This window comes from Parus major, chromosome 4 (genome assembly GCF_001522545.3).
Source record: "Parus major isolate Abel chromosome 4, Parus_major1.1, whole genome shotgun sequence".
Classification (NCBI taxonomy): Eukaryota; Metazoa; Chordata; class Aves; order Passeriformes; family Paridae; genus Parus; species Parus major.
This window is the reverse complement of record NC_031771.1, coordinates 60,774,629-60,846,040: the sequence shown is the minus strand read 5'-3', so window position 1 is coordinate 60,846,040 and position 71,412 is coordinate 60,774,629. Positions and strand designations below refer to the sequence as shown.

At 43.0% G+C, this 71,412-nt stretch overlaps 2 protein-coding genes across 2 annotated transcripts; both read left to right on the top strand.

The window, feature by feature from the left end:
• The first annotated feature begins 5,721 nt into the window (after positions 1 to 5,721).
• On the top strand, positions 5,722 to 14,994 carry LOC107203606 (neuropeptide-like protein C4orf48 homolog). Its single transcript, XM_015625877.3, has 4 exons — positions 5,722 to 5,829; positions 7,927 to 8,069; positions 9,794 to 9,882; positions 14,468 to 14,994. Exons 2-4 carry the CDS (start codon positions 7,946 to 7,948, stop codon positions 14,537 to 14,539), a joined length of 285 nt encoding a protein of 94 aa, XP_015481363.1. The 5' UTR covers positions 5,722 to 5,829; positions 7,927 to 7,945; the 3' UTR covers positions 14,540 to 14,994.
• A 10,660-nt stretch (positions 14,995 to 25,654) lies between these two features.
• On the top strand, positions 25,655 to 38,796 carry C4H4orf48 (chromosome 4 C4orf48 homolog). Its single transcript, XM_015625852.3, has 4 exons — positions 25,655 to 25,757; positions 25,917 to 26,067; positions 32,731 to 32,819; positions 36,534 to 38,796. The coding sequence occupies exons 2-4, from the start codon at positions 25,950 to 25,952 to the stop codon at positions 36,597 to 36,599; spliced, it is 273 nt and encodes a 90-aa protein (XP_015481338.1). The 5' UTR covers positions 25,655 to 25,757; positions 25,917 to 25,949; the 3' UTR covers positions 36,600 to 38,796.
• The last annotated feature ends 32,616 nt before the right edge of the window (positions 38,797 to 71,412 follow it).

Here is a 71,412-nt window from a genome sequence, read left to right as displayed (position 1 = left end):
TTCTGCATAATCTCAGAGCTGCAGGATTGTGTTCCATAAGATGAGTTTGATACTGCTGGGGCATGAGATATTTAAGTCTCACTCTGTCTGCATACACTCATGTGGATTACAGCCACATGCAGTGAAACCCAATAATAACAAAACTGAGAGCATAAATGTGGAAGAAGGCTGAAATCCCTATTCCCTGGGTGATAGGAATGAAATGACATATTGCTTAGAAACTGAGACTGGATGTCAGAGCACAGGAAGACATTCAGCTGCTGTGTGGGACATGCCCTCCAGGCCATTTGGACAGCACTGGGAGTGCTAATACAGGTCAAGAGCAGCTGCTACTACAAACTGTAGCTTAGTAAATAAGAAGACTGACATAGCATTCTTTATAATCTGAACAAAATCTGTTGTTTTAAGGATTGTAGACCTATAGTTAGGAACTAATTTCTCCAAGGAACAAGTAACCCATGGTGGTCACTGTGTATCCCCCTAGAATGACAGCCAGATGAGTTTGAGGATTTGGGGATTTTAATCTGTTATTGAGTGTGTGTTAGAACTTGATCCCTGCCTAGATCAAGTTCTGGACCTCCTAAGGATGGGAATCTGTCCCAGCTCTGATCATTGATTCTTGACTCAGTTACTTAACCTCCAACTAGCCAATCTTTTAAAAGTGGTGGTTCTGGTCTGTTTTCCTGGATTTCAGCCAACATTATGGCCACTATAGTGATACTTATGAAATTTTAATTGCTTATTTGCCTTGGCTTCAGTCTAAAAACATCCCAGGATCACAAATGATGAATTAATTTACAAGGTATTTTATAAGCAGACATGAGTAAGCTTTTAGCTGAAAACTGTGCAGTCACAGCTAGTGCAGCATCAGGATAGTACTGCACTATCCAGCTTGCAATTTGTAGCACTGTCATTGTAGAAAGGAGAAAAAAAAAAGCATAAAAGAGAAACTACATTTATCAGCTTGAAAATACCTTGTAAACATGAAATCAAGTCAGAGATGCAGTTTTCAAACACAAATGTGTGAATGTACATCCATCTTTAAGCTATTATATCATAGAGATTATAATGTCAGAATTATTGATTCTCAATGAGATCCAAGTATTGGTGTCATAAAAATCATCCTGGATTAGTCTCTTGGCTGTGAAAGGGCTGATTCATAAAGCAGAGAATGGATCTGGAGCCCTCCTCTTCTGATTTCTGTAGTTTGAGAGCCCTGATGCAGACTTTGGATAATAAACATATTTTTTTAAGGAAAATAAAGGTCACCAATAAACTTCTAATTTTAGTAGTCTCACTTTCTTTAGTTTCCTCAATTGCTTTTCCTCCAAGCAGCCTTTGCAAGGAGACTGGCTATCAGTGAAATGTTTTTCAGCTGAGAAATCGCAGTGTTAAAAGAGGCCCCTGGACTCTGAAATCTGGTTCCAGACTGGGAAGCTTGGGAAGTAAGAGGTTTGTTCCCCTCTAGTTCAATGCCCATTCAAGTGCCTACATATTTAATTGCTGCAGAGACTAGACATCCCTGTGGAATTCACAAACAAGTTAAAGCTGCAGCTCTTATGTTCCCTGAAATAGCTCAGGCACAGCTTTATTCCCAGAGATGTGTGTGCAGGAGGGTGCAGGGGGAGAGTGCAAGCCAAAGAAGTCTCAGTTAATGATAACCCTTCCTGAATATTGCCATGGCATTTTTGGATGCTTCTCAGCTCCCAGAGAGATACAGGAAGATACGACCCCAATTTAGCATCTCATCCAAAAAGCAGTAAGTAGTTCTGACAGTGCAGGTCTCCCTAAGATCTGTGTGGAAAAGTCAGACCTGGATGTGAGCCCAGCCTTAGCCTTGTGCTGAAACTCAAGATTTTTGGGTCCTAGCATGACTTCAGGCAATCCATATTCTGACAAATAGCAACTGTGGGACTCAGAGCTAGTGACAAGGAAATTGTTCCTAAAATTACTGGTGGGGAAAATGGAAGGAGGGACAATTGCAATTATTTGCTGCTACCAAGATAGGCGAGACCTGTTCAGGGAACAAAAGCGGGCTTCGCTTCTTAATCCGGTCACTCTGACACGTCCCAAGAGCTTTACATTGGAAGGAAAAGAATAAGAGGCTTGCTTTATGAATAGCTCCTATATCAGAGTGTGGGAGAATGAGACCAGCTTTATGTAGTCTGACTTTTTTGTACTTCACATGTGCCTGGAGCCCTCTATCAGCACTGCAGCCTTGTGGTGCTGTGCCAACAAGAGCAAACACAGCCCAGGATTACAGGGGTGACAGGGGTGACAGCCAGAGCTGTGAGGCAGGGACATACTGGTATGACAAACTTTTGCATGGCATCCACAGCCTCAGCCAGATTCATCCCCAGGCTCTGCTCTGTGGCATTTGTGGCAGAGGTAAGGCATAAAAGTGTAGTTGATAGAAGACAAGATGGCACCTTGTGGGGAGATTTTTACCATGATTTAGGGGGTAGGCTATGAGAAAACATAAAAGTGTCTCCAGGAGAAATGACAGAATCTGTTATCTTTAGTGAGGGAAGAAAGTTTTCTGTAGTGACAAGATATTAGATTTAAGAGCCAAGGAGAGACCAAGCAGTGAAGAGGCTTCGAGGTAAAGGCTCGAGTTTTTCTTCCAATCCCACAGAAATATTTATAGTGTCAAGACATGTGCTATCAAGATGAAAAAATGAAATCTCAGCAACAGTGCTTTGATGTTTCTTAGCTGGTGGGGATCTTGGAAAAAAAAATCCATTGTGTCTGACTTCATTATAGAAAAGAAGCTATAAATTCTCTCTGCTTTCCTCATGAATGATCCCCAAGGGCAGCTGGGGAGTCAAGTTGTTCCAGCTTTCATGCAAATGTCACTTTTCACACTCAGCCCATGGAACCTAATGAGCACCACTGCAACTTTGGGCACACCAGTGAAATCACCACTAAGGCTGTTGTGCAACTGCTGTATAGTTCCAGTCCTTGTCTGTACTTCCAATTTTCAGGTGCTCTTGAGGTAGCATCTCTGTGACCTGTGCTTTGTGCATCAGGGATATAAGAGAAGGAAAGTTTTTGTTTGGGTTAAAATGTTCTGTTAGGGTTGTGCTTGAGTGTCTTTAACATGAGAGCTGTTCCCACTCTGCAATTCCATGAACAGACTATGCAATGTGTTTTTATTGTGTTAAGCTTCGTTTTAAAAAACAAACAATTCTGAATCAGAAAGCCAGAAATTATCAAAATATTAAAATTGTCGAAATAATACTTTTCAAAATATTTTCCAAATAGAAATTTCAATACTTTCAAAAATTCAAAATTTATCAGTGTGCCCTGGCATCCAGGAGAGCCAACCATGTTCTGGGGGCATCAGGCCCAGCATCACCAGCTGGGTGAGTGAGGGATTTTCCTGCTCTGCTCTGGGCTGATGCAGCCTCACCTCGAGTGCTGGGAGCAGCTTTGGGCACCACAATATAAGAGATGAAACAATTAGAGAGTATCCAAAGGATGCCAGGAGGATGGTGAAGGTCTGGAGGGGGCATACAGGGAGTGGGTGAGGGCACTGGGACTGTTCATCCTGGAGCAAAGGAGACTGAGGGGAGATCTCATTGAAGTTACAGCTTCCTTGTGAGAAGAGGAGGGACAGACACTGATCTCTGCTCTTTGGTGAGTGACAGGATCTGAGGGAATGGCCTGAAGCTGACTCAGGAGAGGTTTAGGTTGGATATTAGAAAAAGGTTTTTCACCCAGAGGGTGACTGGGCACTGGAACAGGCTCCCTGTGGAAATGGTCACCAGCCTGACCGAGTTCCAGAAGTGTTTGGACAATGCTTTCAGGCCCATGGTGTGGCTCTTGGGGATGGTCCTGTGCAGCCCAGGAGTTCATCTTTGATGATCGTTGTGGGTCCCTTTCAACTCAGGACATTCTATGATTCTGTTAAAAAGTACCCTGAAATGGAATGTCTACCTCCTATATGGAAGACCTCCTCCTTGGTGAACTGATATTTTCCACCTGAGAAAATTTTAGCTTCAGTGAAGAGCAAAACTGGTACTTAACAGAAGGCAGAGTCGAGAGAAGTGGATAAAGAGGAAATGTGTTTAAAACACTGAAATGGAAGTTGTTCCTTGAAGGATAAATAGATCTAAGACAAGGCTAAAGAAGAGACATTGCAATACTTGGAATGGGATGCTTAGAGCAAGAAATTTAGCATCTGAGCAGCAGAAATAGATTTTTGAAAGTTTATTTAGTGGAATTGGAGTCTGACTGCATGGGTCTAGAAGAAAGAATCAATGATAACACCCAAGGTATCAGGACTGGCTACTTGGTGTTACTGTTGTGATAGAGAAAGGACAGAATTCAGAACAGCTTTACTGGGAATGATCAGGCTAACAAAAGGCATATATATAGAGACAGGGGGGAGTGTGTGTGTGTGTCTATATGAATATCTATGTTATTTATCAGGAAGACAGGCCAAGGTGTGAGATTAGAGAGTGAGAGTGATCATGAATAAAGTTATGCATTTGTAATTTATGTATAGGCAGATACTAAATCAGACCAAATGGTTATCTCTGCAATGCCAAACCTTGTTTTCCCAAAAGAGCAGTCTCTTAAAAATAATTTCCCCTGCTTTCTGTTTTTGTGATCTGTAAGGATGGCAGCACTATAATTAATCCCCTTTTGACTCTGCTCATGGATTCTGTAACTTCATACAGCAACATAGTTACACACTGAACAAACTGAAATTTTATCTTCTTACTTACTTGAATTAATGGGAGCAAACCATTCCTCTAGGGTTATAGAACAAGTTGAAAAGAAAAATGTTAGCCTACAATTCAGTCATAATTCTGAGAAGGAGTTTCTGCTCATGGAAAAAAAAAAGTGTGGTTGACCTTCCTGGGCACAGAATGCCCCCAACTTTCACCATGAAATCATTGAAGATTTAGTCTCCTCTGAACCAGCTAAAGCAAACACCGTGCACAGCCCTTTTGAAGGTCTGTGCACGCTCCTCTGTGCTGTGCCTGCCCTCAGCTGGGCTCATTCTCTCTGACACAAGCACTGCTAGTGTCTAATTTGTGATGGAAATGTGGTTTTGGGGGGTGATGTAATCCCTGAATTTAGCTTTGATTTCACAAAATCACTTTTATCATCTGCATTCCAGTGTAATGTTGTGTGCAGAACCAGTGCAGTCAGTGTTGTCCTGGAGTGCAGTTCATAGGGCACTGAAAGGGGGATAGAAGTGCAGGCTGGAAAAGAGGGGTTTTGAGCTTGGAGTTTTAGTTGCTGCAGCTGCTCCTGGCAGCCCTGGAATTACAGGAACACCTGGGAAAGCAGGCATGAGTACTTATGACCCCTATAACTCAGAGCCATTCAAATGGCAGGCAGTGCACTGAACAGTTCCTGAGTGCAATCCCTGCTCTGTCCTCATTTCCCATAAAGCAGCTGTAGTTTGTCATGGGTATTCTCAGGCTCTAGGGAAGCAAGTTGCTTCAACCAGGTACCGCATCCAGCTGCTCAGACTTCAGGAAAACCATTCAGCAGACTTCAAGAGAGATTAATCAAATGGCCTGGCTGTAAAAACCTTACCCAGGGTAGGTAAGTCACTGCTGGATCTTGCCTGTCAGAGCAGAAACATCCTTCCCCAGACCTGGGAGACACAGCCTGTGCCTCTTTAAATCTGCGCTGCGTGCTGCAGTGCTCTGCATTGTTGCCATGGCAGAAATCTCCCCATAGTAATAACCTCTTTCAGAGAAGGTTAAAAAGAGACAGTGCACATGCTCAGAAATGCTGCACTTGTTCTCTTAGCAGTTTGCAGCGGCCATTTCAAAGAAACCATCACAAAGACAAGAGAAAGATCAGGTACTGATATTTTTTCCTTTGTTAAAGGGGGTGACTTTTCTCTTTCATAGAAGTCCATGCACAGATCTGTCTCTGTTCCCAGTTGCATTGCAGAGAGAGACCACCCTTGAAGCCTGACATGATTATTCCTTGCAAATTCCCATGCAATAACTGAGAGGCAGGAGTTATGTGTGATTAAAGATGATTGCTGCACTAGAGAAGCAGTTGTTTTGCAGTGGGGCTCACATACAAAGCTGAGCTGACTCTGGGGTGGGTGATGGGTAAGATACCCCAAAAAAATTTAACAGCACGTTTGTTTTGTTTTGCTGAACCTTTGTAGTACTCATAGTCAACTATGAGACTAGCCTCTGCTCCTACTGACCAGGAGGCTTCTTCATCAGGTACTTCCAAAAGAGGCTGATGTTGTCCTAATTTACTATTACTTGGAGCCACTCTGCTGCATCCTATTGCAAAGACTGGTATTTTTGATTCTGCTTATTTTGATTGCAGATCACCATTAATTAAAACAGAAAACCCAAGCCACTTGTAGTGATTTTAATCCCTTTATTTTAGGGATTGTAGAGATAAGAAAAAGGATCACGTCAGATATAAATAGTGGGTGAGGTAGGAAACACAAGGAGGGTATAGAAATGTATAGAAATTACATTACCCTATCTTTTTGTTGCCGTGGGCTCAAGTATATCTGTGACTCTGCTCCTACATGTTTGTGTTTTGCTTCTGAACCATTCCCTACTGCTGTGTTTAGGTGGAGGTGCCCAGGAAGGGCTGTGTACAATGCTGCTCCTTCCCTGGGTGAACTGCTGGTTTGCACATGCTGCAAGTGTTCGTGCAGAATTTTCAGCTTCACTTTAGCTGTGTCTGAAAAGGTGGAGTGCACATATTGAAGAGCAGTTTTGTTCTGTTCTGTGTTTGTGGCACAATGGGGAAAACCCTTCCCTCTCCTGCCTCCCTCTGCTGCCTTTCTAAATGTGAAATACAATCTGTTCCGGGGAGTGCTGTACTCTTGCATTCAGTACATGCAGATCTAATGCTCTTATGCAACATCTTTTGCTCAGTAAGCACCAACTTGAAAATCAGAAAGAGGCAGAATATTGTCCTGCTTTCCCACAGCTGAATGGATTTTTTTATGTGGATTTTATTGTAGTGCCATAACTTAGCCTTATTTAAGTATTTCTTTCTTCCATTTTGATGTACAGGAATGAAAGATAAACTTGGCTGAGTTAAGGACCTCTTTAGCAGTGTGCCAGAATCTTTGAGGCTTGGATTGAGATCTCTAACAAGTAATTGACACTTGAGCCAGTCCCTTTTGCTCTGAACAATTTGTGTTGGGTCAAGAAAATACTTAATCTGAAACTTATAAAAAAACTTGCCTCTGTGTGAAGGGAAACTGTTGCTGGACCAGGTTGTACCAACCTCAGGGCATGGTGTGGCCTGGCTGTGGTGTTCAGGAACAAATGGATGGCTGCAAATAATGGCCTGAAGCCCAGATTAGGAGGGGAAACAGAAGGTCAAAGAGTTTTGATGCATTTACCATTAGAAATTCTACCTATGAATTTGTGGAGGTTTAGCAGAAGTCTTTTCCTTCAAATACTTTCATAAAGGAGTTTTTATAATTAGTGTGCTGTGTAATGCTAGTGGCTATCTTTAATTATTATACTTGTGAAAAGATGATGCAGTAAAAGAAGCCAGAGGCCAAAGACCTTGTTTTCAGGTTCTGTTTCAGCCAGCTCTGTAATCCCTGCAGTTTTGATCTCAAAGTCTAACAGTGATCCAGCTCTCCACAGATCTGTGACTGTGTAGTTAGAAAAAAGTCACAGACCAGGCAAAGCTGCTGGCATCCTGGCTTTGAAATGAAAGCAAGGACACTCTAGGGACTTCTTATCTTGTGTAGGGATGTTCCCTCCCAGCTGAGTTTTATGTATGCTCTGGAAAGGTACAGAGGACCTTTCTCCATGCTCTAGACCTCCGGGTATTTTGCTTTCTTTCAGAGGAAGACTGACAATGCTTTAGCCATCAGGAACATTAACTACTTTGTAACAAAACCCTTGTGTACCTGTAGCGTCCCTCAGTAACTTGTTTATGTCTCTTGACAAGCAGGGAAGCAGCCATTCCCAAGATGCTGGCATCCTGCCTTCTGAGAAGAGCCGTCCTTACAGCTCCTTTAGTTTTTGTGGTTGCCCTGCTGGTGGCGGAGCCTGTTAGAGCTGACCAAGAAGCAGGAACAGCCATTCCAGCTGAAAGTAGGTACCACCCTGCAGCCCTCTCCTACAGCCCCTACTGCAGACCTCATGTTGCACGACTCTGAAGGTTGCCCAAGTAATTCAAACTATTTTGGACATGTCTTGCCTACATTGTTTTAAAACCACAACCCGATAACCTACCAGTGCTGTTTTGCTCCTGCATCCAAAGCTCTTCGCTCTCTTATCCTTGTCTCCTGCCTTGTAGCTGAAATCTGCCACTGTTCTGCACCTTTTCTTTTGTCCATTGTGTTAGCCCTTTCTATGCCAGCAATCACCATGTTTGCTTTCCAGAGACATTACTGAGACTTGTTCTTTTTCAAATGACATTGACTGTTCATTATATTTTGGTTTTGAGAATGATTGCTGTTTTAAAGTCATGAATTTTTATTTAAAAAAATCACAATGAAGATGCCAAGAAAGGATTTTGTCAGCACCTAGTCTTGGGGCCTTCAACCACCTAATTCTCCTTTGCTAATCTGTGTTAGTTTATTTAACTTTATAGACATGACAGGTCCTTGCATCAAGTTGTTATGTGAAAAACTGCTGTCCTCTTCTTTTGTCCAGTGTAAATATAGTAACACTGAAACTGGGTGATGGATGATGGAGCAGGTCCTTAATACTGTTTAATGTGGGGGTTTTATATCTTTTTTCTTTTTTTTTTTTTTTCTTAGCCAGTAAAAGAATTTGGCAGGTTCCCTTTCTCCAGCAGGCAGAATTCCTGGTTGCTGGTTAGCACTCAGACCATGAACTGGAAGCTCATTCTCCAGCATGTCAGAGGCATGTACAGTCCAACATCAAGTGCTTGCAAAATGGGCTTACAGACAAGACACAGACACAGCAGGATTTTCCAACATTAGTCTAGATTTCAACCTTTCATTCATATCAGACCCCAAAGAGCAAATGAAACCTGGTTCAGAATTTCTCACTTGTGCAGTATTTCTGGTGAAATTGTCAGCCAGGCACAGGCACCGAGAGGCAAATGAGAGCAGATGCAGGGCCTGATGAGATAAAGATGTTTTGTCCTGTCTGTTTGCTCTGTCTCAGTACTGCTGTCTCTTAGGACACAGATCTGTGTTACATGGGGATCAAGGCAAAACACACCTTGTGGTCTTCAGTCTGAGTGTCTCGATCTGGGAACGCTCTCTTAAACACCCCAGTAAATCCAGATTGCAGCACTTCTGCTTATCAGCAATGCCCAGGGCATTTGTTTGGGCAAAGCTGTATTATATTCAAAGTTTGAGGCTGAAATGGTCCATCTTTATGATATTGCTGTCAGTTTTATTCCATTAGCTTTCTATTTAGAGCTCACATTTGTTAGATTAGGAGATGAGATTTTTCTAGGGAACAGGTTGTTGTTTTCAGACATAATTTCTGAAAAATCTGAAAATAAGGTTGAAAATGTGCCCAGGTTTAGTGGAGCAAAATCAAAGGCTCAAGTTAAGGGTTTTGTTTCCATACAATGAGCTGTGGAAGGTAAAGTGGAACAGCAATATAGCAGGAATGAAAATATTAACGTAAATTTGAAGTAATTCCTTTATAATTGAGAGACTGAGTGGCCCATCATAGTGAACCAGTTACAATAACCTGGGTTGCCCAGGAGTACCTATGTCAGTACTCACTTGGACTCTTTTCTTTAGCTCTTTCTGATACTCAAAATCACTGCTTAATCCTTCTAGTTAATTCTTCATGCCATATAGTCATGATTCTCTACTCTGCTCTCCTAGGCCGCCCCTGTGTCGATTGCCATGCCTTTGAGTTCATGCAGAGAGCTCTGCAGGATTTAAAGAAGACAGCATATAATCTAGACACGAGGGTAAGGAAACATTAAATGTATTTTTCTTTTTTTTTTAATGTAAAAGAAAATTCTGTGGATAAAAGTAGATAAGGTGGATTGATTTTGCACACTTGGTGAACTGTGTTCTAAAGGGAGGCTGGTTAATTACATTTCACCTCTCTATGCAGTAATCTGTGGAATTCTTCTGCTTTGGGGTATCAGGGACACTAGGAAGTCAAGGAAAGTGTGAACTGATTATCTTTCCCTTGCCAAATTATAACCATTAGTACTGCTCTTTTCACTCCAAATGCTGAGCACACACATTTGTTTTTATGTCAGGGGGAGTGAGGTGAGAGTAACATTTATATTTATTACCCAAAAGGAAAGAGCCAGCTCAAACAAAAAGCCTACTAAAATAAAATACTCCCCTGCACATGCTTTTATCCCTGGGGAGAAGCCAAGGGAAGAAACATCATCTGTAGAGACTTTTTACATTTCTCTGATTTCATAATGATGAAAAATGCCACAAAGTAGAAGAGCACAGGGAATGGGACTTGTTTGGCTTGCAGTCAGTGTGCAGAATCTGCCAGCTTTGGAACCTCCCTTCAGTGGGGGATGTGAATCTGCCTCTTGCTGCTGCAGCCTGCAATCTGTGCCTACCTGTGTCCCAGCTGCTGTCAGATGGTGGTGTCCCAGGAGGGTGGCTTTGTCCCCACCTCCTGTGTCCCCTTTAGCTGAAGTGCTATAGATACACTCCTGCACAGATTGTTCAACAGAAGGCACTGAAACTTTTCTGCCTCTCTAATCTATGGTCAAGGTTGTTCACAGCTCAGAGTGAACTATTGTCTTTGAGGAATGGTTTGAGGTTACTCCAAGCAGGGTCCTTGATGTTTAAGTGAAAAGACAAGTGCATTAACGAAGATGCCTTGAATTTTGACATACTACAAAAAAATAAACAAACATTCCAGCAGAACCAGATTGGTGTGTAGCACATTTACAGCCAAACAAAATCTGTTCAATAATTACAGGTCAAATATATTTTGGGCTTCATGAAGAAATCTTGCTAATGAATCTGCTAAGCACTTTATACAGCCCAAACAAGATGTTCAGATTGTGCTATAAAGTGGTCCTAGCACACCTCTTCCTTCTACAAACCTTTGAACTTTTCATCAGAATTTCTACATCTTGACACAAAATCTCTTAATGTTTTCTCTGGGTGTCTGGCTATGGCAGTGACCTTTATGAAACCTTCAGCTTGCAGACCTAGTGAAAAACTTTATAATACACATATGTCCAAAGCAGAAGTAGCAATAAGAACCCCAAATATAGCAACTGTGTTTCAATACTTTAAAAAAAAATAAAAAAAAAGACAGCCAAAGAGATAAAATGAGGGTAGAAAAAAATCCAGTTGAGATGAATGTCCTATTATTGGCTTTCACACTTGTAGATTTGATAGCAAGCCTGAAAATGTGATATATTCCCATGAAAACAAACCTACCACTTCCTTATCACTTTAAAATCTAAATAATTGAATTCATATTGAAATCCCTCAGTTCTCCATGACTAGAATAGGCCTACTGTAGTCATTAAGCTAGGAATTCTGCCTACACCCTCAAAAGACATGGAAATATTTAATAGTTGAGGACTTCTTGGAACTGACTTCTAGGGTATTTTAATTCTTACTTTTATTATTCAGCTGTGGCACAATTTAATGCAAAAGGAGGGTTTTAGGACCACTACTTTCAGCCACATATATATTTCACATTTGACTATTTTAGTCTGTTTTGCTGCTTTGTGGGGCAAATATTCCTGTCTCTGAAAATACAATTCCCTTTGTTAGTATTCCCACTGGAGATATTAATTTCCTTGAAAAACTCTCCTTTGTTTGCAGGCAAGATTGTTAGATGATGACTAAGCAGCTCCTAACTGTGTTGGAGGGGGAGGGATTCCCAAAAGCTTAGAGAGGAAAGTCTCATTTAATTCCTCCTGCACATCTCACCCTGCACTTCTGTACAAGGGAAGCCTGTATATCATTTTATTGCACAAGAATGTTGCTCAAGAGCTCCCACACTTCATTTGGCCCTGGGTTGATCTATATGGTGTCTCAAAGCAAACTGACCCTAGCACAGGTCACAGAACCTTTTATGAAGGCCATAGACTGGATCTCCATCCTTTTCCAGTTCTAGCTGTGTTTGTAACCTGCACTGGTGTGATGATCCCTCACAAGTTGTCAGGCTGGCTGCATGGGAAGGGTCACAGGCCACTTCTGACAGGCTGATTTCTACACTTATCAGATATGTTTACCCCTCTCTATACGTTTTTTGTTGCTGCTGGCCCCTCAGAGCAGGCTGGAGTAGCTGTTTTGGCAGAGAGAACTAACTCTGGGCAATGTTTTGTGGAGATATCTGTGGTTCAGCACTCAGCCAAAGTGCTGCATGTGATCATGAACTGGGGAGGGGGGTCTTGTGCTGCTGGGAGGGAGCTGCTCCCACCACAACCACTGAGCCAGTTCACAGCCAGCTCCCTGTGGCATCTAAAAGCCCCTCAAGACATAGCCCAGCAGGGAGTCAGCTATAAAACAAACTGGAAAAGAAATCCGGTCCATGGGCTACACCGTTCACTCTGCGTCTTCACTTGTTCTCAGAACTCCAACCCATTTTTGAGTTAACCAGTGCACACTGCATTACAGCTTTAAAGAGATCAGTAACTGCATTTTTAGCTGGAACTTAACATCTCTTTTTGTAGGTTCAAAATCTGATTTCTTTTTATGATTTTTGCTTGAGTTTGTCAGGTTTTTTTTTTCCCTAGGTTTGGTTGGGTTGGATGGGTGTTGCTATTTTGGTTTGGTTTGGTTTTCTTTTTATAAAAACAGGTTTTAACCTACCAGGCAATAATAACAAATCTGAGTGCAAATAGTTTTGTGATCATGCTCACAGAACAGTCAGCAAAGCTGTATTTACTGACATTCGTTTTGTTCTTTATTGTTTTATAAACTGCCAGTGGTTATTTAGAACATTTAAAGCACAGTAAGCTAGATGTGCTCCTGAAAATAAAAAAGAAAGGCTTGAAAAAGTTATTAAAGATATATAAGATGGTAAGCAGCCTTGGGGCTCAGCTCCAAAGATGTTGGCATGCTGTCAAGCTTCCTTATTCAAACCATTGTAAATGATGTCAGTGAGGTGGTGAGAAGGTGGTGATTGTGTGTCTTTTCAATGATTAGTAAAGTCTGATCAGATCTTTTCAGTTTTGCAGGGCAGCTGAAACAATCAAAAGTGATACCTGATTTAATATAAAGCCACAGGGCTGTGTTTTTTCCTGAGATTTATCATCTGGGGAAAAAAGCCTGAGCAGCAGATGACTTTTCCTGCACTAAGAAGGCAAGTGGAGAGCAGGATGCTTCAGCCCAGCTCTGCTCTAAGTGCCTTTAGATGTGCCTCAATGGATAACACAGCTTTTAAAACACAGCCTTTAATCACATGGCAACTCCATCTCTTACAAAAATCCAAGTCAGGTAGATTAAGGATGGGTTTGGTTGGCATTTAGAGCTGGTAGTCTTCATAATGCCTTTTTTTTTATGAGTAGCTGGTTACACCAGTAGGGGTTAATTTGGTGAGTGTTCTTCCCACAGCTATTGCAGTAAGGGGGGGAATTCTCTCTGGGGTCAGGCTGATTTTCAGGCACAGCTTCAGCTGACATACTGAGGTGAAGATAGGATGTTGATGCCAAACAGCTCTGCTGCATCATTCATGTACTGAAGCAGCAAGTGTTCCAGACAGGCAGGAAAACCCAAGTGTGCATTTGTGTGTGTGCAGGAGAGGAAGGATTCCCCAATTTCCTTATGCAGCCCTGCAGTTCCCCCTCCCTGGTCCTCAGCCCTTTCTCACACAGGTAGGCTGTGAGAGGATGCAGGCCTTTCTGATCATGCCCAGCTCCAGCTCTTGGAAGTTCCCAATCCACCCTCATTGCTTCAGAAACAGGGATCTGTGGGCAACAGACATCTCCTGATGTTGATGAACCTCTGCTCAGCCCAGAGACCTCTGCTTTCACCAGTTTGGGACCCCTTTCCTTAAAGAAGCCAGGAATACCATCATGTGTTTGAACCGTGACGGCTCCATGCCAGCTGGGCACCTCTCCTCTGTTATAGGCTCCAAAACATATTGTCAGGAACTACTGAATCTTCCTATTAGTGAAACAGGAGAAGTTAAAGAAGTTAATTCCTTCAATGAGAGAAGATTCAGGCTGTAATAGTCTAAATTTAAATTCTGAGTCTGTTTTTAAGTAAAATAAAATTTCTGACATGATTTGGAAAGGGTGGGGAGGGCAGTTAAACCTCTAATGAACTTCTGAACTTATGCTCCAGTTTGTGCTATTGAAATAAGATTGTAAGAAAGCACTACTTCCTGGGACATGGACAAAGTTATTTTTCTGTGTTGGTATGCCAATTAATCTCACAAAAGGGAAGTAATTTTGCGGAGCAGTAAACAATAAGTCTGATTTTTTACCCCAAAATTCACTTCAAACTACTAGTTCCAAATTGTAGAATAAAAAGAAAATTAACTTTTCTTTGGGAGCTAATTAGTTGCTGACACTTGTTTTTTGATGATATTGTTCCTCCCTCTTATAGACAGAAACTCTGCTGCTTCAGGTGGAAAAGAGAAATCTGTGTGACTGTGTAGCTGCCAATCTACTGAACTGAATCCTGGAGGCACCTGAGGAGAGTCACCAGCCCAGTGGTTTTTAAAATGCAGCTGTATAAAATACAGCTTTATGGAGTTCACACTGCAAGCATGTATGCCCCAATGTACCAGTGAGACTGGGGCCCTGTCTCTGATGTATTTGTCTGTCCTGTATCTTTTTTAAAAAGTACCCTCTTCTCCCATCTGCTGGATTGCCAGTGAAGGCTCAATTCACTAAAATCTGTTACTTGATATTAGGGTGGGGGGAAAATGTACCTGCTTTGATTTTTAAATCAGAACTTGCCAAGTGTAACCCCCAAGATAATATTGGAGATGAGTGCCCTAGAGACATGGGGAGCTGGTTTTTGTCTCTAATATGAACATATGTCTGTGGCAACTTACCCAGTTACATTGAGACATGACATTGTGGTCTCTGTAGGCTTTGCCTGTGTATTAAAGATGATGAAGTCCTTTCTGTTTGTTGTCTGTGCTGTGACCACCTTCAGGCATGTTGTAGTTCTGTCAACTGTAATGGGGTGTGTGTCATGAGGAATTACAGGTCTGCTGGTTTTGGACCAAAGCAGTTTATATCTCAGTGCTGAGCCTTCTGTTATCCTGCAGAAGAGTATTGTTTTCTTTAATTCAAATGTTTGGTTCCTTCCTCTCCTTACCTGGACACCCCATTCTTAACCCAGTGAATTTCTGAGTAGCTTTATTTTAGCAGGTCAGATGGATAGAGTAAAAAGGAGAATCAGGGTGCAATTAGGCAACCTGGCCAGATCCAGCTGTACCAAATGCTGCCACCAGAAGCTGCTCAGCATCACATTGAAGGACATCTCCATGCAGTGCCAAGAAGTTTCTTTGTGAGACTGTGCCTTATTTTGCTTCAAGTGAAACACAATGATTAGGTCACACACATTTGGTCCATCCTGTGATGGACTGAACTCCAAATGTTTTGGTTTTCCCCCATAGCTGCCTTTGAAAACTGTTCCCTCTGTTTCAGGCATGAGGAAAGACCTTTGTACCCGAAAGCTGAGATTGTTTCATCCTCACCTGTCCCTGTTTATTGTAAGATACTGTGTCCACTCACAAGTCTGAAATGGGCTGAGCACTCTGAGTAGGTGCTTGGAGCTTGCCTGATGTGATTTAGAGCTGTCTCAAATAATTCCAACGTTGAGACTTGGCTTGGGAAGTGGATGTGACATCTTAAACTAAACATCTCTTCAGCTGAATTTGGAAGAAAGTTCCTGCCTGTGGCCTTGGTTCTGTAAATAAATTGGTGTGACTTTGCTGGAAGTGGATGAGAGAAGAAACACAACCTCTGCCACTGCAGCTGTAGGTATGCTAACAGCAACTGGGGGAGCAGGGGAACACTGTAAGGGAGCCTGAATGGATTTCCAAACCTGTCCAGAGCTGGTAAAACCAATCCCTGTACATGGAGAAGCACAGCGTGCCCTGCTGTGTGTGACCAGGACACAGGCCAGCACAGAAGCCCAGTGTGAATGGGAGAAAGGATTCTGATGTTATTTTTCCAAAGTCCCTTCAGGAGCAGCTGTGCTGTGTGTTTCTCACAGAGTCCATTCACACAGCAGGGGAGAACTGGCACTGCTCATTTTGGGCTGCTTGGCAAAGTCAGTCAGTGCAAGCCTCGCCCGCAGCTCCATTCCCAGAGAGTGGGAAGGGGCAGCAGTCCTCATCCATGGCAGAACACTCTCAGGATTTCTGGGAGGATTTCTGAACCTCCTTTGGAGGGCTTCAGCTGGTTCTGGCTGCAGCACAATGACTTCTCAGAGCTCCTTGGCTTTTGCTGCACTTGGCTTGTCCCCATCCTGTTTCTAGCTTGGCTTTGCTCCCCTGCTTTGCTCTGAACCTGTCTTTTCTCCATTTCAACCTCCATTCCCCCTCCCGTTCTGGCACTGCCCTCCCGTAGTCCCAGGGGTTTCTCAGTGCACTCCAGGCCCCTCAGTGACTGCCACCAGGCCCCTGGTGACCCTGTAGTCACTGCAGGGGTGCAGTGGTGGGGCTGATCCTCCTCAGGTCAGCAGCCCCTTTAGTCCAGATGGCAGCACTGCCAGAGAATGAGTGGCACTCCAATTTATCAAGGAGTGAGAGACTTATAGTGCTAATCAGCATCAGCATTTCATTCCCAGGGAAGAGGAATTCACCTGTTCAGGGAAGACATTGTGTGGAAGGACCTTTTTTTACCTAAAAATGAACATTCCTATTGCAGGACTTGGAGGAAGTCCCAGAACAGCTCATTTTCAGATGAAAGCTCTGTTCTTGAAGCTGAATTATTCTGTGTTCTGTCCCCCAGGCTGGTGTAATCTCACTGGCTTGTTACAGGTGTGTACAGGAACCCAGCCATGTTTGCAAGATGGAAACACCTATAGATCTTCATGATTTTTCCCTTGGTGATTGCACAGACACTGGCTTGAACAAGAGAAAATCCGACCATTTGGAATTCCTTCAGTTGTTTTGCTGTACCTCTACTTTATGATCCACCTTGTCAGAACTGGGGAACTGAAACACGGGACAGAACTGCCCCAAGAGAAAGGAGCCAGGATGGGGATAGATGGGGAAAGAAATAACTTTCTCATTCTCTTCTTCAGAATCTGAAAAAAATAAGATTCCTTTCAGTCTGCAGAAGCTCTAATAGGACCAGGATTTTCCTAGCAGATTTTTGCTGCTCTTTTAAAGTCCACCTTACCAATTCTCTTTTCATTCAATTACTGTTCTGTGTCAATGCTTGTTCAAAACCTCCCAAATGACAGGAGAGCAGCTAATATGCCACCAGTTCTGAAAAAGGATTGGCAGGGAGGCATGGGAACTGCACCCAGCAACTAGAATATCTGTTCTGGGCAAGTGAAAATAAATTTTTGAAGAATTTGAATATGTAAAATCAGGTTTAGTATGACAGAGTGCTAAGACTCAAGACCATTTTCATAGAGAACAAGAATACAGCAGAACCATATAAAGTGCTGACAAAGGGGTTAGGAGAAACAGAAGCAATGTACAGACAGGCAACCTTCAGTCTAGACAAGAGATGGCTGAAGAGGATGACAGAAGTTGATGAAACCATAAGTGACCCTAGAACAGTTGTTTGCTGTCCCTTTCAAACAGTGGGATGCACTAAGCAAAACCTAATGGGTGCAGGGTCAGAGCAAATGTGAGGATGATGCTCTTGACCTACCGTGTGTTCCAGGTGCTGGGAATCTCCAGCTGTGCCTCCTACAAGATGTGCATTTTTTCTCCTCAAAATCCAAAGGTTCTTCTTAAATCCAAACTGTTGTTACACACAAATATAATGGGATCATCAGAACACTCATTCATCCTTCTCGCTGTCCACCTTGTCCTGTTTTATTCCCTGTTCTACATTATGTGGTGCCTCTTGCTTTATAAATGTACTGAAAGCTGTTTGGGGCAGAGAAATTATGTCAAATGCACTGTCAGGTGGCCACCACACCTTTAGGTAATTGTCAGCTTATTAAATAAAAATCACAGTTTAAAATATTTTGGCCTGTTGCTCCAGTTTCAAGCATACCATTAATTTACATGGGTTTGCAGTTTAATGTCCATGTAGATATTCCTTAACCTTCCAACTCCATCTTGCTGCTCCAGCTGTGACTTTGTAGAGTTGAGGAGTGACAGAGATTATATTTTCAAGACCTCTAAACACCTGAAGCTTAAAAGGTGACTTAAAGCATAAGAAGAAGAGTTCCAGGCATGGGTGCCATGAAAAAGGAAATGCAAATATCTGCAGATATTCTATTTTTACATTGATCTGCCTACACTTTTCCTTCCTCACAGTCAGGGCTGTCATCATTTGATTCCTGCTCTGAACCATGAACTTTCTGAAAACCTGCTAACACATCAGCTTGTCTTCATTAGCCTTGAGCACCTTTTGCTGTTTAAATCAAAGTAAGTGACACTGCACTTTTCTGGTAATTCAAGTGACAAAACTATAGATTGTTCTCTTTGTTGAGACAGTCTGAAAATGGGGCAGGACTGGCAACCCTCCCATTATTCTTCATATTTTCACTTTTCTTTGTGAGTCCAGATCAGCTGGAAAGACTTCTGACTGTTGATGCAAGTTAGACCCTTCCACAGAGTAAGCAGGATGCAGATTTCAAGGGACAGCAATGTTCAATTACTTGTCTGGATGTGAATATTCTCTGTGTATGCATTAACAGCTGCACTTAATGTTCATGCTCAGACAAACAGAATGGTAGTCTCAGCCCCAAGCTACATCTAATTGTTAGATGTTTTCTAAGAATTGATGCTTTTCTTTTAAAACTTTTTTTTTATCCAATACTTTTATTTTAGTCCTAAAGTCCACAAAGTATTTGGCTATGCAAAAGCAACACAGGCAGAAAAAGTAGGCAACAGAGAGAAAAGTGAAGGAGTCCCATCACTGGGATTTTTGTGCAGTTAGAGACCCATGTGAGTTGTTAGAGAAAGAGAAAAACACAGCTTCTATTTAGCTTTAAGTGCTAAAAGTGTTTATAACATGACATTTTGATGTGTATAAGGATATTCATCTATGGGAGTTTTCTACAAAATAGAAAGCATAGGAGCTTTTCTTTATAAGAGAGTTTCATCTTGTCCAAATTAATGGAAAGAGCTGCTAACAGAAATACTTTTAATACTAAATCTGCACTAAGTTTTGTTAAGTTAATTTAGGCAACCAATGCTGAAAAAATCTGTTGTTTTCTGTGGCTTCTGCACTGAACCAGATGAAACTTCCTTTACATAAATTCCAACAGCCTTTAAAACCCATAGGTTTAGTGAGGTTGTATCTTGATCTTTTGACTGCAACCTATGAAGATGACCATGCAGTTTCACCTGGCAACTTTTCAGTTTAATGTGGGGTCTGGGGAGGACACAAACTTCTGCACAAAGCCCAGAGTTACCAATGCTTGTGACTGCTTAAAGTCCAGCCTTTCACGGAGGCCACTTGCAGTGCTTGTCTCTTAAAGTTCTGGGCATCGTGGGCTATTTTTTTTCCTCGGTTAAAGAGCAGAACTTCATCCATGCACTAAATTTGTTACACAAGGCTTCTTGCCTAAGCAGCTCTTGCATTCATCCTGGACTATATATACACTGTACCACAGCATCCAGCCTGTGAACCGTGTCTGGTTTCAGCCAACAGCACTAAATATAACTAACGCACAATTTGGGCTTGCACTGAAGCAGGACCTGAACAATGTTTAAATGCCTTTTTACAGCTGGTATGCTGCACATTCGTTTTATATACAATTTTACACATGGAAGGTTGAACCACCACCTGGAAGTCAATAGCTTTGCTAAACCAGAACGAGATCACACCAGTTGCCCTTTCTGTAGGCACAGACAGGCTGTGCAGAGAGCTGCCTGTGCCTTCAGTCACTCTGGTTTTGGTAGCCATGGAATAACCTGCCCAAATCCCAGCACTTAAAATATCAACCAACAGTTTCTTCCCAAACACAAAAATTCAGTAAAGGATTTTTACACACAAGCAAGAAAATGACATGCCTATGTCTTCCTAGACAGGGGTAAGATTGGCAGTAACAAGGCAAATAGCTCAGCTTCATCCCCAGTGGCATTCAGGGCACACAAACAGCACACAACCCTTGCCTGCACTGTAAATTGACCACATGTCCAGCACAGCAATGACTGCTGGATTTCCAGCAGCCCAGTGCAAACCTCATAAATAAACTAGGAAAACTGGTATTTTGCCAGTGGTTCTTATTTTTTCTTGGAACCAAAAGTCTGAACTGATCTTCATTTCACAACAGCTTGACACAGCCCCTCCTGCATAGCTGAAAGCGTTCTAAGCTTTTGAAAGTGTTTAAAGATGTTTGTGACACTTGGCTTCAGTTGATTTCTGGAGAACTGATCAAGCCTGGGTGCTTTCCTATGTCTTAGACTGTGGTCAAAGAGGCCTCTTGGAGTTGACTTGTTCCTACACTAAAGGATCTTAATGCTAAATTTCTATTGTAATTCATTTGCAGCCACATCCCTCTTTTGCAATGCCACATGGACTTTGTTGGGACAGCTTCAGCATCTCAAAGCCTTGCAGTCTGACCAAGGTTCAGTTTGTGGTCAGACTCTTGAAGGGTTTTCCAGGAAGCTCTAAGATAGGGAACTTGTCAAGCAATGATGCCAAGAACAAATTGGTCATTTCAGGAGGGAGATTTTTCCCCTCGCCAAATCTCTGACTTAGCATTTAAAGAAAATCCTGAGCCATCAAGCAAAGATGAATCATTATCTCATAGCAGGAGGGACAAGGTAAGTATATGGTAATTTTATTTTCAGTCCTTCTCAGGCCTGAGATGGCTGTCAGAAAAAAAATAAATACAATTTATTGTGGGCTAAAATGTCAAATAGTACACCAGCCTCTCACCTCTTAATTCATTGGCAAGGTTGTGGTTTACTTGTTTAAAGGCAGATTAAGAAACTGTGGGCCTTACCAGCTGCCCTACAGCCAAATGTCTCTGAATTGCCTTATCACTGACCCATCCCAGAATGGGAATATTCTGAAATCGTACTTGCTTAAACCAGAACAAACATTTCCTTTGCCCTGACAATTGAGGGAGGATAAATAATTAGTCTGAATTTCATATGCTGCACAAGGGCAATGAATTTCTCCCAGGGGTATCTGTGTTTGTGCAGGAACTACAACACAGAGAGCTGGAATGGCTGCCTGGGGAACAAAATTATTCTTAATCACAAAATTAGGAGAGACAGGGAGAGAAAGGTATCAACAAGAAATCTCTGTTATTCCCTTGTCTTTATGCAGGGCCACTATCCCAATGCCATTCCCAAACAATGTCTAATTTATACCTGCAGGCTTAAATATTCCCCTTCCTACTGGAGGAAATCCATCCCAGTGCCATCCTCATTATTAAGAAGTTTTCTAGGGACTTTGGTTGTGCCTTCTGGATGCCATTTAAACCCGTGGTTGTTTCTGCTGCTGCTGGTGTCTCTGATAGCTCCCAGTACTGCAGTGACCAAACCAGGCACAGCACTGCAGCTCAGGCCCTGTGCTGAAGGCAGATTAAGCTCTTGCACTTCTTTTTTGTATGTCCCAGTATAATTGTATTTTTGGGGAGAATGACAGAATATTATAAACCCTTTTCAGCTTCTGACTCCCTAGCTTCACCATAGAAGTGGCACTCAATAGGTTGTTCCCTGTTCCAAATATGAGCTGTTGATTAATCCTGATGAAGGGCAACACCTTGTTCTTATTTTTATAAAATTTCATTTGGTTTTTAGACCCTTTATTCCAGTTTGTCTGCCTCATTTATAATTCTAGTCCTCTCCCCCAGAATTGTTTATAAGCTCTGGGCTGAAGTTACATCTGAAATAACCACTTTGCTTTCTCATTATCCAGTTGTCTAATGAAATGCTAAATAACCCCTGAACTGAATCATTGCAGTCCTGATGTGATACATCTTCCCATGGGGGCAGTGACCCACTGCTAACTCTCTGCACTGACCCAGCCAGTTTTGCTGGCCTCAGAGATGTTTACTTAGTTTGCTTCTGACAATGCTGTGTTACACAGCAGTAGAGCTTGCCCTGAAATTAAGTTTGTCTTTCCTTATCTGCAAAGCCTGTCACCCTGCCACAGAAGGATACCAAACGAGTTTGACTTGATTCTTGACAAATAGCTCTTGTTTGCAATTCCAGTTCTTGTTTTTCAAACTCTTACAAAATTTTGGTGGATTATTGCTTCCAAAACATTCTCAGGCATGGATGGTAAATTGGCTTGTGTTTTGTTTTCCAGTTCTCTTCTTCATTTTAACACAGTCACTGCACTTACCCTTTTCCAAGACTGGCATAAGTCACATCTTCCCTGAGCCCTCAGCAGTAATTGCTGATGGTGGCTGCTGTATGTTCTTCCACTCTCCTGTGGCAGGTCTGGTGATAGCCCTGAGTAAAAAGAGAGCTCCAGGTAGATCAAAACAGAGAAAAGGGACCTATCACAAACCTACAAACATTAGTAACCAGAGGAAATTTCTGCTAAATGTTTTTACCTATGTTCACTGGTATTAGTTGTGAGCCTTCCGCTCGCTAGCTCGCTTTATTTTCACTGGTAGATAAAAGAGATGCTTAGTTCTGTATCACTTTTCAAGGCATCAACTTGATTAACTTTCTCCTTCTGCTGAACAGAGAATAAACTCTTCCCTTAGGTTTTGTCTCCCTTATTTTACTTCCCTTGTGTTTAAAGGGTGCTTTCTTGCTGTTATTCATGTTTCATACTGCTTGTATCTGTTTTTGTGTCTTGGCCTCTCTGGGGTTGTGCCTGGTGTTATTCTCCTGCCATTCTGTTGTAAAAGTCACCAGATGCAGATTCTTCTGTGCCTGTGGTTTTTTATCTCTTTGAATCCAGCAAAGGGTGGATGGCCATGTGAGTAGGCAACAATGTAGAGCTTCATGTTAGGCTGGGATTAACTGCCCTGTTTGCCGTGTGTGCCCATGACTGTAATAATAGAGTTAGCTCTGAAACCAGAAACTTTGCTTGCATCTTCCTTTTATGCACACATATTCAATTCAGGCCTTTAATGTAAGCCATTTTAACTGGATATATAAATTTTCTTCCCCCACTTCAATGATGTAACTTTCAATACCTGTAACACTTAGGAATCAATATGAAATTTTCCAAGGAAGCGACCAGATATCTATCCTTACTAATCATCTTCCCTTTAAATCCCTGAACATTCTGATTGCTTTGGAGGAAACTTTTTCTCTTTTAGCAAACAATTATTAGGTGTGTATTCTCTGTAGAAAAAGGAAATTAAGTAAAAATATTTCTGACAGCTCTCTGGGATTCACTATGATGTTCTTCAGACACTAAACAAACTTCTGTGAATCTCTTGGAATTTTCTCATCTTCCAAAGTTAATTTAGGGCTGGTATCCCTTAACTATGGTGATAGCCAATAGTGGATGTAATAGCTAAGCAAGTCATGCAAATGTTTTCATGTGTCTCTCCTCTTCAGCTTTGTTGGAGGTGAGAAGATAGCACAGATTTCTGGAACTTTTCCATGCAGACTGGCTCCTGTTCTCTGTGAATTGAGAACCACGTCTTGGACCACATGGTTCTGTCAGCAGGAGGAGTTGGAAATTTTTTCATGTTTCTTAAAGACCCTGGCATTTGACACAAAAAGTGGCCAGACTCTGTAAGTGTGATGTCTGGTTGTTTTATGTTGGAACTGAGAAAAAAAAAATATAAAAAAAAAAATAAATAAAGAAAAAAATACAGTATTTTAAGCTTAGTAGTATAACTGACACTAAAATAACACCTTGTACCCATTTAGGTGGTGGATTCAGAATGCCCTACTGCAGATATCACAGTACTTAGAATTTTAGGGAAAACTACATTGATACCTTGAAAAAAATATTAAAACAGGCAGTGCTTTCTATCTTATCAAAGGTTATTGCACCTGTAGGTAATTCCATCCTGTCCCTTTCTTGAAACTCATGTATAAAAAGTAGGTTATAGCTATGGGACCATAATGAGGGTAAGGGCAAGAAACTCATATGCCAGGATAGAAGGAAATGTGAGGATTTTGGATTTTGTGCCAGAATTTCCATTTGCTATTATTTAAAACTGAAGATCAGGGCTAGACTGTGTGACCAGCTCTAGATGAGTGTAGAGTCAAGCTATATAATATTTGTTTATATCCTGGCTCCTCTGCAGCCTGTTATCTGAGGCCTGGAATGAGACAAACAATGTAAAACTGGTGCATCTCACACAGCCTCACTTCAGGCATCCGTCATCAGAGCTTGGATTAGGAGTCTCAGCTTCTCATAAAACCAGTGGAGACATTTTGGTGCATATGTGTGCCCAGACTCACCTCATGAAGATCCCAGTGGCTGAGACCTTCAGCTGGACCTTCCACACAAGGGAATTTGAGTTTCAGTGGCACTGTGGGCTAAAAATTTGGCAGTATGTCATTCTTGTAGGAATTGCTTCCATAACTCTGGGCTGCTCCTTGCAACATCCTCTCTTGCAAGAGAGGCACGTCCACTGTGCCAGAAAGTCCTGTGAGAGGAGTTTTAAACTAACCTGATCCAAAAGCACAAGCATTGAAGGGAGGGCTGTAAGAGGTAATTCTGAGGAAGCCATGGGAACAAGTGAAGCAGCAGCAGGGTGCAGTGCTGGTGGGAGTCTCTAGGGCTGAAGAAAGCCAAGGATAAACTATGTCTATGTCTGGGAAGACTGATACTCCACAGCCTGGCAGGGTGGCTATTCTGTACAGACCAGGAAGGCTGGAGCCTCTCTTTGGTGAAAGGAGATGGAATGTCCTTCTGTGAGAGAACAACAAAGCCATGAATCGAGCAGTTATGTTGCAAAATGAGCCTTTAATCCTGCTCTGGGGAAAGCAGGCAGGTGTTAGAGCATCTCTTTGTCTTTTGATAAGGTATCACCTCCCCTGTCTGAATGCTTGGTTTCAGCCAGGTGCTTGCACAGAATTCCCTGTCCAGGAAGTTTCCTGCTTTAACTTTGTCAGGACACAACCTATTAGCAGATGGGCTGATCCCAGATCAAAAGGTGAGCTTGAAGAGAGCATCCTTAAACTTTTGCAGTGTGTAGGTTTTGGCTGGTCTCTTACCATGGTTACCCTAATGTGATGCTGTGCAGCATCTGTTTTCATGGTTTCATATGTTTTCATGCTGCCAGGGGTGCTGTTGTCCACAAGGTCTCATTTTCAGTCTAGTTAAATAAAGACCATAATGGATTCTTCCCTAAAGTACAGTGTACCATCAGCAGGCCCTGCAACTTCATTTCTCCAAGTAAACTTCTGAATTTTCCTCTCATTTGATACCTCACAGAATGAAATCTCACTCTAACTGTGTTACAGCAAAGCAAGGGATGGGAGCTGTGTGTTTCAGCGCAGTCCCTTCGGCAATTACAGCAACAAACACAAAAATTGCCCCAGACTGTCTCAGGCGGGGGGCAGCATCAGTGTCTGCCAAGGGAAGGGCACAGCCTTTGGGAGCAGAGGAGGAGTGCAGCAGTGACCATCCCTCGCATCGTGGTCCCTTTAAATCTTCTGCTCCCCTTGGCAGCTCCAGTTTTTCGGTGTTGCCATAGCGAGTCTCCATGGCAATGACCCCAATCAGGGAAGGGGGGATGCAGGAGGAACGCATGCTCGGAGTGGCTGCTGGAGCCTCGCCTGCTCGCCACAGCTGCTCCAAGGGTCCGGCCCGCAGGGGAGGAGGAGGAGAAGGAGGAGGAGGAAGAGGAAGATCAGGTACTGGGCAGCCTGGTCCTTGGGGCACCCCTGGAGCCCAGGGCGTGTCCGGCAGCGCCGTGTGCGAGCGGGCTCTGCGCTTATCACATCCCATCCACTTCTTTGTCAGCAGCGTGCAGGGAGCACCCGCTGATTTTCCACTGCTTCTCCTCGTTCCAGGCAGGGACGACAGCTTGAATATTGCTGGGAGCAATGCCGTCTGCCTGGGGTGAGGTGCGTGCGGGAATCCTGCTGCTCTCGGCGCTCAGCCTGCTCAGCGCCGGGCTGGTGGCGGCTGCCCAGGACTCCGGGAATGCCATTCCTGCCGAAAGTAGGTACCTGCTGCAGCCGCTCCGGGAAACTGGGTGGTGCCTGCTTAACCAGGGAGAAAGGATGAGTCTGTGTCAGCGAACCACATGAAAACAACAGTCAGAGGAACAGCAAGCAAGCAAAGGATTAGTAGTTAATTTGGGAAAAAAAAAAATAAATGCTAGCTGCGTACTCTTAATTTTCATTTGAACTTGTGCTCGAGCTCTTTGCTTGCAGGTCTTTCAGATGTGCTCCTTGAGAGGTTTCTCTAGGTAGTTTTAATTGATACACTCAGATTTGCCACAATACATGTGATGTCCTTACTAGTTTGAGTATTGTTAGAAGAAAATTTGTGTGTATTTCTGCTGGGGCACTGCACCTTGCTTATTTTAGTATTTGGTTGGAACTATGGGTCAAGTTCAACTTTCTCATAGCTACTACAAATCAACACAGGGGATTTTTACCCAAACAGTGCATTTGTAAAGAAAATATACATTTCTGAAACCCTGCAAACCTTAAATAAATAAATATGACAGACTGGCTTGAGCACACCATGGAGCTGGGAGCTCTTGAATTTGGATCACAGCTGTATCTGAGCTTCCTCTGTCATTTTGAGTAAGTCTCTAAACTTTCTCAGCTCCAAAATGAGGCCATCGTTCAAAGTTATTAGGGGGTGGAGCCAATGTTCTCAGGGTGTTTTGGTGACAGCAAGTGGAAAGGAGCCATTCATTAGAAACATGAAATATCCTCTGGGAAAAAAAAAAACCAAAAACCAAAGAAAGATAATTGCATAAAAACAAATCTCTAGTTCTTAGTCATGCTTACTTTGTATCACAGCTATCTTTTTATATGACTATCAAAACATTTAATGTAAGGTCTGATTTTGTCACTGCATTTTATTCTCAGTTAATTCCATTAGATGGAACTAATGGAACTTCAGTGTTGAGTTTCCCTCTTTTTCCATTCTCTTTTTTTTTTTTTTTTATTAGGACTACGTTTTGGTCTGTTCTAAACCAGACCTCATTGCTATTTTGTGTGTCTGTTTCCTAGGAATTCATTAATTCTCACAATTTTTGTGATGAGTAGTCCATTTTATCTCCTCAGAGAGAAAATCAGGCTTGGAAAATAAATTGTATGTACACTTTGTGTGTCTATGTTAGCAGAGGCAAGTCAACACCTTTGGGAAAATGTATACAGTGGTCTTTTGTTCTACTTGTGTAGTGAAAGCTCCCATTTGAACTGTAGAACAAAACTCTTGGCCAGGGCTTCTGGCCCAAGTCTCACAGAATTATAAAACCTTAGAAAGGTGGGAAGGAAGGGCCCTTTAGAGCTCATCTTGTCCGACCCTCTGCCATGGGCAGGGACATCTTCAATTTGATCAGTTTGCTCAGAGTCAAGTTCAACCTGACCTTGAACATTTCCTGGGATGGGACATCTAGCACCTCCCTGGGCAACCTATGCAGTGCCTCACCACTCTCACAGTAAAAAACTTCTTCCTTAACTAATTTTAATTGACTCTCTTTTATTTCAAAACCATTACCCCTTGACCTGTCACAACAGGCCCTGCAAAAAAAGTCTGTCCCATCCTTCTTACAGTAACAAGGAGTCTTTCTACCATCTTATTGCCATCCTCTAGCCAGGCTGTGGAGTCCCTTGAACAGCCTTTGAGGGAGATTCCTTGTCTTTTCTTACTCCTGAATGTAGGAGTGTGGAATGAAGAGCAGGTCAGAGTGTTTCTGTGGCAGTGTTCCTGCAGAGACACACTGCCCCATCCCAAGGAACAGAGGCTGTAAGCATTGCTACAAAGGCATAATGCTATTTCTGTCTGAGACCAGGCCGGGAGTAAGAAGCCAAGGCTGTCAGCTGATTTTGAATTGTAAATTGTTTTGGGCTGCTGCAGGGGCAGAGTTTTAAAGCCACAAGGAACTCCTGATGCTCCTCAGACACTTGTTGGGACGACAACAAGTGCTGCATAGCAGCTAAATGCTCCAGACACCTTCCTTTGCCTGTTAGGGCTCTTCCTGATGGTTAACCTGTGAAACTCTTCCCTTTGGACAATGTGGATGCTAAATGTTCACTTGAGATTGCAGAACTGGTTGGTTAAATTAAAGGGGAAAAATAATCCTAGAAAGGGCTGTTAGATACAGTAGATAAGGAGCTGCCTTAGCATGTTCCTGAGACCTGGGAGGGCCTTTGGGAATGCATCCCTCCAGACTTGCCCTGTTCTCATGCTCTTCATTGCTGGCCATGAGGGTCTCATCTGTAACAGTGCCCAGGGATGCACCCTGGCATGGAGACATGACTCTACCAGTAACCTGCTGGGATGGACCCTGGAACACTTGTGTCCATGATAGGAGGCCAGCTGTCTATCTGGAAGACAGAGTTGAGTGTTCCAGGGCGGAACTATCCCATACTCGTGAGGTTTGGGAATGCTCCCAGACTTCCAGTATTCCTCAAGAGATGTAGATCGTGGGAGACTGCACACTGGGTCAGGCACTCACTTTGATGTGATCTAGTACAGACACTCCTGGATCTTTTCCTTCCTCATGCTGCACTGGCTGTGTCTCATCAAGGAGCTGATCCCCATGGGCACAGACCCATTTAGAGGGGGCCACAGACCCATTTAGAGGGGGCCACAGACCCATTTAGAGGAGGGCACAGACCCATCTAGGGGGCACAGACCCATTTAGAGGAGGGCACAGACCCATTTAGGGGGCACAGACCCATCTAGGGGGCACAGCCTCTGCAGCACAAACACACGCTTTCCCTATTGCTGGCACTAAAGTCCTTCCTGTCAGCCCAGGCAAGCTGCTGGCTGTGGAACCCTGGATGACCCAGAGGGGAAAGGGGTCTCTAGTGCATGTTCTTAACAGGGCTATAGGATGGACATGGGCCATATGGAGTGTCCTCCTGCAGGGCAGAGCAGTGTGGTGCTCAATGCTTTTCTCAGTTCCCAGGTGTGTGACACGGTGCTGGCAGCACGCCCTTAGCAGGAACATTCCCACAAGGACCACACCGTCTCTCTCTCCCACCTGGTGGGAGGAATGTGTCCCTCCTGCAGCATCATCAGCAGGACAGGGGCAGAAATGCTCCGTACAAGTGTGGGAGGTGCAGGAGTCACAGGAGAGGAGCATGAGAGTGAGTCACAGATCTCTTTAGCACTGCAGTGAGATCCTGTCCTGTGTGTGGCACTGAGATCTGGCTCAGGGCACCATCCCCTGCTCTCTGCCAGTCACACAGCCAGGCACAGCTTTTTATGCATAATTCCAATTAGCGGTGATTAATTGTGTCCTTATACTTTATTCACAGCACTCAGCATATGCAAAAGACTCTTCAAGTTTGAAGTGGTGCTAGTAACACTCGCAGATTATTTTTTTAAAGTCCTCTGCAATCCACCAGAAAAAAATAAATTATTTCCCCAACCTCCCACTGCATTTATAACCCAGATCACCCACTATGAAAGCTAAAATATGGAATCTGAAGACCAGAAGTGGTCAGTCTGTTTTCATTAGCCAAGGTGCACGAAATACAAAGAAAAACACAAAGTGTATGCAAGGAAAAGTAAATTAAAACTACGCAGTGCTTTCAGTTCCAGTTTTTCACCAAGAAGAAGCCAAGAAACATTTTTTCTCTTCCTCTACTTCTCCCAAAACTCACAAAGACACATACAGTCTTTCTGCTGACAGGACTCATTTAAAGAGTTATAGCTGTCTCTTGATAATTCTCATTATGTTAATCCACAGACCTGTTAAGTCTCCCTATGAATGATAGTCTGTTTCCAGCTGTCAGCAAGGAATTAATAACACTCTGCTACACTTTGCTATGATGTGACTTAAGATTTGGTTTCATGACTGCTTTAAGCTGAGATAAGCCTGTGCTGCCTCTGCCCTTTTCTCCACAACCTGGCCTCTTCTCCTTGCACTGTTTCTTGTCCTGAGCCCAGAACTTGGGCATTCAGGATCTGCTCTGGGGGAAAAAAATCAGTGGTCCAGCTGCATCAGATCCAGTGATGGAGGAGCTGCATTGTCACTCCTGCTGTGAGCAAGTGGAAGTGTGAGATGCCATAGCCAAGGTCAGAAAGCACAGTGGGATTGATCCTATTTGCAGCAGCACGTATTTAGATTTGTTTGCAAAACAGATGTTTAGACATATTTCTGCTGGGGAGATGTCCATGGGCACCTTGCTGAAAATATTGTGGGCATGAAGAGAGATCAAATCCACCTAGACAGGCCAGTTTAGCAGCTCAGCTCTTCATTCTGGAAAGCAGACCAAGGCAGAGAGTGATGGAGAGTATCAAAGTCATAAGTGGGACAAAGTTGGTCATTATTTAATAACCATTTCTTCCATTGCAAAAATTAGCTGCAGGAAATGAAAGCAGCAGATGTCAACTTCAGAGGAGACAGGAATGGTATTTTGTTCACTCAGAGAATAGCTGAGCTGTGGAACTCATTGCCACAGGATGTTGCAGATGACAAAATTTTACATGGATTCAGGAAGCAACAGTGTAAAATAATGTGAGAAAAAATCATGGAGGGTTTATCAGATGTAGAAACACCAGCCAGACACAGGATATCCTCCAGCCCCCTGGCAGGCTGGAAGAACATTGCTAGACACTTATTCTTATATCTTCCTCAAGTATCTGCCATTGGCTACTGGCTCCCAGCTGGCAGGGATGCTGACCTGACCCAGAGACAGCAGTGTCTGGAGAAGGACCCTCCAGCTCAGAGCACAGGCCAATAAATGACATTAAGGAGTGAATATCCTGTTATGTGGTGAAACTGGCTGCATGTGCACTCTGACTCTGGAGGGCAGTGCTGTGTTAGGAGCTTTGCAGGTGCTGATTCAGAATACCCAGAGCTGCACAGGCAGGTGTGCTCTGTGCCACCCCCCTTCTCCTGCAGAAGATGCTTTGATACCAGGGCACCTGCTTTCCCAGGGCTGGAAGAAGTGAAATTACCACTTGGCATGCTTGTGCCATTCCCTAGTACCTCCCTGTCCATAAAGGAGCCCTTGGCTGTCATAAATATCAGTGAATGATCCCACACAACCATCCCATCACAGCTTTCACCAAGGCCTGGGAAGACTTTCTCCATGACAAGTGGCAGATTATGGAATACATGGCTCTCCTCAAAAGTGCTTTCTCCCCACTGCAGAAGCAGGAGACATTCATTTATCAGATGGATCTTTTAGTTTGTTGTTTTTTTTTTTTTTTTTAATTTTTTTCTCCTTCAGGTTCTGATTTTGAGAACACTTTGGTGCTTGTCAGCACTTCAGGGCATGCAGCACCTCCCTGAGGTGGAGCTAGGACAGGGTGTTTCTGAGCAGACCAGAGTGAGGGGAAGGAGCAGGGCATGACACTGAGCAAATGATGGATTGCTGACAGCAGTCTGAGCATGGAGGGTTTTCTAAGGGCTCTGTTCCATGATCTGGAGTGGAAACAATTAAATTACTGAAATACTGAAAGTAGAAGGGGGTTGAGTGTCTTTAAAGTGTGCTCAAAACCATCCTGTCACTACTCCTGTGCCTGGAGAGGCAGAGCCTTTGTGAGGAATGCTGTTCTGATCGAGGTGGGGAATTTGCATCTCCTCACAGCTTGGGAATTAAATCCCTAGCTTGATCCCCAGATCCGAGATGTCACTTGCATGGAGGGGAGATGGAGAAGAACAGGTGGGAGAGAAACTCTCCCTGAATAGATCAAAACCCCTGAAAGGCTTGCTGAGGAGTGCCAAGCACCCTGGCTGCTCTCTCCCTTCAGGTACAGCTCGGAAGGCAGTGCTAGCAGCAGGGTGCCAGGCACAGATGGGTGCTGCAGTGCTGCTCAGCAGGTCCCTGGCTCCAGGCAGCTCCTCAGCCATCTCAGCAGCAGCTTTGCACCCTCTTTGCTTTGCTAGAGCAGCACAGGCAGCTGCATGTGGACAAGGATTTCGGCACTCCCCCAACATGGGGGCTCTGTGATCAGTGTGAAATGTTATCTTTCCCCATTCCCCCCGCACCTCTTCCAGTGTCTGCAATTTCTTCTTCTGAAAACTCACACATCATTAACTTCAAGCAGCCAGAGATGGTGAATCCTGGCAAAGCAGAAGTGGCCAGGTTCAGAAGTGAGCCATTTCAATTGTTGTTAAGTCCCCTCCTCCTCCACTCTCTGCGTTTTCCCTGCCCTGCCCCTCTGTGCACACACTGGCAGCAGCTGCAGAGCCAGTGGGATGCTTTGCATTCCTGGCAGAGAGAAAATACAGCAGCAGGTGAAAGGAAGCAAATACAGATCTGGCACTGTCCCTTGCCAAGCTGCTCTGTAAGAGCTCCTGTAAGAGCAGACCTGCCTGTCTGGTTCCTGAACCACTGCAAACTGCTATTTTCAGTGTATCTATTGAGAATTAACCTATGTCTGAGAAAGGGTAAGGATCTCAGTTTTAAGGGGAGAGGCTGGGGGCTGAAGCAGCAGGCAGAGTCAAGTCTGGGCCATGTTCAGAAAAGCACACACAGCAAAGTACTCTTCGTGGTTTTCGCTGATCCTCTCACATTTGCACAAAGATGGATTACGGGCAGCCCTAATTTTACACACGTGCAGGTGTGGGTGCCTGGTAAGATGGACTTTCTCCTGGCAAGGTCTCTGAGTGTTCCTCCTCTGTACTGCTGAACTCGGAATTTCCTGCTGTGCCAGTGATGCCTTGTGCTCTCTCCACAGGCCGTCCCTGTGTTGACTGCCACGCGTTCGAGTTCATGCAGAGGGCGTTGCAGGATCTAAAGAAGACGGCGTATAACCTGGACACGAGGGTATGTGTTTCTGCAGGAATGATTTCCCTTAGCCTTTATCTCCCAGCGGCCAGGATTGCCTGTCTGGCTACAGCAGACATGACATCTCTGCTGACTCACTCCCATCCCAGCAAATAGGTTTATGCCAAGCACAGATTATTTTTCACAGTCTGCAGAGGTTCATTAATGATCATCTAGTCTGACTTCTTGCATAACAGCCTAAGGAATTGCTCAGACAGTCCCTGCACCAAGCGGAGAAGGAAAGAAGGTGTACGAAGGAGAGGAAAACAAGACAGGTGATTTTCTCTCTGCCTCACAACATTGCTTCCAAGCTGTGGACTGACTATTCACTGGGCAGGAGCAGAAATGAGCAGGAGAGCGAGAAGGTGGCAGGCAGGGCTGGCAGAGGAAAGGAAAGCACACACACACCCCCTTTGCTCATGGATTGAAACTTTGTGAAAAAGGGAGAAGCACATTTTTTCATGCATTTATCACAGCACACAGGGGATTCTGTCACTTCATGTGCCAGTCTCCAAAAGTCTCAGTGAACAAAATGAGGGTGTATTAAATGCCCCAATTTTAGTAATTCATACATGTGTGGGTTTGTAAATATGTGCAAACTGGCTGGGGCAGGATTTACCACAGTGGTTCTGCTGCTGTCAGAAGATTGCAGGAGGCCGGAGGTCTCTCTCCTCTAATAAAGCCCCTCCATGCATGTCTTGTCCTTCCTCTCCTCCCTTTGAGCTGGGCCACCTCTCTTGGCACATGAGAAGGGATCCTTGCTCCTTTACAGTCACACTCAAGTTGTCATTCCCAGCAAAGCCAGCCAAAGGGACATAAATCAATTATGTGTCTCAAACCATAAGGCAATTATGCAGCTTTGCCTTTGGTTTCTTGTGACCTTGGGCAGCTATGTCAGACCTGACACAATAGACCTGGAGTGACTTCTGCTTTCTTGAGCTATCAATAGCAAACTGATTAGGACAAAGTTCTGAGTATGGGTTACATTCCCAAAGTTTCCCATGCACTGCAGTAATAATAAATAAATCTTAAGTGGTAAAGTGTCAGTGGAGGGGCTGTACCCCCAGCAGCTGTGCTGGGCTCTTCTGGTGCATAGCAGAGCTCCACCTGTTTGGATTAGGGTCAGATGAAATGTTTTGTACCTACACATGACACATCAAGACCAGGTGCAATTGCAGCTGTGCTGGTTCTTATACTGTCAACAGGCTTTATGTGGGAAGTTAAAGATTTTTTCTGAGCTCAGTGGAGGCAGCACAATTCCTTAATCCCACCCACAGAGATATTCAGATGTGTCTGTGATGTCTGTTCTGTCTGGAGAATGGACTGAGGATGCAGCCCACCAGAGAGCAGTGCTGCCTTGGAAGAGGTGAGGCAGAATATAAAGGGAGAAGCTGTCCCAGGGTGCCACAAGAAGAATTTCTGTTTCTTTGAGGACCTGGACAGGCCTGACAAACCAAGGCATTGACTGAGATGGCTCCCAGTATTACAGAGCAAGGGGCACAGGAACATCACCGAATAGAACCAGTTGTTTGTAAGATCACCCACCCTTAGACAACTGAGCTGAATTCTATTATCAAATAAAGGCTGTATTACTGTCCTTTGGATTGATTCTCCAAAGAGCTTTCTATCAGAGATGTTTTGGTTAAACACAAGTTATTGAGTGATGCAGAGATACTAAAGTGAAATACAGGACCCAAAGCCCTATAAATGGCACACCATGGCCTTCTAAACTCTGAAAGGTGGAGCTTGCATATCCTTACTCAACTGCTAATGCTTAGCTCATGCTGACCAGCTATAATTTCTCAAGTTTGACACACAAATAACTTCACTGAGTGACAATGAACTCCTCAATCTTGGAAATTGTTGCTACAAGGGCAAGCCCCACACAGAATTGCCCCTGTATATCAGGGACTTTCTTACCCAATGCCATCAAGGCCACAATTAATTTTTCTAATTGATACCTCTCTTTCACAGTCTTTCAGTTTGCATTTGAGTGTTCCCAGAGCTGCTCTTCCTGCCTGTAAATAGTCCTGAGTGACGCCCAGGCAGAGTTTGTGGTGGCAGTGTCAGCTTGTTGGCATTACTGTGAAATCCAATAAGCCTGTTTGATGTTAAGATGATCCTATGATTTCTCCTGGGCTCCCAACAATGGGAGCATTCACTCATCCAAGATTTCATTGTGCAAGCGGGGAGCAGCGTTGAACAGCGCTGCCATTGCGCTAAGCTGATCAGTGGAAGCAGGCAAGGAATGGGAACAAGCCCTCCTTAATGCAAAGGTGGATGTCAGAGGTTTGACTTGAGGAGGATATAGGGCTGGGGAGGGGAGGAAAAGCCGTTCTGAAACAGCCTGTCCTGCACAAGCTTGCAGTCTGAGAACAAGAAAAGAGTATCAGAGAGTGGGCACTGCTGGGGGACAGAGGTGCTGCTGCCCAAGCAAGGCAGGAGGGCAGCAGCACCACCCAGGAGGGCCCAGATACTCCTTTGGAAACTGCCTTTGCTAATTAGCCCTTTGCTGTTTCTGATGTGTCAGGAGGCATCAGGTCAGAGGAACACTGCAGGCTGAAGACCTTGTTGTTTCACAGAGTTTTGAGATAATTTCTTAGCAAGTGGGTTTCAACCTCTTTGCAGTTTGCATTTGCAGTGCAAATGGGAAACTAATTCACACTGAATTTAAGACCGCTAAATTATTTTTTCTCCCCTCAAGAAGCTCTTCAAAGTCAATCTGCAAACTACTTGAGGGGCCACAGACCACAAGGTGAAAACCACAAGATATTTGCTCAGGAACAAGTTTCTCTTCAGTCACAATTGCACTTGCTGATGTGAATTCCTTGAACCAATAATTTTGCATCTCACAAGAAATTTGCTTCTGAAGTGATGGTGCCAAGTAAAAGATTCAGCCTTTCTTTCTCTGAAAGGGTGACAAGAATCCACAAAATATTTAAGTTATCTGATCACAAATTAATCATACTTGAATATCTTTAAATATCTATCATTAATTTTTCCCCCTGTATACAGAGAAAAAAAGCTTGGAAATGTTTTTCCACTAAGAAGTTCCAACTACAACAGCAAGTAATTTTAAACTATATAAATTGGGAATGGTTTTTAAGCTTTTGCTCAAGTACTGATAATAAAACAACTGTCAGTTATTTAACTCAGATTGAAATAGGAACCACACACTCAGACCTAGATCTGCCCTGATAGATTATGAGTTTCAGACAACGGGGTTAGACTGACAGCTGGATTCAACTCAGAGTTGTTCTGGAGACACAGCAGTGTAACTGAGAGCACAACTGGCTCTTCAGCACTTGCTATCTGGTGCAATTAAACCATGCAAGACTGAAGGCATCGTCAACAGGAAGCCATCAATCACCTCCAAGGAGTTCAGAGCAGTGCAGTTGAAAGTGGAATTTGTTGCAGTGCTTATAAAGGACACTTTAATAATTTTGACATAACATTTCTACTCCCTAGAAGTTAACCATGAAAATGAAAACATTCAAACTATAAAAACGCTCTCAGTTCTGAATATACTCATTTCATCACTTTTTCTGGATGAAAACCAGCACTAATAACTATGATTTTCCACTCAGCAGAGCACCTTGGCTACAGCTGTGCAGAGGGATTAGATCTAATCAATTATATACTCTTCTAAAGCAACATATTCAGTTCTTTGATTTCATGGTTTTTTGTTTGTTTTGTTGGTTTTTTTTTTTCCAGACAGAAACCCTCCTCCTGAGAGCAGAAAAGAGAGGCCTGTGCGATTGCTTTCGTGCAATACACTGAAATGAGCACTGGGATTTGACCAATGGACATTTATTCATTTTTAAAATGCTGTTCAGTAAATTACAGGAAGATACAGAATGCAAGTTGTGCCCCACCATAAGGAAAAGCATTTTTATAGAAACAGGTATAGCTCAGTTCGATTATGTTTGCTTTGTTGTGGTTTATCATTACTCTGTGTGATATTGCATCTGCTGATATGTCAAGAGAAGAAACAGTGCCAAAGTCTTGCTTAAGGGTTTTACACAAGGATGGCATCCTGCTTTTTTGGTATTTCAAGCCAAAAATTGTCCTTAGACTCTATTATGTGGATTATGTGAATTGCCATAGATCTGTGAAAGTCAGTGAAGTCAAAATTTTTAATGTATTTGTAGAAGACTAACATGATAAGGAAGCTACTTTGCCATGATGCATAGATAAACATTTACAAACAAGAAGACTTGGCATTATATAGAAATTAATAGTTATCACAGACTGCTTGGCAGTCCGAGGAAGAGATTTGTTCCCCAATTGTATCAATAGTCCAGCGCACAGCAAACACAGTAATCTGTTTCACAATTACAATTTCTTCAGAGCCACACAGTAGCTGTGATCTTTTTGGAGAGATTTATTAAGTATCTAATGTGATCAGTAACATTTGTAATCACATGAATACTGCCTGGCAGTTGAACTGATTGCATCTGCCAAAATCTTCTGGAGAAGTGTCTTTCATTAAGCAAATCACATGCTGGGTTGAACCACTCAAACTGGCCTCTACAGAGAGTTTTGGCAGAGAGCCCACACAATGCCTGCCTGCCCAGGAGTCTCTTGTAAACTGAATTTTGGGAAATACTTAAATTCTACCAAAATGGTCCTTAGCTCTTGCATGGACTCTGCACTCAGGGTGGGTTATTCGTATTCCTGCTGCAGTGTGAGACAACAGAGAACAAAACAATTTGAGCAGTGTAATAGTAATAGACAACAAGATTGTGCCTTGTTACTCTTTGTAAGAGAATAGCAAATCCTTTCTCATTGTTTGCATTTTTTATTTTGGGAAGGAAAACAGAAAACGGCCCTGTTCGTGGAAGTGGAAAGTTCCTGTTGATAATAATAGATTTTTCATCTGGCTTAAAACATCATCCCCAAAGTAGAGATTTGTGTATCAGCTCAAGCATTGCTGTACAAGCTAGAAACTTTTATGCAAACTGGAATATTGGAGCAGGATCAACAAAAAAAAAGTGATTTTCAAAGTAATTTTACTAATTCTTATCAGTATGTCTGTCTTTCCATAAGTGGCTGGTATTTTTTGATATTTTGCTCTCAGCCTGCTCAGTGAATTAGAACAGAAGCTATCTGTATGTTTCCAAACTGCTTCTCTCCCATTTTGTCTACAACATCAAACACAGGAAAATAGGGAACTTTGACCCACTGCCAACTTACTATTTCATGTGCAGTCATACTCAGTAACACAAAGGAGTGTGTTACCATATATTTTGCCAAAGTTGTTTGAAAGGTGTGTGGTTCTCGGCAAGGAAAACTTCCTTGCACCTGCATTTCAAATAAGAATTCTGCTTTGTCCTTTGTAGTATTCCAGCAAACCCCTTTAGAGGTCCTTGGGACCTGTTTTGTGTGCAAGACAAGCAGCATGACACAGCAACAGCTCCCTTCTGGTAGCATCACTCTGCACTGTGGCACCGACCACTAGAGCAGTGGAGTTTTTCCTCATAGACCACATTTTATTGGACAAAGAAAACAGTAGGATTAACACAGCTTCCTTGCAAAATGCCAGCCTTTGGCTTCTTTACTCCCACTTATATTTGGACCAAAGTCATGCACAGCTTTTGAGCCAGCTCTTTGCAGGAGATGGAGTCCCAGCACTGAAGCTGTGAATTTTCCAGCACAGCTCCCCTTTCCAGGGGGCAGCATGTCTATGGTTTGCTATTGCTATTGTGTATGCTTGTTCTGCTGGTAGCCTAAAGAATCTTGCAAAGTCCTGTTACAAGAACTGGGGTTTTTTGTTCATGTTTTCATTTAGAAAAATGGTTGCTCAGAGTTTTGATATATGCAGCTTGTTACGATAGAGAGGTGGAATGAATGACAAGTGGATGTTGTTTGACTCCCAAAGGGATCAGATGACACTGCAACTTTATGGTTGTATGAGTGATTATTCTGTACTTTGTCTATAATACAACACAATAAAAGGGCAAGATGCATTATAGTATTTGGTGTGCTTTGTTTCTGATTTAAGAAATTGATGGTGCTTATGCATTAATTAATGTCTGTTCTTTAATTAGGTGGAAAATACACAGGGAAAAATTATATTTTTAATACAAAAATAAAAATACCTTGTATTTGGGCTAAATGTATTAACATATTCTTTGCTGAAGTATAAAATCCAACTCACTCTTATTTAAAATAATGGTACAGAAATGATTTTGTGAGCTTCTTTAAGGCCTCCTTACTCTATACTTGGTGGTTTTGATAAAGTTCCTTATAATTGCAGGATGGCATGAAGAAAAAAAATGGAGCTAGATAGTTTTAATGTCTTTTTGCACAGGAAGTTAATTTAAATTCAGAACCCCTTGAGTCTCCACTTACTAGAAGAAACCATGTATTTTGCAGAAGGACTTAATTGCAGGAGTGCTTAAAGCAGAAAGTTCTTTTCTCCCACCCAACACTTTCAGTATTTTTTTTGCTGCAGAGCCAAGGCAGTTCTCGTGACCTTTTGAAGCCAAGCTGTGTCTTCTCTTGGTGCAGTGCTGCTGCTCATAGCCCTGGGCACGTGGTGTTTGTACACAGGGTGGGATGCAGGTGGTAGCTCATGAAATTCACAGCCAAGTCCTCCCTGGAAGAAAAATGGTATAATCACATTAGTGTGGTGCTGTTTGTGGACAGACGAGTTGACAGAGAAATCCTGGTAATGATCCCCACGTCCCCAGAGCTTCTCATACCTGAGACAGTGCCTTCTTTGGGTGTAATTCTGTGTATGTTCTAAGTCAGTAGTTTTGAACTGAGTCACAGAACAACTCTCTGAAGACATGTCTAGATTTCATTCTGGAAATGAAAACACAGGTCACTTTGTTTGTAATGTAGAATCCTGTTAGGTAACATCAAACCCTGGTAGTATTATTGCTAGCTGAACCTAGCTGGTGTATGGACTCTGGAATACTTTGAAAATCCTGTGGAATGCCCTCTCCATATGAACATCTCTTATTTAAAAACCAGTTACGTGTGGGTACAGTTATGCCTGTACCCAGAACTAACCTGTAGGTAACTCCTGGATGATTTGAGCATCCAATACACATTCCTCATTTTCAGAGAAATAAAGTGTTGAAGCAGTTCCTTTAAGAGTGATCCTGTGGTTTCTGTGCCCTCCTCTGTACCTGCCCCAGGCTGGAACCCAAAAACAAGAGCTCCTCCTGGAGCAGTGGGACTCATGGTTCTCACACAGATCTCACCCTGATGAGACAAAGCACTTGCTGAGCTGAAGGAGGAGAACAGGAATCCCAGCTCAGTTTAAAGTTTGTTCAAAGGTAATTTATAAGCAAAAAGGCTCTGAGGCTGTTAAGCCTTTTGTGAGGCAGAGAAGCACAAAGGATGTTTTCTCTTTGGAACTGGAGAAAGGCAGGAAATTTGCCCATGCTCACCTTGGCCTGCAGATAGAGACACCCTTACCTAAAACAGTGTTCTGCTCAGTCCTTCCCTGGCCAGGACCCAGGGCGTGAGAGAAGAGAGGAGCAAGTGTGGAGGGGAAAAGACACCTGTCTTCTGCAGCCTGGCTGAGTTTCTGACAAATGAGGGCCCCTGATGGAGAAACCAGAGCTGCAGCCTCCCAGGGATTTATGTGCTGAGCGTGGTAAGCAGGGGCTGCAATGGCTCTGGCTGAGGGCAATGCTGCAAAGTGTCACAGTGGTGTTGGAGGCAGGATTTGAAAAGGGGAGCCCAGAGATTTTGTGTGCACTGGTGCAAAAGAAGGGATCATTCTCCACACTCTCATCAAGCATGGCAAGTGAAATTTCCAAACTTTCCAGAACCTGCTTTTGAGAGCTGTGCAATGAATTGCAGATGGAAGGGGTGGTTGTGAATAACCCCTGTGTTCCTCAGCTGAAGCTGTGCAGAAGATGGGAAGTCTCAGAGAGGCTGTGTGCTGTGCTTGTTCCCAAAGAAAATATGGAAGAGACGGAAGCATCATTTTCAAACTGGTACTTGCTGATTTAAAGATTAAGGGAAAATTAGTTTGCAGGTGCTTTTACCATCTGAGGAGAAAGGCAACACTCACTTAAAGAGTGTTCTTTGCAGCAAACATTAAAAAGAGGTGGAAAACTAATATCAATTGCAAATATATGTGTGTATAATACATATAAAATATTTAGCCTCGCTCTTGCTGTATTAAACATCTTGAATAAATAATTCCTGGCTGCAGTGGATGAAGCAGATGGGTCTGCTAAACTTCTGAAAAGTCACCAGGATTTTCCAATGTCTGATTCTCTTTCTGCCTTGAACTGGCCTTGGGGTTCTGTTCAGAAGATCCACCTCCACATAGTCAGAGGAAGGAATTAATTTTACCCCATATGCTCATGATAATTTGTTGACTGCTGAAGAAGGATCCCACAATAGAGAGGCCTTTGGTCCAATGTGGACAAGCTTCTGTGCCCTTGCTGTGTTTTCTGTGTTTGTGGCTAGAAACAAGCTGAAGTTATTAACTTGCTGAATTCCAGAGGGGAGGAATGAAAAACACCAGGAGGCTCTTAAAAATATCACTTAATCATTCTCATGGTTCTTGAGGAGACTGAAGCACATGGTGGATTTTGCAGGAGTCCACTTGCCTCAGACCTGTGTCATTCCCTCCAACCCTGAGCTGGGTGGCAAAGGAGAGACAAGTGGACCCTTGAATCATGTCACTCCAGTTGGCCATTGAGCTCAAAGATGTTGGAGAGGAAAAGCAAAAGGCCCAGTGACAGCACAGTGCAGCCACCCATGATGGAGCTTTATACACTGAGGTATCTGCTTGCCCTGTCTGTGTCCTTAGCAGACAAAAAAAGAATTAACATTGATGGCATTCATAAATGTCCATTATTAAATCTCCAGTTCGCTGCATCCACCATTACCTTTCCCATGTAATGGCTCCTTTCAGAGAAGTCTCCAGTAAATCATGAATTATTTGTTCAGCCTGGCTTCTCTCAATGCATTTTTGGACTCCATATTATGGTTCTGTTCATGCTGAAATCATCAGAGCTGTTTTTTCAACACTGTGGCCCAAAGTCTACCCTTATATATACTCCCACATGGGAGTCTCCATGATCACACTGGAAACCACATGAGGGGACCCAGGCCTGTTTCATAGAACACAGTGCTTTGTTTCCTCTGTGTGCCTAAAACAACTGCCTTTTGAATCTCCTACAGTTCCCTTACAGTGCTGTCAAAGGTTTTCCTGGACAGAGCAAAGCTCCTGTGCCCCATCCGTAGAAATACAGAACAGGGGGCTGAGGGCTAAAGGAGTTTGATCCTATAAATTGTGTTTCTCAAGCTGATCATGAGCACAAGGTTAAATATTATCCATAGTTCAAGTACTGACCATGTGAAATAGCAAACAGAAGCCCAGCCTTTTTATAGTGGTGCAGAAGGTATTTCATCATCTTAAAAGTGTTAAGATACTAAAGATAGATGGTGCCTGCAGCATGGATTACTGAATATGTGTTTTTTCTTACTGTTGGTACACCAACCTGCTTTTTCCAGTTTGTACATTATAGATGGGGACAGAATGACACATCTCAAGGGGACAGATCCTCTTCAGATCATATTTCATTCCATATAAATAAATTTAAAAGGAGATGTAAAACTATGGACCTAAAATTTATTTTTCCGCACAGAAACACAATAATTACAAGTCCATCTTCCCTGATGTTTAATTCCTTTTATTTTTAATTGCATAAGAAAATGTGCCTGTACCTCATTGCTCAAGGTGTGTGTGGGAGTTGAATGTATAGCAGACTGTAAAGCATGTAAAGCTCATCAGTAGCAGTTTAGTACAAGCCTGAAGAGGAATTTGGAAGCCAGGAATTCTTGAGCTGTGATACAACTTTGCCACTTGACTGCTTTCAGGTACTGCCCATGTTTCTTTTGCCATCTCTGGCCTCCAAATTCATCAAACGAAAAATATTATTTCCATAAGAAGAATGCAAGTCACTGTTGCAAGTCAGTTGTGGATGTATTAAAGGCAAACTTTATTGTGTATGAAAATCGAAAATTCTTCAAGCTACAATTGCTTTAAGATGAAATCAGGAGACATCATAACTCTGTCTGACTTCTGGCATTAAAGATACAGAAGATTATTGTCTGTCTAACTACTGGATGTTTACCTAACACTTGGGTAATATATACAGGCAATAAAGAGATAAATGTTATACATTTAAGCCATTTTTCAAATCACCGATTTTTCTACTTGGAAACTAATGAAAAACTTTATTTCAAACTCTGGTCCATATTTCTAATGTCTCTTCCTGAGCTGTGCTTTTTATATTTCCTTCCCCCAAACAATCACATCAGTAATGTAATTTTCAATACCAAGATGTGCAACAGCAAGGAAATACCAAGGTTATTTTCGGAGCATTCATGAAGGAGGACAAAGGAGAAGGTTATAAATTTCTGTTCAGAGACTTGAGCTAAGATGTGAGGTGCAAGGCCCATCATAACATGACCTTTTCTCTCTAAATAGACTGCTATACATTGCCTGCAAAAGAAAAGTAGTCCATGCTAAATAAAGCATTGAATATTTGTGATTTTGAATTTGTGAAGCAATTCTGAAGAATGGATTGTAAGGACTGCAGAATACTTCATTGTTCTGCCAAAAAAACACACAACAAAAGCCAAGGAAAAGTGGAAAAATTTAAAACCTTCTTCATTGCAAATAATCAACTATTTCCCATACATATAGTTATATAACAGAAGCAAACAACTTCATTGTGATGTAGTTTGAGTTGGATCTGGATGTAAATTAATTCCCTCATTGGATTTAATAAGTGTTGGACCTTGGTCAATTCTCTAATAGGAAGTGCAAAGATGCAACACTTGAGGGGAAAAAAAAACCAAACAAAGTCATAGCAAAAGTTTGGGAAGACAAATATGATCAACTTGAGAAAATTCATTTAACCACTTTCCATTTGACATGAGGTCTGATTTACACCATGTCCATTTAAAACTTTAATTGTACATGGCATGTGAGCAAGTTTTTTGTATTGCCTCCTCAAGATCAATGCTGTGAGCAGAAAGAAGCTTTGGACTAAGTTTATTAGAGAAGCTCTCCTGTTGGGTCACAAGGTGCAGAAAGGACTCCCTGTCCTTCTAAACTCCTCAGAGAGGAGTATGGATGTGGCTAGGTCCAATCCTAGTCCCAGACTTAGTCAAAGTCTTTTATAGATGCAATTGGATCTTTGTGCGACTTTGTTCCATGGGATTAAGGATGGCAACCCAGATATATTAATAAGATTAATTATTTATTTTATTGATGATTCTAATGATAATCATTAGAATAAATTACCCTAATCAGAATGATTTACTGCACCGTGTAGATAGCTATAGTTGCTATCACAGTGCACTATTTTCTGAAGCAATATTGAAGCAATGATATTAAAGACAGTAAAATAATTATAGAGACTGGATGTTACTCTCCCATACCAACATACAACATCCCCTTTCACGGGAGAATCTCACAAATCTTAGAAAAGGTTTGTTAGAAGTCCATGCCATTAAAAAGAGGGATTTTATAGAAGCCCATTTTCCAGCCGTTTTAACCCCACACAGTCAACGCAACCTGCTATAATCAGTTGCCATTTAAACTCACAGTTTTTTTATTTAAGGTCACCTGATGGCTCATGTACATCAGGACAGGAACTTTATCATCAAATTCAGTCTGCAGTTGGCCAGTGTGAGGTTTTCTGGCTGAGTTGGTCATTTGGATGCCCATATACTCCTGCCAGTCACTGGCAGCCTGGAGAGAGCCTGCCCTTCTGCCTGGGTCACTGACTGACTCTGTGGGGGACACTCCTCCTGGAAAACTGTTCTGGCACATGGAGCCTGGGAGGGTGAGCCATTTCCCTGGTCTTGTCACTTCCCTGGAGTGTTCCCTGGGGACTAAAACTGCCCTTGGGCCCATCTTTCCAGAATAGAAAGGTACAGAAACACCTCTGCCTTTCTGCTGGGTCTGTGAGCCAAGTGGTAATGGGGAAAAAGGTTCATATTCTGTAGGGATGGAGACCCCAAATTTAGTTTTGCCTGAAGCATTTGGGTTTGGCCACTTGGGAAGGATGTTCTGAACTGGCTCCCAGCAGCCTTTAATAAAACCCCAGCCTTGTACTGTCTGATATTCATTGCTCACAGCCACCCCTTCACCTTGAGACAGCCAAACTGCAGGATTTGGGATGATCCTGGCATAATCCTGGTCTATTGTTTGCTTGCAAGGAAGGAGCAGATCTAAAATGCAGTTTGCTACTGTGTTACCTCAATACCATCACTGTGGTGAAACTACGTGGGAACCACTGTGTGAAAGCCACAGAATCTTCCAGGTTGTTTGTGCTGACAAATCCAGCAGGCCAGAAGAAGAAATCATGGGATTTACACAGAAAGCATAAGATGAAATTAATACATCCAAATTGGTTCTCTTAATTTTGTGCCAATTTTCATGCTTCAAGCCATGCTAGCTGGAAATTACAGCAGGAAATAGTGCAGAAATTGTATTAAATCTGAAATCTGATAACTCCAGAGAGCTGATGTTTTTAATGAGTTGGCTTTCATTGTTTCAGTAGATAAAACATGAAGAGCCCTACTGCAAAGACCCCAGCAGCCTGTAGTCAAAGAACTCCACCAACTTCCTCAGAGTTCAACTACTGATTAATTTACTCTGGTGAATCAAAGGTTGCTTCTACATCACACCATTCATTACATTTTGATGTAGATTTGGGTGGGTTTGATGTGCCTCATTAAGCAAATTAGATACTGGGCTCACATACACAGATGGCATCTCAAACACTTCCGAGGATGTGACTGTGGAGCTCAAGGGCCCTAGGTGTGATGTCAGAATCAAATCAAGTCTGAGATGTTTTGTGAGGTTTTGCTTGGAAAGTAAGGCAGGAGAGATGTGTAAGGATACCTAGAGATGAGCAGGGGGAGAGACTGAGTGAGTGAACTGGCTGGAGCAGTGAGCCAACATACAATACTCCAGGTCCAATGCTCGAGAGGTTCTTTCTGCAACAACTGTTTCAGCTCCGCACATCCCAGGAATCAATATGTGCCACCACGGTACAAACAGTAAATCTTGCAAGGTGCTACAATAGCAGCTTGCTTAAAACAAAATACATCCATGCTTAACAACTTTAGAAATTGGACCTGGAGGGCTCAGCATGCTTTGGGATTCATTCCTTAGTGAGTTTTGCTCTCTGCTCAATGCAGGTATTATTCAAGCCATGACAGTATTTTCCATTATGAATCCATGGGTTTGGAGCCACTGAGAAAAAATCTCCAGATGGAAACGTAGTGTGCAAACTACCCAAATGCTATTTCTGGAAATGGCATTTGCAGAACAATTGTTTGTGACTTTACAATAGGCCTTGCTGAAAAAGTGACACTCTGGCTGGGATAGGCTGAAGGAGCCTATTCTGTCCACCCCATTCCTTGAGGACAATTATTTCAAAAAGATATTTAGAAAAGTAAGTTGAGGGTTTGAAGAACTATGGGGGTGAAACACTTAAAAGTGAATTTTAATAAATGAAGAGATAAGCAGGTGCTGCTATGCTCAGCAGCCCAGGTCTATCCATCAGGAATCTCTGAGGAAGTGGGAAGGGGCAAGGCTTCAGGCTGACTCCTGTCAAACCTGGCATGAAGTGCTGGAAACTAGGGTTGGGAAAGCTGTGGATAGGTGTTGAACAAACCAGCAGCTTCCTCAGCCTCCAGATTTCGTAGATAGAGAGGGCATTCCTTAGGGTGTCCTTAAAAGGGTCTTCTTCTAGGGACTGAAAATATTGTGGATGAGGCAAAAAAGGTCTAGGCAGATCACAGTGGGATTTAAACTGTGTTGATACATTTTCTTGGAAAACAAGTGCTCCTTGTATCATTGTAAGTTAAAATGCTGGCATTTGCACATCTTAGCTAGAATATAAACCATTTATTTTCTTGTCTGGAAAAGCATAACTAGGCTATTTCCATTTTAGGCTCTGTTTTGGGATGCTTGGAGTGGCTCTGGAATGGATTAACCTGTACTATGAATCAATTCCTTCACCATGTTTATAAGATAACTGTAAAGGAATAAGCTCCTTATTGGAATCAGATATCTGAAATATTGGGAAATTCCAAAGACCTGTGACTGCCCCACAATAAAGCAAGATCATTCAAGAATTTGAACTGTGTGAGAGGGGCTGGAGGCTGTCAATGTATAATTCTGGTTGCCAGTCATAGTCTGGTTTCTCCTTTTTTTAGAGTGATTTGTTTTGTCAATGTCTTGACTACATTTGGATCTCTGAGTCCTTCCTGTGCCTGCTGGCACTTGGCTGCCACATTTGTGTAGACAACCAGGCTGAAACAGTTGCTGATGATTATTTTGTTTCCATGCATTTGTTAGCTTGATGCAATTTCTCATTGCCTCCTGACATTTAAACTAGAATTTGCCTCTTTCAGAGTTTGAAAACCCCATTCTTAAAAATTTCTAATGGGAAATTGGTGACCAAATCTTTCACCCGACTTTCCTTTTCTGAGTCATCTGACTTTATACAGAGGCTCATCACTGTGTGGAACCTGTGAATCTCTGTTTTCCATTGATTTCAGCTTCTTGATCAGCTCTCATCGCCAGATTTCAACAGAAATGTGAGTGCTGAGGCTGGAAGTCTGTCACAGTTGTTCAAGGCTGGCTCATTTTTCCCTTTGGGTATTTTCTAGAATATCTTCTTATACATAATGCATCTCTTTCTCCATAGGCTTCTATTTCACAGTTCTCCAAAGCCTTGGCGCTTCCTTGTCAATAAAGGTTGGCATGCTTTCAATCACAGGGCTTTGGAGCTTTATTCTTTTGTACTGAAAGAGTCACTGCTAGAAAATGCCTGAGGAAAGCACAGCTATATGAGATAAAGAAGGTTTATGTATTTAAAAAGGGAAGCTTCTCTTAAATAGTGTTCTAATAATTAGGCTCTTCTTGGGCAGAAACAATGAAACCTAACAGTGGTAGTGAGGACTGAACTGGAAAACACAAATGGAAGTGCAAAAAGAAAATGGCATAGGTTTGCTTAGCTTGCTGGCAAGGGCATCAATAAATTGAAAAAGAAAATTTGGTCAATGTTTTTAGCTTTAGGAACAACTTATGTTTTCATTGAGGAACGTGATTTTTCAAGTTGACAATGTTCTGTTGAGTTTCTGCATAAATAATAGTTAATGATCCAAGTTACAGATCATTAATGGACCATTGTGGCTGAGGGGAAGCAGAAATGCCAGCGGAGGAATGTGCTGCAAGCAATTGCATCCAAGTAACCCAGCTGCCCACCTGCTCCTGGAATAGATGGGGAGAACTCAGTGTTCAGGGAACAAAATACCAGGAGGCAGTGGAAACGATAGAAGTTCCTGAGAACCTGTGCTGTTGCTGGGGAACAGAAAAGCAGCAGTGGGACAAGTGGAGTCCAGTCCTTCAAGACATTAAGTGGGCATGACTCATCAGCAGCACTGTTTGTGTATGAATGGTGCTGTCTTAGAGGATTTAGCTAAACTGGGATACCCACACAAAAGGGACAGCCTGGAACATACTAAAATCCAGGGGCATGGAGGTAGAAAAGAAAGGATACAGAGATCAGCAGTGCATTGTCCCCACGCTGCCAGTGCTCCCTGTGCTGGGAGGCTGGGGAGGCAAGGGAACACCCCAAACCCTGTCAGGCTTCCACCAGGGTACAGCAGCCTGTCAGTGCCATTCTGGGCTCTCCATCCTGTCCCCTGAATGGCCAACACTGACTGTACAAAAGCTGAAGAAAGGAAAAGGAAGAGCTCAGCAATCCTGTCCGTCTCTGTCCCTGAGCTTTGCAGTACCTTGAGAAAAGGAAGGGACCAGCTTCTATAGTTTTAGAAGGGGGAGTTGTCCCCCTTGATGGTGGGGAGGGACAGCATTTTATGTGCTGACAGGTTAGGTTGTTACATTGCTTCCCCACTACTTATTTCCATTGCAGAAAATGCACATCTTTCAGGAGCTACTCCATCTATTGCCATGTGAGAATTTAACTAATTTTATGACACTGGCATCCAAAAATATGGGGCCTTACAGACACATTAGGCACAACTGCAAGGCTCAGTTCAGATCTTGGTGTGTCTGTTCCTCTGAGGCAAGTGTGCTCAACAAACAGGTTCAGCCTCTCAAAGAAGAATAAGTGGTAGAAAGAGAAAAAAGTGCCAGCAGTGACCTCTGTGGACATTTGGGAAGCCAAGTGCATTGTTTGTCCTCAGTGCTCAGCCTCAGAAAGCCAGCAAGACCGAAGTGATGGATAGGAGGGAATGACAGTCAGTACATCTGAGCTTTTGGACCTGCTGCATCTTTATATAAATATAATTTATCTGGTGGAGGCTTGCAGGGTGTTATTTCTGATGGTATTATCTCCTTTGCTTTTAGGATCTGTTTGATTTTCGTGCAGAAGAAGTGGGGGGCTGTGTCATGCACTTAGTCTCCGCTTCAGAGCCATTGGCACGCTTGGTATAATTTTAAATGCACTGAGCCACAGTTCAGCCCTTATGATGTTTATTTCTTTCACTCTGGCAACCTTTCAGACATGAAAGTACAATATTCAGCCCCACATCTGAGCTCCTGAAGTGATTGCCCTTTTTTCATTTTCCTGGCTGGAATGACACTTTCAGCAGGATCTGCATCTCTTCAAGCAAAACAAACAAATTATTGGGTCAATAGCTCTTCAATTTGCAAATCTCAAACTTTTGCATTTGTTTTAAGGAAGAAAGCTGCACAAATGTATCTCAGCCAATTGCTCACACCCCACTGTACTGATACAGCATGCTATCTCAAAGTCAGCCATAACTTGTAAGTAGATTTTGGCTTACAGGCAAATGTTTGATTAGGTCTTTGAATTTCTACTTCTGGCTCACCAGTATCTGAAACCTTTAGAGTTTTTCTCCCTGAAGTGGTAAAATGGATGGTCAAGGTCAGGATTCTCATGGATACAGTCTTGTTTGCTTTACAAAAACTGTATTTAATGTCCTTTCTCATAATCTGTAGTTAATGTCCTTTCTTACTGAGAGCTGCAATGCTGTTTATAATTCAAGGCCTTTTCTCTACTGCCATCTTTGAGCACCAGCTCCACACCTTCCTGTTCCCTGGATAAGGAGTCCTGCTCATTTGTGAAGTCAGTGAAAGCAGAAAATCAGTAGAAAGATCTGTTCTATGGGTTGCTGAACCCACAGTAAAAACCACTCCTCAAGTCTGTGTTTACATTAATTCTAAGAGGGTTACAGGAAGGCTGCAGCAGAAGACAGGAATGGGAAAGATAACACAGTTGATGATTCAGAAGCAAAATTCACCACTACAAAAGATCTGTATGTATTATTTATAGGGCAGGCTGGCACTGCTTCTTTGAAATCTCTCTGCCCTCATGTTTTGGCTGCTCTTCTATAAGCCTGCAGAGAAGTGGGAGACAAGATGATGCAGCAGGGGGGACATGTGAGAGTCTGGGCAGAAGGCCATTTAGATAGGTTACATGAATCAAAAGGAATAAACCCTGGATGTTTCCTGTGCATTTCACTGAGTGCCATTTCTCAAGTTTTACCTGAGGTTAGTTAAAAACCTGGTCCCTGCACATGGAAATACATCAGAGTTGGAGAGATACAATTCTCTTCAAGCAGGAAGGAGCTATGCCTGGTCTCATGGGATAGGTGTGTCTATAAATTCTTTACATAAGAAAGCAAAGGCTTCTCACTTCTTAACTCAGCTATGTAAGGCTTGCTTTCTGTGCCATGAGTTCAACCCCTGCCAAACTCCCCGCTCATCAGCACTTTCACTGAGGTCAGTCTGTTTCCTGCTGGAGGTTCTGTGCCTGTGTTGTTAGGGACTTGCTTTGCAGCTCACTCGCTGTGAGATGAACAGCCTTTGGCTCTCCTAGAAGCATGTACCTGCTATGTACAGTCATTTAATTTGCCCCCCTGTTTGATTTCTGTGTTGAACTCTCGGTGTTGTTGACTTTTAGCAATTACAGAGTTTTCTGCCAATTAGGCAGTGGAGATGAGCAGCAATGGGCTCCCAAACTGCCCTTCTGATACTCTGGCTGCTCAGTGCACTGCTGAGCTGCCGCAGGCTATGGCAGAGCTGTTGGCACCAGCATTTTTCTTCTGCTTGCTGCGGACTTTTGGGTCAGCCTGCAGCCTCACAAAATCTATTCGAGGAAAAATTAGAGTTGAAGCTAGTTCTTGCATAAAAGCAATAGAGAGAAAAAGGCCAGAAAATACCTGTTTTTCTGCAGCAATTGTCAGGAAAGAGGAATTTTCTCTCTACATTAAAAACACCATTATAGTTCATTGGGAACACAATGTGGTGTTCTTTACTTATATAGGGCTCACAGATACAGCTTCTGGGCTCATCTCAGCCTCCAGAGCAGTTTTGCAACACCTGTAATCCCTGTGTGCCCCACTTCCCAATCAGTTGACTGAAACTCAGATTCCCTTTTTCTAATGCCTGCCCAGTTTCTCTTGGAAGCAATTTGGGTTAATAGCTGCCCTATTGATTTGCAGTGGCCTGTAGAAGGGCACCAGATTTCAGGTGGTAGCCAAAACTTCTGTTTTTTAGTAATATTACTAAAAATCACTCTGCTGCAAAACCCAGTATAGACCAGTTTCCTCTGCCTAAATGCCAGGAGAAGTGCTCACACCCAGTAGAACAGAGTACCAGCAGCTCTCACAGCTGCCAGCAGGGCCCTGCACCATCCTGCCTGCTCTAGAAAATGGATGTTGATGTTACATATTTGTGCTGCCTTTTTTGATTTGTAGTTCTGTAGAGTCATCTCTCTGTCACCTGACTTGGCTGTGCCTTTCTTTTTTTTCCTTTCTAACTTTTTCTTCACTTTGGCCACTGTTGACAGTTCCAGTAAAGCACAAGTTTCACAATTCTTCACACTGTTTTGCCATGTCCTGCTGGAGGTATCTCTCCTAGATATTAACTGCGTTTTGTGTAGCAAAAGACTCACTTTTCCCATACTTCATTATCTGCAATTAAATCTGCAGATAAGCCTTCTTTTATCTTTTATCTTATTTTATTCTGTCTTGAGACTTGCCTGAAGAAATCTTAGAACTATAAGCACATGAGTTAAAAATTACCCCAAATGCATCTTCTGGATGCTTTTCCTAGCCAGTCAGCACCACTCCACTCTTACCAGGTGCCATCTCAGGCACCTTGCCTTCTCTGATCAGGCTCTGCTGTCCTGAGCCAAGCCAGGCAGGCCAGAGAAAATGGAGAGGTAAAATTGTGGGCACTGTGAGAAAGGGCTCCTCAAAAATATCACAGGTGTGTGCTTAGCACAGGAGAACCTTCTAGCACTGCTAGAAGTGGTAATGCAAGGGTTCAAGGAAAAAAGAACATGTAACTGGTATTATCCTCCATGAGACAAGTGATGTCAAAATTAGAAGAAATAAATATTTAGAGAGAATAAATGTCTCTGTAACTTTGTGGCCTCATCCTTTCCTCTTGCTTCTGGAAAGACCCTCTTTAAATGTCCTGTCATCTCTTAAGCCATTTTCTGATTTATCATGTGCAAGAAGTAAATGTAAAGACTTTCCTGATCTCAGGGCTCCCTTGTGGAATTTTAGCAGTATCAGGAATTTCAGTGGCATTGCATCTTCTCCAGGCTCCATGATGCTGGTCCTTCATCTCACTTGTCTCCATACCAGCTCACACTAGTTAGAGCCAAAGTCAGGAAAGCTGGTCCAGACAACTAATCCCCATCTAATGTCACACCTATGATTTTTTTTTTCCTAGTTCAGCTGGCGCTTTTCAAATCTGTGTCAAAGCCTGCCAAAGGTCAGTACACTCTGCAGGCAGGCTTGTACCTGTGCACACACTTCAATCCAGCACAGTGGAAGTGTTTGTTCCTCACTCCATGCTTAAACATTGTCTGAGCTCTCCTGGACCCAAACAGGGTAAATTATCAAGGATAAAGCACATTTGTTAGATGTAAACACTCCATGCAAATAGATGTTCCTGCTTACAAGGGCTCTTGGCTTTCTCCCCTTCATAGGTAGTTTAATTTCACTCCTTAGAAGACAACAGTGAACCATGTCACTAGATTTTTAAGCTTTTATTCATTTTAATTTTCCACAAATGGTTTTCACTGTAACAATCTCAACGGGAACCAATAACACAGGTAATCACAAGGCCCTTGATAATGATGAAAGTAGATTCACTGCCAGCAGCTATTATGCTCATTTGGGGACTGTGAAAAACACTACACACAGTTTTGTTTGGGTGAGATAAAGGACGGTTTTACCCTGAAAAAGGGATGTTAGGATGGCATTTTCTTACTCAGTGGCTTTGCTCCATGCTCATGTCAGTTGTGCTGATATTAGGGGAGACAAGTAAAATTGTACTACCTCAGGGTTTTAACTGCTCTCTACCTTGCAGTGTCAGACACACTCCATGGTTCATTATCATCCAAACTGATCCATTACCACTCTCTGCACAGCTCCTCAGACCTCAGCCCTCAGGAGAAGTGCAGTGGATCAGAGGAGCTGGGAGACTTGGAGTGAGCTGTGTCCAGCCAGGCAGCTCCCCCCTGCAGCCAGCAAGGGTTAGTGGGGCTGTCCCTTCTCTGCAGTGTCACCAGAATGAGTGACTGTCCCCACACAGGTCAGGGACAGCACAAGCAAGGGCAGCCGTGCTCCCCTGAGAAGCAGGAAATGTGACCCCCTGCACCCTCATGTGTCATTTGGACAAAAAAACATCTTGGGGGTAGATGAAGGTGATCAGCTGCTGGTTTTCAATGAATGGCCCTTGTCACCCCCATCACACAGCTCCCCGAGCCACCTGCTGATCCCCCTCCTCAAACACGGACAGTGGGGGAAGAGCTGGCACTTACGTGAGGAGATTGATCAAAAGTGGCTGACAGGAGACCTGGAAAGTGATCATAGTCCCAGCTTTCTGTCTTCATCATCACGTTCATCCTTGTAGACCTTTAAAATTAATCTGGAATGTAAATACAATTATACAATATTTACTTGTCTGTAGTGCTCATGGGCCAATGACATTTTAGGAATAAGATAGAAATGGAATGTCAAAGCAATAGAAATCATCTTTTCAAGCAAGTTTTTCATCTCTTTATTAATACATCCAAAACCCCATTAATTTTATCATCAGCCAGAAGCAAATTTATTTAATAGCCATAAACTCATCCCTAGTCATTAATGATCTGGTTTTTTACATTTGCAATTTCCATTGAATTCACTGTGAATTTTAAAAACTCAGAGCTTCAGAAAGCTCAGAATATCAAATTGTAAACATCTTTACATGTATTTATTTTCTTCTGGCTTTCTTTATATAAGGAACAAAGCCTATTAATTCAACATATTTTGGGGACTGAAACATCAGATATACAGTAAGGACAAAGTTACATCTAAACTCCTGTCACTTGAAGAAACTGCTTATTTGAAAATTAAAACTTAAGTGAATACACAGTTCTTAACATTGTGTAATTTCAATCACAAAGACAGACAAAATACCACCATCTTTTTGATGTGGAGAAATTCCATAAAACTAAGAAAGAAAACAAAAGGAACAATGGACATTGTATAAAACCTTTCCCCGTTGCTCCAGGTGTTCAAGAGAATGAAAATTGATCTGCCTTAGGGAGAAAGGATTGCAGTAAGATAAGATTGGCAGAGATAGTACCTAATAATAGTGTAAAATAAAAGAGGACATTAAGAAAATAATCAGCAGCATCCAAATGCTGTATCTGTATCTGTTTCAATAAACTTCACCCTGCTATTTCCCATATGATGACCCAGAAGCAAAGCCCACTTCCTTATGTCTGCCAAGCCTTCGTGTTCAGGGGAGCCTTAAAATGATTCTCACTTGTAATGGTCCAAGACCTCTGAAAACATCCCAGCTCACAGCTCCTGCCTCACAGTTCTGGAGCTTCCCTACACTGTGTGTGCTGTTCAGCAGCAACTGCACATCATTACTGACAGCCAGCCTGGCAGTGTCTGGGAAATCTGCCTGTACAACTCACAAATTCTGTTTGAGGACTTGCTATATGTTGCTTGAATTACAAGCTCTCTTTTGAATGTAGAGCAGATCTTACTTTTCTGTCTCTTTACATCTCTTTATAGGACAAAATAGTGTCCAGAGGGCAGGACACAGTGCCAGAATTTGGCAGTCACTGGATCTTGACAATCTTCTGATGGTATGGCAGTATCCTTCCTACTATAATGACTGATCTCTGAGCAGTCTGAGTGTTATGTGTATTTTCATGCCATCCTCTCTGAAAGCCTAAAATCTCAACCAGAATTCCACAGGGAGCTTATGATCACCAGGAACCCTCTGAGCTGCCATGCCCACACAATATTAGGGATCACTTTCTCCTTATGCCCGAAAATTGCCAAGCTAGTACACCCATGCATGGGGCTCAGTGCAGCACAGACACTCTCTCTTCTTTCTATAATTCAAAGTAAAAACAAAAAACAGCTGCTTTGCTTCAGAGGTGGCACCAAGTATCCAGCTTTAGACAGCTCCAGAAATTTAAGATGATTTGGGTTCAGCTTCCTAGTGTGAGCATCCCTGGCTCAGTGATGCCAAGAATCAAACCAGCATGTCTGCAATAAAACAGATCTAACAAAGACTGCTCTTGGCAATGCTCTGCTGTCACACCAGCACCAAATATCTTTTCCATTATGTTTGAATCGGTCTCATTAGTTCAGCCAGACTTCATTTTTTCAATGCATGGGGTCTTCTTGAAGTAAGACACATTAACTTCATCCTGATTTATAGCCCATGGGCTGGTTTCACTGGTTTGTAAACTGAACTCCTACACATTTTTCCTTCCTTATGGCTGTATTTTCTGTCCTCTTCCCTCCAAGAGCTGCCTGTCTGATCAGCCCATGTGCTGTGTAGGCTAGTTAAAGATTAACACAGCCAAACTGTGGCAGTGTAAATCTTGAACATGCATAGAAACATAGAAAACAGTTTTACAAAACAAGTTACAGGAGCACTTCATGAAAAGGGTTTGCTCGTAGTATTTCTCTTTGTTTCTATCATCAGTCAATAAACAGAGGTGTGGGCTGTTGACAATTTTACCTTCTTGTAATTCAGTGTTAAACGTAAAACCCACAATGAGAAACTAGAATATGCTCTCTCCAGTCATGCCCTGCACAGGAAGGGGTTGATAGAGGAATATCTGTAAGAATTTGCCCAACACTAAATCCCAACCCTGGTCACTTAGATAGCCCCAGAACTGTTTTGCAGCCTGAAGAGGAGGGTCAGTCTGTTCTTTGGTTGTTAGAGAATCAATCTAAATGCTTAGAGCAAAATCCTATGGGAAGAGGCTATGCTAAGATAAGATACTTGACAAGGCTGCTACATTTTATGGTGAGGTACAAGCCTGTAAGGGCTGTTAAACACAGCACTTGGGCAGCACTTCTGCACAGCCTTGGAAGACTCAATTCTTCTCTGTGTTACATCAGTGCAGCAGGAGATACTTGCATCTGCCTCAGCAGGAATCCCTCTACAGATGTTAGAAAACTTGGATGGAAATGAAAAAAAAAAAAATCTGATTTTTTAAAGCTATTTTTTGTTTTATCATCCAGTCACAGTAATATCAATTTTTTGATTTGTGCTGGTAACCTCAGAGCAAACATGGCCTGATAAAGTGTCATGTTGAGTCATAGGAGTTGTTTTCAAGACAGCCTCACATGTGTTCTGTCTGTATTTATTTTACTTCTGTTTGCCTGCTCAATGTGTGTCACAAATTCCCAGTGATGCCAGCATCTAAATCCACTTTTTTTTTTTCCACTGGTGAATTGTCTGAAGTGCACCTGCACTTCTGTGGGGATGGGTGTTCTGCCTGTAACCACTGGGCTAAAATCTTCCCTACAGAGAGACTGGGGCAGTTGGGGTGAATCCTATGGATTTACATCCTACAACAGCACTGCCAAAACTGGGAGGAGCATCCATGAGAGCGGAATTGGCTGATGCAGGGACAAGTCTGGGTCAGGCTGTTTGCACTGGGTTTGCATTTTGGTATTGCTGAACTTCAGCTGCTCTAATAAATGTAGGAAAATTCCATAACTGGAGATCCAACATAAGAGAAGCTACAGTTTCTGTCTTTCAGCTGGAGGTGCCATGTGCAGGGCAGGACTCTGAACCACAGCATCTCTAGCAGTGCTTCATCCTCCTTGGCAGAAGTTGTGGTGGGCATGGATCAAAAGAGATGGCAGGGAAATGGAACCAAGAATCTCTTCCCTCTCCTGGGTCTGGGGGCTCCTTACCCTGGAGGTACTAGCCCTTCTGGCCATCTTTCCCCTCCATGGGATTTTCACCAGTCTCCATGACCCCACCTGGATATCTGCTGCAGAACCAGGCAGTTTTACCAGTGTTGGAAGTTCAACTAAGGAATCTTCTGCAAATTCCCAGCCTATTAGACCAAAAGGGAAGATGCCAAAAGATCTCATTTTCATGGCAGTGGGGATGAGCTGTGCACTACAGAATTCACTGCAGAAAAGGAGGGAGGGATTGGGCAGGGATTTCAGTTCCCAAGGGCACAGACTACCATGAGAAAAGGATAAATAGCAGTGTACAGAGATGCTAACCCTCTTCAGCACCCAGCTGGGGACCAGGTGAATTGATTTTTCATCATTTTGGGTCCTGTCAGCTGTAAACAAAATAGCACAGATGTCAAAATATTAGTAGAAACCTGCAGCTTTCCAAAAGAAGCCCACAGCCATTTCTCTGACAGTGGCAGAACAAAAACAAGTAGCTTTACTGCATGCCAATTTCTTCTTAAATCTCTTCCCTCAGGGAGCTGAGTGCTTAGAAAATGTTTAGGGGGACTGGAAGCTTGCCGGATACTCAGCTAATGTAGGTCTTGAAATCTCTGATGATGCTCCAAAGAACGTCAGGCTGCATTGGTAGGCCAAGTTCCTTCAGATTAGGCAGAAGATGATGTTTTGGCAAATAAAATAGAGCTCCAACCAGGTGCCTCTGGAGAAGGAAGATTTTATATTCATGCTGTTTGTCACACAATCCAGATAGGGTCATCTCCAGAGCTGTGTAAATATAAAATTCAGCCTAAAAGCTGACAGAAGCAGTAAGTGCCTGCAGAGTGGGCGACTCTCCAGGAGGAAACAATGGCTGGCTTTTAGCACATCCCGCTTTTTTATTTCCTTAAACAACTTGACTTGTGTGTGCTGCCAGTTGCTTGTATTCAAACCCCTCTTTATCTCCCTGCATCCACTGACACTCTCTGTTCTCATGGTGGGATGTAGCTGAGGTGGTTTTCCTTTCTCTCCTGCTTTGTGTGTACGGGGGCAAACTGAGACAGTTCATGATGTTGAACTTCTCAGTTGATGCTTTGGGCCTTTCCCCTCACATGATTTTCAGTGCAAAATTTAAGCAGGGTTGGTTTGATTTTTATATTACAGCTTGCTGGGACATAGGAAGGAGTGAGCTGCAGCAAGCAAGTGAAACTATGGTGTGGGAGAAAAAAAAGTATTTCTAGTGTTTCATACTGGATAAAACTTGCTGTCCCACTCACATGGCAGAGGTTGCCATCCTTTGGGCCCACAGGGTTTTTACATAGGAAATTTGCTCCTGACTTGTAAATATGAGAGATTGTTCCCAGGGTTACTGCTGACAACTCCATCCAAAGTATTCTCTATCTGTTTTGCAGAAGTAATAGAAATTTGGTGGTGAGACCTGATCCAACTGCCACTGTTCTGAGAAAAAGAGCTGCTCTGATTATGGGAAGAAAGTGATATTTGAGTTTGAGATAAAGATTTCTGTCTTTGTGTCAGGGTATTTGTCATTTTCACTGCTGAGAGTGCTGTGGTGGACACAGCTGGTCACAGGTGACAAGCAGCTTCTAGAGTGAAATTCAGTTTTTCAGTGAGGAAAACATGAGATTTTGGTGCCATCCAGGAAAACTAAAGAGCTGCTTGTCTGTTAGCACCCACCTGCTGAACAAGATGGATTTTGTCAGACTGAGAACACTTTTACTTATCTGACTGATGACAGATAAATCAACCCCCTGGTGATAAACCTACTTTGTGGACTTCCTTTGCAAGTATGGCCCCTGCCCCTGTGTTATCTGTCAACATTTTTCTGCTTCCAGCAGGCAAATTGCATTGTTTGTCTCTTTTTGCAGTTAGAAAATCAAAGCATAAAGACCTCAGAGTTTAAATCCACAAAGTCACTGAGAAGTCTGATTTTTTTTCTGTGGCTGGAGTTCTGAGTGTTTTACTTGTAGTTATGAAAGAAATATTCTGTGCATGGAGCAACAGTGAGAGCAGCACTTTCTCCTCTGAGCATCCCTCTTCCCTAGACATGAGGGTTCCCATTCCTTTCTCATCCCTGAGAAAGTCCCATGGAGTCTCTGAAGCTCCCAGTGTAAGTACACCACTAATAGAAAGATAATTAAATTCAAGCATTTTCTGAGTGGGGTTTTGTTCTTTCTACTGCCTCTTATAGCTTGGAGGTTCAAGGACACCTTGTAGTTTATGCATCAATATCCATTTTAAACTTCTCTTTTGACACAATTTGTACTTAGTGCAGCCAGCCTGCAATCCTTGCTTCCCTCTCCTGGTTGCCACCTTTGATAAGGGAAACCATTTTCAATGTTTCAGCAATGCTGCTTGCCTCCAAAAGGACAGCATTGCTTGCATTGAAAAGTATTTGATTATAATGATATTATAATAATAAAATAATAATAATAAACAAACAAACAAATATATATATATATATATATATATATATATGTAATCATATTATTATATGATAATAATGATTTCTACAGCTAACAGTAAAGTGGGGAAACGCTTTCCAAATCAACGCCCTGCTGCTGGGATGTGGGGTTGAAAGTAAGATGAGCGAGAATCAAAGGTTCCTTGGTTTTTATTCTTTAAATAAAGATAGAAGCTAGAATGGAGCGCCTGCCGTCATGACGGGTTCGGCTGTTTCCATGGGCGCGGGATCAGGGCCGGGATCCGCTCCCGGGTTCCGTGGGACCGGGCCCAGCGGCGCCGCCTGCCGGCCGTGCCCGGCACTGCCCCGCGCTGCTCGGGGAGCCCCGGCCGCTCCACCGCGGCCCTTCCGCAAGGGCATCCCCCCGCAAAGGCTTGCCGGGCTTCAGTCATCGACCTTGCGTGGGATCTCTGATCTCTTGGCCGTTTTGCGGCGAGTCAGTTTAATTAGTGCTAGCAGTCAGTCTCATCTCTAGGCTGCGGCTGTCGTGTTAGGGAGAGTCCTGGGGACCGGATCACTTAGTCAGCGCTTCCTGATGTCATCCAAAGTCTTCGCTTCGTACATTTCAGATGAGGCTCGAAGCCTGCTGGCTCCTCTCTCTTCTGATCTATTTTTAATTAGCAGTTTGGGGCCTTGGCTGTTCCAGCCACGGAAGGTGATCTCGGTGGCACAGTCTCATTTGTCTGGGTGTGTGGATGTTGATGCCGGAGCAGAGGGCTGTAACATGTTGTCCAGGCAACAGTGAGCTGGAGAGCAAGGAGTGGGAACCTACGGACAGCTCTTGGAGAGAGACTTGGATGCTCCAGCACAAGATGCCAGGATACCTAACTAGAATGGCAGATTGCCTACAGAAAGAGGACGGGGAGCCAGTAATGCAAAACTTGTTACTTTTTGATGAATTAGCTCCAGATCATGCCAGAAAGAGAGTTGTTTTCACTGTCTGCAAAATCTGTGCAAAGCATTCAGGAGAAATGCAAGCTGTCAGAATAAGCCCCCCCAAAATGAACTGCTTCATGGCATGGTATGTATAATTCCCCATTTTTGTTTCTACAGGGATGATTTAGTACCCATGCCTTGGTAACAGATTTCATCCTCCTTGATTATGATACAGTTGCAATGCATTAGGGCCACATCCTGCAAGGGACTGAGTATCTTTTGAAAGATGCTGAGTGCCTTTGGCTCTACCCTTGTCATTAAGAGTAGACAAAAAGGCTCAGCACTTCCCACCAGCATTTTAGCAAGGGCTGGGACAAAGTCATGGAGTCCTTTGGCACTGTGCAGCCCAGAAGGGCACAGAAGAGGACTCTGGGGACTGTTTAGCCCAGCCAAAACCTGTGAAAGTCTGGCATTTTTGCTTACTGTCTTTAGAAAAGATACTGTCATTATTTATTGATTGGTTTTTTTATGTTGCTGTAGCATCTTGGACAGGAACCCTTAGGCCAGGGGCCATACAGGATCAGAATAGAAGGACAGTCCTTGATCCAAAGGAACTCACAGTGAGACAAGAGACAACAAATGGCTATTACACACAGTGGCAAGGTAAGGGAACAAGGGATCAGTACTATTAAGTGGGAAAAAGAATCGATCCACAGTCAGATATTGTTGCAAAAATAATCACAAAAACTGTTGATTTTCTTGCCTGTTTTCCCTCCTTATCTAGATTTTCTGCAAAGCTGGAAAACTTGACAGTTGCTCTTGATGTGCTGGATTTGTTACACATCTTCCTCAGAAAGTTCCTGACCTAAAACACATGGAAAAAGATGGGACTGTTTTTGCTGGCTTCAGTGGACCTTGGATGAGCCAAAAGTCTCAAATGCAGAATACTTTAGTGGAAATGAGATATTGTGTTTGCAGCTGAACTTTTGTTAGCCTAAAGCCCCATGCCTCAAAAGATTTATTCAGGGACTTCCTTGTTTACTAGTACTACTAGTTTAGTAGTTCCTCCCATTTTTTCCCTTTAAATGAATGTGTTCCAAAACAAACTTCTGCCACCTAATATTTGGATTGTTTTCTGCACGATTCAAAATATTTTGGTCTCAGGTCCAGCTTGTGCAGATTCACATATCCTAGGTAAAATGCAAATAGTATCACCTTAATAATGCCACCAGTCTGACAGATATTTCACACAAGTTTTGAAGAATCTGCTTCTCCAGCAATTGTACAGTCTGAGCAGGTATCTGGATACTTCCTCATATGACATGGGTTTGTGCATCAGCAGTACCAGAGGATACAGAAGTCATCTGGGGAATCTGTACCTCATTTCTGTTTACAGCCATGAGGGTAGAAATGGAAAAAAACTTAGAAATGGAAAAATATGTGGATCTTATGTATTTTCTCTTTTTTTCTTTATTTTTTTCTTTATGTCTTCTATTTTTATTTTGTTGTAGAACTACCCTGTGCTCTGAGATTAAAAATAGAGCTTCAGTGCATAGTGCATTCTTCTCCTTCTTTGCTCTAGCCAACCCAGAAGTCTGAAGGAAAGGGGACTTTAATTGAAAGAACAGGAGCCCCGCTGGTAACTACCTCTGCTTGCCTGTCCCCTCTGTTGCTTACTCAAGTTCATGCCCATCACACCTAGAAAAGCAGCTTTGATGGTGATAAGAAGCAGCAGTAATCCTGCTCACTGCTGCCACTGAGCACGCAGGGAGTGAGAACAGACCAGGAACCTGGGAGCAAAGCTGTCATTGTGCCAGCAAAAGAAAGAAATGTGGCACAAACCCCACTCCTTTAGAGGAAAAGGCCATCTTCAAAAACTACTTAGAAGGGGAAAAACCTGTAAAAGAAAAGGATGAATCTAACAGGTACTTTCAAGGAGCATCAGGCCATCTGAGGGCAAGAAGAATAAATAAGCAAAGTGAGAAAAAAGGAACTCAGAGCAGTATAAACCTTAGTAAGTGCTGCATTTCTGTGAAAGAAGAAAATATCTTTCTTCAGGTTAGCACAAAGAGGTAGAAAGCCACTCTGGCAGCACTTTGGTACTGCCATGTCCAGCAGTTGATTGTAATCATTGTGAACATGAGATTTCAAATCACATGGGAGTTTTTATTTAATACTTTACTAGCTCCAGCAAAAGGTCTGATTTACCTTGCTCACTGAGTCATTTTTAGAAAAAGCACATTCCCAAGCACTCAGCAACCAGTAAACTCTGCAAAGAAGAGTTAAAAATAATGCTAAACACAGAATACTGTGACTGTTGGCAGGAGAGGCTGTTTAAGTAATTGATAGGAGTATCTGGAGAAAAGGAGCAGGATGGGAGATGGAAATTTGTGATCCAGAGAGAGGGACAACACCTTCCTGTCCTTAGAGGAGTTATGCCCATTTCTTTCCAAAGTGAGGCACTAGCCATGACAATGAAGGGCAGTAGGCACAGATCTGTCCCACAAAGATTGTTTCTGTATTCCTCACACTGTGGATCAGACCCTCAGGCGGGGTCTGTGAAGATAACTTGATTTAGGCATCCAGGGGTACATTAGTGGAACTCTGCTCCATTGGTGAGTGGAGTTAAGAGCATCATTTCAACCATGTCAGCTGAGAAGGAAATTTCATCTCTACAGACTGAAATGGGGACTTTGATGCACACCCATAGATGCCTAAATGTGGGTGTCATTCTGTGAGCTGAATGTCAACAGTGGAAGCAAACCATCAAACCATCAGACCAATTGGCAGCAGCTATAAATCTGACTTTTCCAGCATATCTGTATCCTTATTTATATTAACCAAAGTTAGTAGACACAGTTTGCTAACAAATTCACTATTGGAAGCAGGATAGAAATGTAGGTATTTTACAGATCCTCATAAAATAGATTGTTAACTGTTCATGAAATATTAAGTTCAGGGGCTTATGCCTGGAACATTTAATGCATTTAATGATACATCTTTCACCTCCTTTGTGCTTTTGTGGTTTGGCCAAAGTGTTCGTACATCTGGAATTTGGCTTCTTCCTAAAATGTTAAATAAACACAAAGTTGTCATCACATACATGAGAAATTACAGAGCTTTGCTTTTGAAAATTCACCTTCACTGTGTCTGTAGTTTTGAGTAAAATGCCACATTTTAAGTATCCTTTTGGAGGCAACAGAACATTTGCTGGTCTCAAGGAATGTAATACTTTACTTGTTTCAAGTTGAGGCAAGAATTTTCCTCTGGCTCTGTAGTGCAATGCACACACCTCCTTAAATGAACTTGGTTTGCCTGCAAAAACCTCCTGCAGAGCTGTGCAATGGCATGGCAAGTAGTAGCTTAAACCTGCCTAGAGCAGCATCTTTTAAGAAAAAATTTCCAGCCAGCATCACATTTAGTCAGCAGAGGAGATGCTGTCAGTGCTCTAGCTAAAACTGCCAAATTTAAGCCTTAAAAATGGTGACTCAGCCTTGCTGTTGTGTCCTGCTCTTCCCAGTTCCTGGAGCAAACAGCTGGATTCACACACAACCTGCATGTGCCGGGACATGAGGAGAAATGGTGAGCTGCAGTCGGTGATTGCTCTGAGGAAGAGGAGTTCTGGCAGGGAAAAACATGCTAAAAATGTGCTAAAACCTGCCATTTGAAGAAGATACCTCAGAGTCTGAAGAAATAAGGAAAACTCGCAATTATTTCTCATAACTGTTTTTCTCTCTTTCTACAACAAAACAAACAGACTGTTTTAAGTAATCTCCTGAGGTAATGATCTGCTTTTCCAAAAGGGCTTTTATACTCCTGTTCCTGTCTTCTCTGGAGCATGATTATATGAATTGAAAGTTTATTGACCTAGGCTTTGACACAATTTGTTTTAAAGTTCATCTCTGTATCCTTGAATGGATTTTCCTCCTTCCCTGATTCATTATAGGGTATGCATTTGAGTTCCTTATGCAAAATTTGTTAATGGCTATTTTATCTTTCCATCTCTTCTTTCTACCAGAGATTTTTCTCAGTGGCTCAGGATCTGTACCAGCTATTAGAGTTCATTTCAGTTCTTGGAGGAATTTGGGGGGAATTGAGCTTGGCATTTTGTAGTTTAGTTGCTTAGCTACCTAGTATGGTCTAGGAACATCTCTTTTTTTCCCCTTCTATATTTAGCATGTCCACTGTAGTCTGAACTTTCTTCTGTGTCTCCTTTCATCTTATACATTAGCAGGCTTTTATAAAGTTTTGCTGGCTAGTTCTATGAGAGAGTGACAGCACATTTTGTAAGTGCTGTGTTCTGTTGCTGGTCTTCAGCAGTCATCCCTTTCAAATGGACTTCTATGGTTTTGTGGTATCATTGTGTGGTTAAATTTCCTTAAGGAGCTGTCAGAACTTCTACTTATACTGGTCAGTTTAGACTTGGTAGATAATTTCAAATATTTTCTGAGTACAAACAACTCCATTGACTCTGCACATAAACACGGAGCAAGTTTTAACAATGTCTGAAATAGCTGACCTTCTGTATTTGTCACTTAATTCTACTTTGTTTTAGGAAGCAACTATAATAATTTAAAAGGCACAAACTTGTGAACACATTCACACATCACAGTATCCTGGGCTCACCTGTAACCTCTCACCAAATTAGGAGCTAATCAACAGGGATGGTGCCTTTGAAAGTTACCAGATCAGAAATACCTGGGCTGCCTTCAGCCTCCAGGTTCCCCAATCCTGCTCTTTGGCTCCTTCACATAAACAAAGATTTGCCTCCAACACAGCAGCCCCTCACTGGAGAGGGCAAGCAGTGAATTGACTTTGTTACTTCAAAAGAACTGAGGCCATCCCAGGGTGGACAGAGATGTCTCACCAATGCCACTGGCCTTTCCTAGAGCCACCCACTCAGGGGTCACTCCTCTAGCCAAGGCTGCTGGACATTTCCTTCTTGCTGCTCCCTCTGGCTATCCCTTTCCACTGCTGGCTGTCCCACTTTCATCATTCATATGCAAGTATCTGAAGGGAGAATGCCAAAAGGGTGGAGCCAGGCTCTTTTAGGAATGATAGAACAAGAGGCAGGGGGTAGAAATCAATGCACAAGAAGTTTCACATGAATATGAGGAAGAACTTCTTTATTAGTCTGAACACTGGCACAGACTGCACAGAGGGGGTGTGGGGTCACCCTTACTGGAAATATTCAAGGACCATCTGGACACAATCCTGTGCCATGTGCCCTGGGATGACCTTGCCTGAGCAGGGCAGTTTGACCAGATGATCCATCCGTGCTCCCTTCCAACCTTTCCCTTTCTGTTATTCTCTGATTCTGTGATTTAGTGATTTTGACCCACCTTCCACCACAGGGGACCACGTCCCCTCTGCCATGCTCGCCTGTGCTGGCAGCTCCAGTGGTCCTCTTCCCAACCCTTCTCATCCAAGTTGTCCCTCTGGTTTCAGGCAGCCCAGCTCTCTGAAAGGCCAGCAGAAGAAAACTCATTTTTCTTGTCCCAAAAAAAACAGAAATGTAGTTGAAGTTTAGTCAGTCAAAAAGATTGTTTCTTGCCTCATTCTTTCAGCCTGATGAGGTTTCAGAGCAAAGAAGTGACAGCTAACGTAGACACTGCAGATTCTCAAAAATCAAAAGGGAAGGGGAGGGAATTGATCCAAACTGATGGGCATAACAATTGTTAGTGACAAAAAATACCACAACCTCATCAGCTGCAGCTGGCCAGCCTCATTCTCTCCACTAGGTCTACCCCTCAGCTGGATTTATTCTAACCAGATTTGTGTCTGTCTTAGTTCTGGCTGCAAATCTGGAAGAGTGAGTGATGGGCGATACTGGGAAAATCAGAATGGGTGGAAGAACTCTGAGATGTGCCTTGAGGCGGTGCTCAATGTTAGATCTTGCTCAGAGGCAGTTTCTAGTATTAGCTCATGAATAAAAAAATTCCATGCACAGTCAACTGCCAGCCACTGGGAGCTGTGGGGACAAGAAAAAACAGTTTTAATGAGGAAGAGATTCCTTTCATATAATTCCTAGCTGATCCATAACATGAAATGTTTCTATTTCTCAGGTCCCTGTGCACAGAACAGTTCTATAGCAGCTGAGGTTCTTCTCTGAGACTCAGACTTTCATTAAACAAAGAGGGGAAAAAAGATAAAATGTCTGGCCTTCATAGCTGTGAATAAAACCTTCCAAGCATGAAAAGAAAGTTGAGCCTTGCCTGTGCATAGAAGCTGATTGCTTTAACCATTTTAAAAGGCAGAATGGAAGATATTAGCCTGGAGTAAAGCTGTTTTATACCAGTGTTGCTAATCCCATATGGCAGGGAAACATATGGGCACAGCTCTCAGAACTTCTATCCTGATGGAGGACCAGGCATAGAGGAGGCATTTTGGGCCATGTTGGCAACCAGGAACAACCTAGTTTAGCACAACTGATGCAGCTTCTGCACCTGATAGAAGAATGCCACAGCCACTCAGCCCTTGGTTCATACAGAGCCTCCTCTTGCACAGTAATTACACCAACCCCAAACCCAGCTGTAACCTTGCTGTGAGCAAGGCTGCTATGCTCATATCAGAGCAGATCAGTTCCAGAAATGTCTGACCATATCACAGCATTGGTAGGGCTTTGCTTTTCCTTTTCAATAACAGAAGTCTGCACGCAGACATACCTCGGGTTGCAGACAAGTCATCTTGCTGGCAGAGCTCACTGTGCTTGGGAACTGTTCTGACCTTTCAGCAAAAGAAGGATCATTATGTCTGTAGAAACTGAGTTTCCCCTATAAAGGATAGCTGTGAGAGTGGCAAGTACATCTTTGCAACAGAGAACAAGTCTAAATCTGCAGCTGCCCTGAAATATTTGTTCTGAGACAAGTGGGTGCTGTCATCCTCTTTCTAAGGGCACAGACCCTAATGAATGTATCATCCCCTTGATGAGCTGTTTCTGAGGAGTATAACTCCAAGGGGCTTCTTCCAATGCTTTTCCCTGGTTTTCCTGTGACTCTCAAAAGTTCTTTGTCTGTTTTTCAAACACCTGAAAAAAAAAAAAGTTTCAAATGGTTTCTGCAGCTTATGTGAGCTCCCTGGGGCCTGCAGAAGAAAGTCCTTCTAGTCTCTTCCTCCCTTGTCCTCCAGCTCAGCTCTGCAGCTCTCTGTGGCAGATGGCAGAGCCTGATTTGTCCCAGGTAACTGCTCTGTGCCAGCACCTGGATCTGTGCCTGAAGACTCTGGGCCCTCAGGACTCTGCCCTTGGACCTGTGCTTCCTTTGCATAGTCATCTTCTCAAATGGTCTCAGGCTACAGGAACAGCTCGTGTCAGTGCTCCAGCAGCCAGCCATGGACGTGGGCTATGGCACAGATTGTCCATACTGTCACCAGCACGGTTCAATAAAGAGGTGTCATTACAAAACCCAGGTTTGCTTCCAAATTTCTTGCCTGAGCTTTTAATTTCTGAATTTGCCTTAGTCTGCCTCTAGTGCAACACCAATTTTTTTAAGATAGGTGAAAGGCAGAAGCACATTTGTGAGGACTCTCAAAAAGTTCCTTACCACTTCCAAACTGGGGATGTTAGTTTTACAGTGGACCTTTTCATATGAATTATCTGTCAAACCTTGTTCCAGTAAAGTGTTTCCTCTTGTAGCACCCTGCAAGGAGTTTCAAAGAGAAAACAACCTCTGGGCTGCCTGATGAAAATTCTCACTATCTTTTCATTGCCTGAGAGGGAAATCCAAAAACCTGTGCTTAGATATTTAGTGGTGTTTCCGTTCCCTTTATGTCTGTGGATTGTGTCTGTGTTTATTTGGACATATATAGCTTGTTTTAGCATGTGCCAGTCTCTGGAGATCCAATTTTTCCACATTATTGAAGTAGTGTAGTCTGGAGCCACGCTGCCTTTGAGCTGTGAAAGGGACTCTTTTACCCACTTCTCTGGCTTTGTTTCTGGCAGGTTCAGGTCTAAAGATAGTTGTGCAAAGTCATTTCTTGAGGATAAGAGTAATTTATACCCCTGAATACCATCCAATGGGCTTCTCAGAGCACAGGCAAAGGCAGTCAGAGGAGTGAAAGACAAGAGAGCAGGGAAAAATTGTTTTCTTCAGAGAATTTTTCTTGACCGTTTGCTAACTGAATACAAACAAACCAGTGCTTCCCAGCTCTTAACAGATTCACCACAAGCTTCTGCTCTTTTTCCCTGCTGTGCTGAAAAGCAGAGTCTGCAGGCTTTGCTATGATGCACGCTTTTGGCACCTCCTCATAGTCAGGCACATTTCCCAGGTGCCACACTTCACCTGCTTCAGCAGACAGGCCTCTCCCAGTTACTCACCCCAACCTGGGCCAGCCAGGAGTGGCCTCTCCTTTCCTAGTCCCTCCACCTGCAAAACCTCATACATCCAGAGCTAAAACCATCAGCTATCCCAGCCCTGTGCCTGTGGCAAACCCTAAGGAAGAGCATGGGGGGCTGTATGACAGCAGCAAGGGATTTCCCTTGCCATGGCAAACCTCAGCAAGCTGAACAGCCACCTTCCTGCATCTTTCTAGCATTCCCCATCCCTGAAAATCTTCAAGGCCAGGTTGGATGGAACCCTGAACACCCTGATCTAGTGGGTGTCATCCCCGTCCATGGCTAAAGGATTAGAACTAGATGATCTGTAAGGTCCTTTCCAATGCAAACCATTCTATAATTCCCTGACTACCCTCTCAAGCCCAGGGCATTCAGCAGCACAGCTGGGGACATGGTCAGTCCTTGTTTTCTCAGGGCTTGTTAAACCTGCAGAGCGTGTCTGCTCAGCAGCAGGTGAGAAACACAGAGGCAAATGCTGACAAAAACAGGCCCAAAAGGACCAATTTCTAGAGGAAATGCCAAAAGACTGGAGTGTACGAAGTTCATGAACTTTGATGGGAGGGACAGCAATACCTTGCCAGGATTTGGAGAGGTTTCACACTCAGAGAGAACAGTGGAAATGTGCAGAGCAGCTTCCAAAGAAGAATTAGAGGTAAGCTTAGTCTGTACAACATGGAAGAGAGCTTGGAGCACAGCACTAGGGCAGCTGGAGGATCAGCCTGTCCAGGGAAAATTGCTCTGCTGAGAGGGCTTGAGGTGTCCAAAGCCTGGCAGTGCCTTGGAGAGAGGTCTGGTAGCTTGGCAGCCACACTGTTCTGCTCTGAGTTCCAGAAGGAGTGAGAGGTTTAGTTCAGAACTGGTATTTGCTCTGTGGTGCTGCTCCTAAAAACATGAGAAAATGCTTTCCTCTTTCATTTGGCTGATTTGTTGTTTTTCCTCTCTTTTCCTCCTCAGCCCTGTAGTAGTGGCTAGGCTTTGCTCTCATGTCTAGCACTGTATGCTAGGCTGTTAGGTGGGATGTGAGCCCAGAGCAGGGACAGCCACCTTCCAGTTTGTTCTAGGTACAGAGACCTTTCTGCCTGGGATCCCTGGAATGCCTCTCTGTGACAGCTTTCAAATTAATCCAGGTGTTATGCTGTTCCATGAAAAATGCCATTAAATACAAGGAAGGAGACCCCCACGGACCCACACATTTGTCTTTGAACAAATGAGGACTCCAAAGAGATGGAAATGTAAGTGATGTGCTGCATGCAGACAGTGGGAAGCATTAGAAACATTGGGATTATTTTGCAAATCCTTTTTCAAAGCAGAAGCAGTAGGACACAGCCACATCAGACACATATCATTTTTCTGTTCACAAATGCTTTTAGGCACTTAATCATAGCCTGTGGCATGTTCACAAGAGGATGTGCATTGGAGCAAATCCTTGGTCCATATGCTCTGGAGCAATCCCCAGTTCCTCCTCAGTTACAGCCAAAAGTGGCATGAGTTTTTGGAAAATCATCTGTCTTGTTATCATTAGGAGGATGGATGTATTCCCTGCCATATATTATAACCAATGCTTTTTTTCATTATTAATGTTTAAATGAGACTGTTACTCCCAAATGCAACATCTTCCTTTAATAATATCAGATTTTCAGAGCTTCTAATCTCTGCACCCAGACAGTATTTTGTTTCGGTCTGTCCTTATCTGCAGCACGAAATTTATCTTCTATTTCTCTTGCTTGGTAAATCACGTTTTTTCTTATGCTGCCACAGATGCTCTGCATGGCCAGACTTCATTCTCTTAATTTTCAGCTTCAGCCAAGCTCTTCTTGCATGAAAATTTTGGCACTTACTTGGTATGGGGAATTAGCAAGGAGAGGCAGATGCCTGCCACTGGCTCATGCCCCTTCTTTTGGACCTTTAATTTTTCCTCTGTGCAGTCTTTTTTTTTTTTTTTTTTTTTTTTTTTGTAAAGCATAATTTAGTAAAAGCCTGGCATGTCTGCAATGTGCTTGAGTATCTGGGAGCACAGACAGAATTTCCCCACACAAGTGATCCCACCAGAATCCAGCCTTGCTTCCCAAGACAGAGGGAAGGAAGAATCAAGGGGCCAGAGGAAAGGAGTAATTTCTTTCTTAGCAAGAGATAGATCACTGAGCAAGAAACTTTCAATTCCATCAAGCTACTGAGCAAACTTGAACTGTGCCAGAGAGTGAGCTGCAAAGGGGAGGAGGAAAAGCCAGCCTCTGGGGATGGGACAATGAATGTTTGACATCCTCACCAGACTTTTCAACACAAGGCTAGAAGAACACTGCAGCAGATTGCTTGGGCAGGCTGCTTCCTCCCCAGCAAAGGATATTTTGAGCAAAAGCCATCTATTAGGAGCAGTTGAAGGTACTGCTGTACAGTACCTGTGCATAGGTATGACTGCAGGATCTTTTGACGGCTTTCCTGTATTGTCTTGTCACCCTCCAGCTCTTTCCCAGAGAGGGTACTGACAAAACATTTGCCCTCTATAAGGGCAGGTAGCCAGTATTTTAGTTCTGTAGTTACTCAAAAAGTTATTGCTGTCCTCCTGATTATCAGCCATGGCTCTTCTAACCAGCATTTTACATTGTGTCTTGCAATGCACACACCACCTTCCCTCTGCCAATAGGGGAAGAAGCTGATCTGGAGCCAAGACAAAT

Coding starts and splice junctions, on each gene's coding strand:
- C4H4orf48 (XM_015625852.3), top strand. CDS start 25,950: ATGCCGTCTGCCTGGGGTGAGGTGCGTGCGGGAATCCTGCTGCTCTCG. Junction 26,068..32,730: donor GAATGCCATTCCTGCCGAAA/GTAGGTACCTGC, acceptor CTCTCTCCACAG/GCCGTCCCTGTGTTGACTGC. Junction 32,820..36,533: donor CGTATAACCTGGACACGAGG/GTATGTGTTTCT, acceptor TTTTTTTTCCAG/ACAGAAACCCTCCTCCTGAG.
- LOC107203606 (XM_015625877.3), top strand. CDS start 7,946: ATGCTGGCATCCTGCCTTCTGAGAAGAGCCGTCCTTACAGCTCCTTTA. Junction 8,070..9,793: donor AACAGCCATTCCAGCTGAAA/GTAGGTACCACC, acceptor CTGCTCTCCTAG/GCCGCCCCTGTGTCGATTGC. Junction 9,883..14,467: donor CATATAATCTAGACACGAGG/GTAAGGAAACAT, acceptor TCCCTCTTATAG/ACAGAAACTCTGCTGCTTCA.